General features: G+C 45.2%; 2 protein-coding genes across 4 annotated transcripts; both read left to right on the top strand.

The window, feature by feature from the left end:
- Positions 1–31,626: 31,626 nt before the first annotated feature.
- LOC125540237 (uncharacterized) lies at positions 31,627–47,985 on the top strand. 2 transcript variants are annotated; one of them, XM_087545322.1, is made up of 24 exons: positions 31,627–31,905; positions 36,938–37,164; positions 37,285–37,390; positions 37,921–38,022; positions 38,107–38,166; positions 38,283–38,361; positions 38,470–38,620; positions 38,700–38,823; positions 39,148–39,325; positions 39,476–39,504; positions 39,939–40,087; positions 40,164–40,266; positions 40,433–40,528; positions 40,612–40,664; positions 40,787–40,910; positions 41,340–41,402; positions 41,487–41,546; positions 41,659–41,820; positions 46,178–46,248; positions 46,339–46,432; positions 46,595–46,731; positions 46,836–46,916; positions 47,033–47,138; positions 47,637–47,985. In XM_087545322.1, the coding sequence occupies exons 1-24, from the start codon at positions 31,705–31,707 to the stop codon at positions 47,679–47,681; spliced, it is 2,601 nt and encodes an 866-aa protein (XP_087401448.1). In that variant the 5' UTR covers positions 31,627–31,704; the 3' UTR covers positions 47,682–47,985. The 2 variants fall into 2 exon arrangements, with proteins under 2 accessions (XP_087401448.1, XP_087401447.1); XM_087545321.1 differs by having other exon boundaries at positions 38,467–38,620.
- A 7,520-nt stretch (positions 47,986–55,505) lies between these two features.
- Positions 55,506–65,169, top strand: LOC125540235 (uncharacterized). 2 transcript variants are annotated; one of them, XM_048703813.2, is made up of 24 exons: positions 55,506–55,796; positions 58,154–58,380; positions 58,508–58,613; positions 58,934–59,035; positions 59,135–59,194; positions 59,318–59,396; positions 59,515–59,665; positions 59,743–59,866; positions 60,232–60,409; positions 60,536–60,564; positions 60,760–60,908; positions 60,985–61,087; positions 61,256–61,351; positions 61,432–61,484; positions 61,599–61,722; positions 62,053–62,115; positions 62,199–62,258; positions 62,372–62,533; positions 63,431–63,501; positions 63,592–63,685; positions 63,941–64,077; positions 64,182–64,262; positions 64,452–64,557; positions 64,786–65,169. In XM_048703813.2, exons 1-24 carry the CDS (start codon positions 55,599–55,601, stop codon positions 64,840–64,842), a joined length of 2,610 nt encoding a protein of 869 aa, XP_048559770.2. In that variant the 5' UTR covers positions 55,506–55,598; the 3' UTR covers positions 64,843–65,169. The 2 variants fall into 2 exon arrangements, with proteins under 2 accessions (XP_048559770.2, XP_048559771.2); XM_048703814.2 differs by lacking the exon at positions 55,506–55,796 and adding an exon at positions 57,003–57,297.
- Positions 65,170–71,864: the final 6,695 nt, after the last annotated feature.

Raw genomic sequence — 71,864 nt, 5'->3', positions numbered from 1 at the left:
CCTAGCGGTGCTTCCAGGACGTAATTCTTCTGTGCAGCAATGAGGATAATCCTCAAGTTACGTACCCAGTCCGTGTAATTGCTACCATCATCTTTCAACTTAGCTTTCTCTAGGAACGCATTAAAATTCAACGGAACAACAGCACGGGCCATCTATCTACAACAACTTAGACGTGCAAAATACTGTCAGGTACTAAGTTCATGCTAAATTAAAGTTCAATTAATCATATTACTTAAGAACTCCCACTTAGATAGACATCCCTCTAATCATCTAAGTGATCACGTGATCCATATCAACTAAACCATGTCCGATCATCACGTGAGATAGAGTAGTTTTCAATGGTGAACATCACTATGTTGATCATATCTACTATATGATTCACGCTTGACCTTTCGGTCTCAGTGTTCCGAGGCCATATCTGCATATGATAGGCTCGTCAAGTTTAACCCGAGTATTCTGCGTGTGCAAAACTGGCTTGCACCCGTTGTATGTGAACGTAGAGCTTATCACATCCGATCATCATGTGGTGTCTCGGCACGACGAACTGTAGCAACGGTGCATACTCAGGGAGAACACTTGTTCCTTGAAATTTAGTGAGAGATCATCTTATAATGCTACCGCCGAACTAAGCAAAAATAAGATGCATAAAGGATAAACATCACATACAATCAATATAAGTGATATGATATGGCCATCATCATCTTGTGCCTTTGATCTCCATCTCCAAAGCACCATCATGATCACCATTGTCACCGGCTTGACACCTTGATCTCCATCGAAGCATCATTGTCGTCTCGCCAACTATTACTTCTATGACTATCGCTACCGCTTAGTGATAAAGTAAAGCAATTACATGGCGATTGCATTTCATACAATAAAGCGATAACCATATGGCTCCTGCCAGTTGCCGATAACTCTGTTACAAAACTTGATCATCTCATTCAATAAAATTTAGCATCATGCCTTGACCATATCACATCACAACAGGCCCTGCAAAAACAAGTTAGACGTCCTCTACTTTGTTGTTGCAAATTTTACGTGGATGCTATGGGCTGAGCAAGAACCGTTCTTACCTACGCATAAAAAAACCACAACGCGGTATAGTGATTGCTTTTTGATCTTCAGAAAGAACCATGTTCATTGAATCTGATTCAACTAAAGTTGGATAATCTAACACCCACTAGCCACCTGTGTGCGAAGCACGTAGGTAGAACCAGTCTTGTGTAAGCGTACGCGTAATGTCAATCTGAGCCACTTCATCCAACAATACCGCTGAATCAAGAATCAACTAGTGACGGCAAGCAATATGTATAGACCCATGCCCACAACTCCTTTGTGTTCTACTCGTGCATATAACTTCTACGCATAGACCTGGATCGGATGCCATTGTTGGGGAACACAGTAATTTCAAAAAAATTCCTACGCACACGCAAGATCCATCTAGGTGATGCATAGCAACGAGAGGGGAGAGTGTTGTCCACGTACCCTCGTAGACTGTAAGCGGAAGCGTTATGACAATGCGGTTGATGTACTCGTACATCTTCACGATCCGACCGATCCTAGCACCAAAGGTACGACACCTCCGCGATCTGCACATGTTCAGCTCGGTGACGTCCCACGAACTCTAGATCCAGCTGAGTGTCGAGGGAGAGCTTCGTCAGCATGACGGCGTGATGACGGTGATGATGAAGTTACCGACGCAGGGCTTCGCCTAAGCACTGCAACGATATGATCGAGGTGGAAATCTGTGGAGGGGGGCACCGCACACGGCTAAACAATCAACTTGTGTGTCTTTGGGGTGCCCCCTCCCCCGTACATAAAGGAGGGGAGGAGGAGGCCGGCCGGCCCTAGAGGGCGCGCCAAGGGGGGAGGAATCCTCCTCATAGTAGGAGTAGGATTCCTCCTTTCCTAGTCCTACTAGGAGGGGGAAGGAAGGAGGGGGGAAGGAAGGAGAGGGGGAGGGAGAGGGAAAGAGGGGCCGCACCCCCCTCCCCTAGACCAATTCGGACTCCCTTGGGGGGGGGGGGGGGTTCTGGTAACCCTCCGGCACTTCGGTTTTATCCGGAACCTCCTGGAACACTTCTGATGTCCGAACATAGCCGTTCAATATATCAATCTTTATGTCTCGACCATTTCGAGACTCCTCGTCATGTCCGTGATCACATCCGGTACTCCGAACTATACTTGGTACATCAAAATACATAAACTCATAATACCAATCGTTACTAAACGTTAAGCATGCGGACCCTACGGGTTCGAGAACTATGTAGACATGACCAAGACTCTCTTCCGGTCAATAACCAATAGCGGAACCTGGATGCTCATATTGGTTCCTACATATTCTACGAAGATCTTTATCGGTCAAACCGCATAACAACATACGTTGTTCCCTTTGTCATCGGTATGTTACTTGCCCGAGATTCGATCATCGGTATCTCAATACCTAGTTCAATCTTGTTACCGGCAAGTCTCTTTACTCGTTTCGTAATGCAACATCCCGTAACTAACTCATTAGTCACATTTCTTGCAAGGCTTATAGTGATGTGCATTACCGAGAGGGCCCAGAGATACCTCTCCGATACACGGAGTGACAAATCCTAATATTGATCTATGCCAACTCAACAAACACCATCGGAGACACCTGTAGAGCATCTTTATAGTCACCCAGTTACGTTGTGACGTTTGATAGCACACTAAGTGTTCCTCCGGTATTCGGGAGTTGCATAATCTCATAGTCATATAAACATGTATAAGTTATGAAGAAAGCAATAGCAACAAACTAAACGATCATCGCGCTAAGCTAACGGATGGGTCAAGTCAATCACGTCATTCTCTAATGATGTGATCCCGTTCATCAAATGACAACTTTTGTCCATGGCTAGGAAACTTAACCATCTTTGATTAACGAGCTAGTCAAGTAGAGGCATACTAGTGACACTCATTTTGTCTATGTATTCACACATGTACTAAGTTTCCGGTTAATACAATTCTAGTATGAATAATAAACATTTATCATGATATAAGGAAATATAAATAACAACTTTATTATTGCCTCTAGGGCATATTTCCTTCACGCACACCCTCTTGGTTCCCATGCTTAGCCTGTAAATTATGTTGGCGCAGCTTTACCCCTATTTTGCAAAGCTTTATCATTCAATACCTCACCAAAAGCCTTCTTCCAAACCTCCTCGCTGTCTTCTCTGAAATCTTCATGTTTATCATCAGATTGTTTAGGATAAGAGCCAGCTTATAATTAAGTGCGCATATATCTCGTCCAAAAGTGTCGGCAAGTACTTCACGTACACCGTTCGTGTCAATAAATTTCAGTAATTGACACGTTCAGGTCATCCTTTGGAAAGTGTACTACATTGAAACTACCACTCGCCTGCATCAATGTCTTGTACGTGAAAAGAACGAGTACATGGAATGTCGTGTGCATATGGAGCTAGTTGTGTCGCATGCACAAGATCTCACTTAGTATATACTCCCTCTATTTCTAAATATAAGTCTTTGTAGAGATTTCACTAGATGGACTACATACAGAGCAAAATGAATGAATCTAAACTTAAAATGCATCTATATACATCCGTATGTGGTTCATAGTGGAATCTCTACAAAAACTTACATTTAGAAACGGAGGGAGTACGTCTCACCTATCCTACGTGTGTGTATTGAGCAGTTACATATAGTACCCAACATTTTTTCCAAGCTAGTTGTGTAGCATGCACAAGAGTTTACTTAGTATATATGTCTTACCTACCCTATTTGTGTGCATTGAAGAGTTGTATACACTATCCAACAGTTTTGTCTGCAAAGCATGTGACCGCATTGGCTCATCATGATGCATATACACATACAACATTGTTGTTATGGGTCATAACACTATAGCTCTGTCATGGTAGCCCAGATGTACATACACATTATCCGTAATTAGTGTTCATATCCATGCATGTCTTTCATGAATGCACTACCTTAACCTTGAAGATCATATCTCCACGCGCTTAGATCGTACTGTGGCTACCGGGCTAGCAGCTATCCCGGGTGGCAGCCAACTATTTTCATACCACAATTCATCTTCAATCGCCTTAACAGGGTACACACTCTGGGAGTGAAAGCACGTGTCATCCGAATCAGAAAATAGAGCAAAAATATAGAAACAGAAGAAAATACGGAACATGAAAACGGAGAGTTCCTCGTTTGGCCCAACCCAATCCTACCACCAAAAAACTGAACACCTGTACTCTCGTGGTCCTCTTTCTCATCCCATTCTTGAACAATATACCTTATGCGAATTTATACACTATTGTATATCCATGGCATATCATAATGACGTAGTCATATTAGCATTTGAGTGTTAGTTTTTGTTGTGCTTTTCTTTATGGTTTAGGAGATTATTTAGTATCAATGAACTTCCAGTCCTCGTATGCGACCACACCTTGTTCGCTATGCATTGTTTCTAGTAGCTTCCTTATTTGTTTCCCGGTTTATGTATTCAATTTTCTGCTTCTGCTGAAACAAATGTACTCCGTCCATTTCTAAATAAGATCTTTTAGAGATTTCAATATAGACTACATATAAATATATATAGATGTATTTTAGAGTAAGATTCGCTCATTTTGCTCCATATGTAGTCAATATTGAAATCTCTAAAAGGTCTTATATTTAAACGGAGGTAGTACTTAAGTTTGGGCGTATGTCACAACTTATGTATTCACACTAGTAGAAAACAGGGCTTTGGTCCAGGCCGGGTCAGCCCATTAGTCCCGGTTCAGTCTAAAACCGGGACCAATGTGGGCATTGGTCCCGGTTCGTGAGCCCAGGGGGCCGGCCGGGCCATGTGGGCCATTGGTTCCGGTTCATCTGGACCTTTTGGTCTCGGTTGGTGGGATGAACCGGGACCAATGAGCCTCGCTCCTGGCCCACCACTATTGGTCCCGGTTGGTGGCTTGAACCGGGACCAAAGGCTCCCCTTTAGTCCCAGCTCATGTCACCAACCGGGACCAATGAGGTGCCTATATATACCCCCTCGCGCAAGAGCAGAGCACAGTGCTCTGTTTTTTCTGGCCGAGGGGGAGAGGGCTTTGTGGTGCTCTAGCTCACCTCCTATGCACATGAGGTGTTCGATGGAATGCCCGAGCCACACTACTTAAGCTTTCTCCTCTCGAAGCTCGACCTCCAAGCTCCATTTTCCTCGAGATTTGTCTAGATTTAGCGGTCCGTCATGCCCCGTCCCCGTCTTCACCGCCGTCGATCACCCGCGCCGATCTCATCACCGACACCACCGTGGTGAGCCTCTTGTTCTTATCTTCTTTCTGAAAGGAAAAATATTCTTACTTGTATGTTTAGATAGATACTTGTATCATTTTCTTACATTTATTATTGCATCTTATATAGTGCGATGGTTTTGGTATCCGCCCCCATCGGCCCTCGTCCTGTCTATGATTCGGATGTGGTATGTATATTATCTTTATAACTATTGGTTCATTTATTGTTTATGAAAATTATGCCGACCAACGTGACATAGATTTTATTTATCTAGGATGTATGTGAATCGGAAATGCCAACCGACCCTATTGTCGAGAGGTTAAATTTAGTTGAAGAAGAAAACAATTTGTTAAAGGAAAAAATAAAAAAATTGAGGAGGAGAAGATGATATTGGAGTTGCATGTTGTGGATGTCGTCGATGATCACAAGATCAAGATGGATGCAATGCGCTTGAAGATTAGAAAGATTTGAAAATATGCCATTCATACCGAGGCTTGGTATCATTATGCCGTTGGATCAATTGTTACCTTTGTTGCGATTATGATCGCATTTGTTTTCGCATTGAAATGTTTTACATAGTTTTAATGTATGGTTTAATTAATTAGATGCTCTGGAGAGCTATATGTTGTTAGATGAGAACTATGTATGCACTTTGGTTTTAATGTGATGATGAACTTCTATTAATTTGGACACTTAATTATATATAATGCACGCAGATGAACCGGCAATGGATGTACGGTGACAGACACACCCACGAGTACATTAAGGGCGTGCATGAGTTTCTCGATGCGGCTGAGGCAAACAAGCAGAATGGTTTTATGTGTTGTCCATGCACTGAATGTGGGAATACGAGGTCTTACTCTAACCGGAAAATCCTTCACTCCCACCTGCTTTACAAGGGTTTCATGCCACACTATAATGTTTGGACGAGGCACGGAGAAATAGGGGTTATGATGGAAGACGGCGAAGAAGAAGAGTACGATGACAACTATGTGCCCCCTGAATACGGTGATGCTGCAACGGGGGGAGCTGGTGAAGATCAAGAGGAACCAGACGATGTGCCCAATGATGCTACCACGGGTGAAGCTGCTGAAGATCAAGAGGAACCAGACGATGTGCCCGATGATGATGATCTCCGCCGGGTCATTGTCGATGCAAGGACGCAATGCATTAGTCAAAAGGAGAAGCTGAAGTTCGATCGCATGTTAGAGGATCACAAAAAGGGTTATACCCCAATTGCGAAGATGGCAACACAAAGCTCGGTACCGTACTGGAATTGATGCAGTGGAAGGCAGAGAATGCTGTGGCTGACAAAGGATCTGAGAAGCTACTGAAAATATTGAAGAAGAAGCTTCCAAAGGATAACGAATTGCCCGACAGTACATACGCAGCAAAGAAGGTCATATGCCCTCTAGGATTGGAGGTGGAGAAGATACATGCATGCCCTAATGACTGCATCCTCTACCGCGGTGCATACAAGGATCTGAACGCATGCCCGGTATGCGGTGCATTGCGGTATAAGATCAGACGAGATGACCCTGGTGATGTTGACGGCGAGCCCCCCAGGAAGAGGGTTCCTGCGAAGGTGATGTGGTATGCTCCTATAATACCATGGTTGAAACGTCTGTTCAAAAACGAAGAGCATGCCAAGTTGATGCGATGGCACAGTGAGAACCGAAAGAAAGATGGGAAGTTGAGAGCACCCACTGACGGGTCGCAGTGGAGAAAAATCGAGAGAAAGTACTGGGATGAGTTTGCAAAGGACCGAAGGAATGTATGGTTTGCTTTAAGCGCGGATGGCATTAATCCTTTCGGGGAGCAGAGCAGCAATCACAGCACCTGGCCCGTGACTCTATGTATGTATAACCTTCCTCCTTGGATGTGAATGAAGCGGAAGTTCATTATGATGCCAGTTCTCATCCAAGGCCCTAAGCAACCCAGCAACGACATTGATGTGTACCTAAGGCCATTAGTTGAAGAACTTTTACAGCTGTGGAATGAAAACGGTGTATGTACGTGGGATGAGCACAGACAGGAGGAATTTAACCTTAAGGCGTTGCTGTTCGTGACCATCAACGATTGGCCCGCTCTCAGTAACCTTTCAGGACAGACAAACAAAGGATACCATGCATGCACGCACTGTTTAGATGACACTGAAAGTATATACCTGAACAAATGCAGGAAGAATGTGTACCTGGGCCATCGTCGATTTCTTCCGACCAACCATCAATGTCGAAAGAAAGGCAAGCATTTCAAAGGCGAGGCAGATCACCGGAAGAAGCCCGCCATGCGCACCGGTGATCACGTGCTTGCTATGGTCAATGATTTACACTACGTAATCTTTGGAAAGGGTCCCGGTGGACTAGCTGTTCCGAATGACGCTGAGGGACACGCACCCATGTGGAAGAAGAAATCTATATTTTGGGACCTACCCTACTGGAAAGACCTAGAGGTCCGCTCCTCAATCGACGTGATGCACGTGACGAAGAACCTTTGCGTGAACCTGCTAGGCTTCTTGGGCGTGTATGGGAAGACAAAAGATACACCTGAGGCACGGGAGGACCTGCAACGTTTGCACGAAAAAGACGGCATGCCTCCGAAGCAGTATAAAGGTCCTGCCAGCTACGCTCTTACGAAAGATGAGAAAGAAATCTTCTTTGAATGCCTGCTCAGTATAAAGGTCACGACTGGCTTCTCGTCGAATATAAAGGGAATAATAAATATGCCAGAGAAAAAGTTTCAGAACCTAAAGTCTCATGACTGCCACGTGATTATGACGCAACTGCTTCCGGTTGCATTGAGGGGGCTTCTACCGGAAAACGTCCGATTAGCCATTGTGAAGCTATGTGCATTCCTCAATGCAATCTCCCAGAAGGTAATCGATCCAGAAATCGTACCAAGGCTAAGGAGTGATGTGACACAATGTCTTGTCAGTTTCGAGCTGGTGTTCCCACCATCCTTCTTCAATATCATGACGCACGTCCTAGTTCATCTAGTCGACGAGATTGTCATCATAGGGCCCGTATTTCTACACAATATGTTCCCCTTTGAGAGGTTCATGGGAGTCCTAAAGAAATATGTCTGTAATCGCGCTAGGCCAGAAGGAAGCATCTCCATGGGCCATCAAACAGAGGATGTTATCGGGTTTTGTGTTGACTTCATTCCTGGCCTTAACAAGATAGGTCTCCCTAAATCGCGGTATGAGGGGAGACTGACTGGAAAAGGCACTCTTGGAAGAGACTCAATAATATGCAGGGACGGATATTCTTGGTCTCAAGCACACTACACAGTTCTATAGAACTCTACTTTGGTGACCCCGTATGTCGATGAACACAAGAACAGTCTGCGCTCCAAACACCCGGAGCAGTGCGACGACTGGATTACATGTGAACACATCAGGACTTTCAGCAGTTGGTTGGAAACACGTCTCAGAGGTGACAACACTGTTTGTGATGAGTTGTACTTGTTGTCCAGGGGACCATCTTTGACTGTATTGACTTACAAAGGATACGAGATAAATGGGAATACATTTTACACGATCGCCCAAGATCAAAAGAACACCAACCAAAACAGCGGTGTCCGCTTTGATGCAGCAACCGAGAGCGGAAAGGATACATATTATGGTTACATAGTGGACATATGGGAACTTGACTATGGACCTGATTTTAAGGTCCCTTTGTTTAAGTGCAAATGGGTCAATCTGTTAGGTGAGGGGGTACAGGTAGACCCACAGTACGGAATGACAACAGTGGATCTGAAAAATCTTGGGTACACTGACGAACCGTTCGTCCAAGCCAATGATGTGGCACAGGTTATCTATGTGAAGGACATATCTACCAAACCGAGAAAAAGAAAAGATAAGGAAGCGAATACATCATACGATGAGCCAAAGCGCCACATAGTTCTTTCAGGAAAAAGGGACATCCTGGGAGTGGACGGCAAGACAGATATGTCTGAAGATTATGAAAAGTTTCATGAAATTCCTCCCTTCAATGTCAAGGCTGACCCAAGCATCCCGATAAACAATGAAGATTATCCATGGTTACGGCGCAATAAGCAATTGACACAAGCGAAGAAAAAGTGAAGACTTTCTCCCGCAACTATTATGATGATACCATGCCAAATTTGTAACAGACGAGTACGCTATGCCAACTTTTTCAGAGTTCATTTGAAAACTATGAATTTAGGTCGAATTTTCTCTATAGGTGCATCTATGTTCAAATTTTAACTATTCAAATTTGAAAACTAATGGCACTAACAGAAAGTTTATATTTTTTCTAAAACTAATGGCACTAACAGAAAGTTTATAATTTTGCTGACCTAAAAGCAAAAAGAATTAAAAAATAAAGCAAAAAACAAAAGAAAATAAATAATACAGAAAACAAAACAAAAAATCTGGAAATAAAATAAAATAGCAACAATAAGTATTTTGTTGTAAGTAGAAACAAAATAAAATAAATAAAGCAACAAAGAAAACTAAAAAACTAAAAAAGTGTTTTCAAATTTGAAAACTAATGGCACTAACAGAAAGTTTATAATTTTTCTAAAACTAAAAGCAAAAAGAATTAAAAAATAAAGCAAAAAACAAAAGGAAATAAATAATGCAGAAAACAAAACAAAAAAACTGGAAAAAAATAGGGCTCACCCCTATAATATTTGTTATGACTAACTAAAATTACCAAATTGAGTATAATGATAAAACACAGTAATATTAAATAGCAGGAAAAAGATTGACTCAAAAATCAATTTTTATAGTAAAGTTATTCATAAACTAGTGATTCACACAAATTTTTAAAAAAATCAAATTTAAACTATTCAAATTTTAAAACTAATGGCACTAACAGAAAGTTTACAATTTTTGTGACCTAAAATAAAAAAGAAATTTGTCACGACCGGTTCTCCGGACATAAATTTCCAGAAAAAAGACCGTCGTGCTCATCAGCCCCAGGATTACTGTTAGCTGATGAGGCTCCACTTGATACAGAAATTCCAAGCAAAGTACAACATATGTAGCACAAGACCGTTCTGGCCTGTGAGTACAACAAATGGTTTTCTAGTGGTTGATGGCGGAAGCGGTTTGTGAATCATCAGTGTATGGGACTCCATTTCCCACGGGAACAGCTGACCAGGTTAACTCCTATCTTCGCGAGGCTGCTATCACAGTTGCTTAGTTCTCGAGGCTGTCAATCGCCACGCTCCTCTCCAAGCAAGAAATCTGGCCAAGACAATAGCCAGGGACAAGCCAGTGAGTACTTTGAATGTACTCGCAAACATTAGGAACACAGGTATAATATAATTGATAATCATGCACGGAAAAATTGAATGATCACATCGTCAGTCATAAATAAAATATCTTTTATGCATGCAAGCAGGTTATTTTCATGCAACATGAACAAGCAATAATAGAGAGGGAATAAAATGCCACAGTCGGGCGTCCGAGCGACACCACATAAAGGGCTTTAAAAGAAATGCCACAGTCGGGCGTCTGAGCGACACCACATAAAGGGCTTTAAAAGAAATGCCACAGTCGGGCGTCTGAGCGACACCACATAAAGGGCTTTAAAAGAAATGCCACAGTCGGGCGTCTGAGCGACACCACATAAAGGGCTTTAAAAGAAATGCCACAGTCGGGCGTCTGAGCGACACCACATAAAGGGCTTTAAAAGAAATGATCACAATGAATATCCAGGAGGTAGAACCATCCCAGGGATACTCGATAATACAATTAATGCAACGGGTTAGTCCATCATAAAATAATAATAATCATGGTTCTCACAAGTCACCAGTCGATATCCAAGTTTGGTTTAACAATATCTCCTCCGAAGACCGACACTAAGACCAACACTTGACCATCCCAGACTGTGATCCTTAACCATGGACACGGCTATTCGAATAGGTTTTATTCTCTGCAGAGGGTGTACTCTTTACCCACGAGTAACGGATTCCTCTAGTCCATCGGGACTAATTCCGTCTACGGCCTTTTAGTTGAAAACACGCCTAACTTGCACACACCAGCTTAACTCATCGGTGTCTGGAATCACCCACGACACTTGTTAAGCAAAACTCTAAGTGGGGAGGCTACAACCTCGCGTAGCATGGGATCAAATTTATATCGCGCGCTCTAAGGGGTGGCCTCCCCTCTCGGTCCCAACCGGAAACACCCATGCCCCCGGACCAGGTGGCATGCCTACCGGCTACAACCGATATCTTCCACCATGGCCTCTCTGTACGGTGTGTGCTTGAAAGGGGTTGACGACTTACTGAACCATACCCTACCTGCGGCAGGGACAAGTGGTAGTACATAGCAAGTATGGGGGTTACTGGAACAAGACTCGGTCTACGGTCGACTCAGGAGGTTTATAAGTTCCCTGCATGACATGTACATCAAATATATTTCAACCGAAGAAATCACCACTCAATGTACCTTACCATGCCATACCGGACATAACCGTCCCGACGGGGACCGGCGACAAGCTCACGCCTACCCAAGGCTGAGGCTTTCCCGGATTCCTTTCTGGCATGCATGCAAGGCACATGAGGATGATTACCATCACAATATTATTCATTCCCAACAGCAAGGAAATCACTAACATGCTTCCATGCAAATGATCATGTCACATGAAATAACAAGTCCTTCGAAATAAGGTGGTGTTATAAACGTGTCAAATAACACACCAAAAACATTATGCCAGGGTTCAGAATGCTTGCCTTTAAGTTGTGGAGGGGTGAGGTGCTCTCCAAAACTTTTGAAAGTTTCTTCTCTCTCTCCAAAACCCTATTTTAAAATATATTTGAATTAACACACATTTCAAAAACAGTACAAAAAAGTTGTTTGGAAAATTTTCAAATAAATCTTAAAATAAACTAGACCAAATTTGAGGAAGGTAGGAAAAGGAATCAACTCATTTGGAGTTATATTTAAAAAGTTATAGACAGTCAAAGCTGTGGTCAAAAATCTGTTTTTAATAAAATCAGGAAAAGGAAAACGTTTCAAACGAGATTACGCTTTCGGTGCAGAGAAAACGTATTTGCGCCCTTTACGCCTCCACTTAACCACGTGGACCGGCGCTGGGTCTCTGACGGTGGGCCCGCCTGGCCCACTGGTCAGGTTTGACCAGTCGCCCGCGTCGTCTCCCTCCTCTGCCTGAGTGGAGCGGGGCTCCGGCGATCATCGCAGGCGAACGGTGGCTCCGTTCGGAAAGCTGAGGCCACCAGCGGATTCAGGGGGCCGAGGTGGTCACTCCGGTAGTCGTAGGGTCGTCGGAGGTGGAGGAAATCGCCGGCGGCGAGCTCCGCGGCGGAGGGAAGCTTCGGTGGTAAAGTGGTTTTGAGGCGGCGGTGGTTCCCGATAAAAATCGAGTAGGAGGAAGGGTTCACGGGAGGATGAGGAGGTTTCTGGCGAAGAGAACGGAGAGGGGGAGGCTCTGGAGGCACCGGCAGGGCCTGGGCAGTGGCGGCGGCTGCAGTCGCCGGAGATGAGGAAGGAGGCCTCCCCGGGTCGATTGGCTGCCAAAGGGGGTCCTCGGGAGGTGGCTTGGGACTGCCTGCGTGCGGAGATGAGCTCGGGGCTCCTTATATAGGCGAGTCGAGGCGGTTCAGCGGCGGCCGCGGATGAGCTCGTCGGCGACCGTCTTTCTGTAGCTGCAGGGCATCGTGGCGGAGACGAGCGCTAGTGGACATGGCTGCGGATGAGCTCGCGCTGCTCCAGGGGCCAGGTGGCGAGCGGGAGGGGCTTGGGCGGCGCTGCCCGTGGCTGGAGCCACTGCGGACGCCGGTGTGCCGCCAAGAATGCCCTGGCGGCGGCGCTGTAGCGTGCCAGGGTGGCTTGGCGCGATGCTGCGAGGCGGGGAGTGCATGGCGAGGTGCTGCCGTGTGGGCCAAAGCCAGGGGGCCAGCGTGTCGGCTCGGGCGCGGCATCGTGCAATACGCGCGCTCTGGGCGCGTCCAGTGCACGCACGGAAGATGTTCGACACAATGCCGCGGCATGCTACAGGTCGCAGGTGAGGTTGGGGTTTACCAGAACGAGGTTAGGAGCAACTGGGAGTCTAGTGGACATGCTAGTTTGATCAGAGGTGCAAGCTCACAGTGAAATGCCAAAACTCATGTCAAAACTGGTCATGCCTACAGGGTGCTCGATAGAATGCCACATGCACCTAGGCAACTCTTGGGGTGGCCAAAACTTCCAGATTGGGGTCTCTTCAGATGTACAAGAGGGTGGTGGGGTTAGTTCGTCAAATGCAGCAACTTGTTAGTGCAAGTTTTACAAAACTTCAATTCTGGACAAGAAATAAATAGCATTATTTCATGAACCAAAAATGATCCAAAAGGTGCATGCTCCTGGACTTAAGGGTTTAAAATGGAGGACTACAAGTAGGAGAAATAATCAAGGGTTAAAGAGCAAGCAAAAATATGGTTGCTGTACAAACCATCAAGTTGGTCCAAAATGAAAATGAGGTTGATTCACTCAAATTTTTCAAAGGACAGCACAAGGTTTTTGCATAATGTGGAATCTTAGCCCATTACCATCATCCCATAATTTTGGTGGAGGCTAGAAAGAAATATTTAAATGGGTTGTAGTGCAAATTGCACTATGGACCAGAGAAGGAAAATTGAGTGTAGAGCTCAAAATATTTCATAAAATAAAGATGTTTTTGCACAAAAGTTATTGAATAACATTACATGACATCTCCAAATTTTTGTGAGAATTTTAAGTGAATTTATCAAATGGTTGTAGTTCAAATATGGCCATTTAACCTTGAAAAACCATTTTCAAGAAAGTAAAGATCAAGCAACTTAATTATTTAATTTGTTATATTAAATAAGGGAAAGTTTCTCTTGACAGATTAAATAAGTCCAATGACATATTTTGAAAAGTTTTCTCTTTGGGAAAAACTCATCATAACAGGGAAGGGAAAGATTTAAAAATCAAAATGGAGCTCAGATATTCAAAGTTTTAATACCTGGCAGAATTTTTAATTCATTAAAACAAGGCCAAATTTTTGGGGTGTCACAACACTACCCCCCTTAAGAAAAATCTCATCCTCGAGATTTGTTAAAAGCTGTGTTAAGAAAATATTACGCAATAAAGATGTGGCTATAGTGAGAGGGCAATAAGTGGTGAAAAACCACAGTGTGAATACTGGTGTGGTGTGGAAAAGTCTACGGTTCGGGACAAAAACGTGAGATTCTATGCTGGATATAAATTTAGAATAACTCCTAAATTTAAAAATACGCTGGTCGTACCCGAGAGCGCAGTGCTCTCTCTGGCTGACAGGTGGACCCGGGGTCCATTGTCAGTCTCTTCTTCTCCCTCTGGTTCTCTCTTCTTCCTCTCTCTCGCGCGCTTCCCCGCGCTTTCTCCACCGGCGACGTTTAGCGCGTAGGGTATCTAGGCCGTACCGCGGTAGTGCGCGGCGTGCTAGCTGCCGGTGCAGCGTGCACTCACCTCGCGGGCCAGCGTGCTGTCGACACTGCTTGCGGATTCGTCTCCAAACACCGGCGATCGGCGACGAGCGGCGTTGGTGGACTTCGCCCACCGTACACCGAGCTCGAGCTATAAAACGGCCGGGGTGTTCTCCTCTTCTTCCTCACACCTGGCCTCACTTCTCCTCCTCCTTCTTCCTCCATTACTGCTTACAGAAGCTCGGGTGAGGCTCTAATGGCGGAGGCGATGCCGGACTGGTTTGCGATCCTGATATTTGGAGGGCTGGCGACACTACTGGGGCTCTCTGTGCTCCTGTGCGCGATGATCCTCGACGATCGTCGCGACGCTGCTGCTCGGGTGTTGGCTCTCCGCGGTGGTGGTGATCATGAGGAGTAGATGGGGTGTGCCGGGTGCTAACCGTTGTTAGGGGGTGATTAGTTAGATGTAACACCGTTGCAAAGTTTTGCAAACAGTGTATGCGTTCGAATGATTGTGGTTGTGAGGCTGCTGCCGTGGTGTTGCGAGAAATTAAATAATCCACGTCGTGAGAAAGTGCAGACGTAGCAACTCAGGGAAAAGAAATCTCACTCCGGGATTTTGTGAGAGAAAAACAGTTAATTTTAAAAGGGCATAAACCACAACAAAAACTACACACATAAGTAGAAGCCAAATAATTGACTCGTCGTACAAACTCAGGGTATCACGCATAGGTCACACACATAAATAAATGTTGCAAATAATGAACATCGCAGCAACATCTAAAATGGAAACGGTAATTGGACGGGGTCCCTGGAAAACGTCTCTGGTACTGGGATACACTCCTCTTCTAGCGGGGAAAGTGGATTGACCAGTCGATGCACGTGTCTCTCCTGGTCGGGCCTTAGTGCTCTGCCGATGGCGATCTGAGGATTTAAATCTGCGAGGCTCTGAAGATAACCCATCACACGTTGGGTTAAATGCTCTTGAGAGATGACGTACTGGACAAGGTTGGCCAGGACTGGGTCTCTCTCAATTCGTCCACCAGGAAAAGATGTCACTCCTCCGGGTTCTGCACGGCTCGGGAAGTAATAATACCCTCGTTCGCTGGCATAGGGTACCGCGAATCGAAGGCGAGCAAGCGCTTCGTATGCAACAGCTTCTATGGCCATCTGTGAGGTTGGCATAGATTTCCCCACGAAGGAGACTTCCGTTGGATCTTGGTTTGAGTTTACGGGAGGGATGTGTACTGCTGCCCAATATCTTGAGGTGGAAGGGGTAATCCTCGATTTGAACAGCTCGTACTGGGGTGGCTGGGTAGCGCCCATGGTACTGCAAGTAAAATCCCGCAATATCTTGACAAAACTTCCTGGGGTTGCATCTGGGGTTCTCAGATAAATGCTAGGGCTCGGCATGGCTAGGAAATGGCTGTGAGGGTGGTGCACAAGGTGAGAGGTGCTTGGCAAGGTCACGCGGTGGCCTTTTATAGCACTAGAGCTGGGTCATTTTTACCATGGTGAATGGTAAAGAAAAATTTTCAGCTCTGTTCCAAGGGTCGGGGTCAAGCCACAGATTCACACATTTCGCTATAGTGATGTGTTACTGTGGGGTTGACGGGGTGATCTTTGGTAACTCTGTCCGGGATAGGAATCTTTCACTGCATACTGGCGTATCCGGGCAAGGCTACTATTAAAATAGAGGCACGACAACAGGCGGCATTAAAATTACAAGGCCACACGATTACAAAGCGAGGGTACACTGGAACTCGATACAACTCGGGTGACTTAGTCTACCTCGTTTACATCCAAACGGGCGTGCCTTGAGGCTCCTCCACGGGTCTCGTCATCGGAATTAGCTGGAGTGGGTCAAGGGGCTGCAGGCTCGGGGTAGCGATGATGACCATCTCGGGGATTGTTGGCCACAACCCCGTTGGAGTGTGCTCCCAAAATGCGTCGAAGCACCTCTGGGGTTATCGCAACACCTTGGCCGATGGCTGGGGCAGGCCTCAGGGACTCGATCGGGTGTCCAAATAGCACGACTGGGTTGTCGGCGTTGGGCTCGTTTTCTTCTCTCGCCGGGGCTCGACGAACCAGCTCTCCTCGAGCTGCGATTAGATCAATAGTGATTTGATCGCACAGTTCCTCTAGTGCACTTACATAGCGCACTAGGTGCAACAATGCAGGATCCGTCTCGTGATCTCCGTTGGCAACTTGGGGTGGTCTACCATACCCTTCACGTCTGGGGTAGTAGTGGAACGAGCGACAGTTAACTCTGGGCGACAAGTGCCGGAGATGAACTATAGCCTCTCGAGCAGCTAGTTGGATGGCTTGAAGCTCAAAGGAAGTTGTCCTTCCGGTGAACCTGTAGGGGCGCTCGGGCTCTAGACCCCTACCGTAGATGTGTACAGTGGCCCAGAATTGACGGTTCTCACCGCTCATGGGTCCTTGGTACACAACATATTTTGGGGGCTCTTCTAACGCGTAGGCACGACGGGTGACATTTGCGAGTATGGTCACAAAGCCTCCAAGGTTGGTTGTTGTGGTCTCATTGTGCACGACAGGGCCAGGCATTGTGGCTCGGTTTTGGGGGTAGAGGTTGTGTTGTGCTGTGTTGGGGCTAGCGTGCCCCTTTTTATAGGAAAAGGGGACGGAGTCTTCCTTCGCACGCTTGCGAGAAAGGACTATTTAGGGGCCGGTCACTGGCGCATGAGTGACAGGTTAGGTTGATAGGTTGGGCACCGACTGCCAAAAAGGTGTTGGGTCACTGTGTGGCTATCTTGCACGAGAAGCTTGGCTGGGGTTTGGTTATGGTTTGGTGGGTTGGTTTGCCTAAGTTTATAGGCCCGGCTAAAATAGGATTAGCCAATGGTCAGCCTGGCTCTGCTACCAAGTCTGTCACGACCGGTTCTCCGGACATAAATTTCCAGAAAAAAGACCGTCGTGCTCATCGGCCCCAGGATTACTGTTAGCTGATGAGGCTCCACTTGATACAGAAATTCCAAGCAAAGTACAACATATGTAGCACAAGACCATTCTGGCCTGTGAGTACAACAAATGGTTTTCTAGTGGTCGATGGCGGAAGCGGTTTGTGAATCATCAGTGTATGGGACTCCATTTCCCACGGGAACAGCTGACCAGGTTAACTCCTATCTTCGCGAGGCTGCTATCACAGTTGCTTAGTTCTCGAGGCTGTCAATCGCCACGCTCCTCTCCAAGCAAGAAATCTGGCCAAGACAATAGCCAGGGACAAGCCAGTGAGTACTTTGAATGTACTCGCAAACATTAGGAACACAGGTATAATATAATTGATAATCATGCACGGAAAAATTCAATGATCACATCGTCAGTCATAAATAAAATATCTTTTATGCATGCAAGCAGGTTATTTTCATGCAACATGAACAAGCAATAATAGAGAGGGAATAAAATGCCACAGTCGGGCGTCCGAGCGACACCACATAAAGGGCTTTAAAAGAAATGCCACAGTCGGGCGTCTGAGCGACACCACATAAAGGGCTTTAAAAGAAATGCCACAGTCGGGCGTCTGAGCGACACCACATAAAGGGCTTTAAAAGAAATGCCACAGTCGGGCGTCTGAGCGACACCACATAAAGGGCTTTAAAAGAAATGATCACAATGAATATCCAGGAGGTAGAACCATCCCAGGGATACTCGCTAATACAATTAATGCAACGGGTTAGTCCATCATAAAATAATAATAATCATGGTTCTCACAAGTCACCAGTCGATATCCAAGTTTGGTTTAACAATATCTCCTCCGAAGACCGACACTAAGACCAACACTTGACCATCCCAGACTGTGATCCTTAACCATGGACACGGCTATTCGAATAGGTTTTATTCTCTGCAGAGGGTGTACTCTTTACCCACGAGTAACGGATTCCTCTAGTCCATCGGGACTAATTCCGTCTACGGCCTTTTAGTTGAAAACACGCCTAACTTGCACACACCAGCTTAACTCATCGGTGTCTGGAATCACCCACGACACTTGTTAAGCAAAACTCTAAGTGGGGAGGCTACAACCTCGCGTAGCATGGGATCAAATTTATATCGCGCGCTCTAAGGGGTGGCCTCCCCTCTCGGTCCCAACCGGAAACACCCATGCCCCCGGACCAGGTGGCATGCCTACCGGCTACAACCGATATCTTCCACCATGGCCTCTCTGTACGGTGTGTGCTTGAAAGGGGTTGACGACTTACTGAACCATACCCTACCTGCGGCAGGGACAAGTGGTAGTACATAGCAAGTATGGGGGTTACTGGAACAAGACTCGGTCTACGGTCGACTCAGGAGGTTTATAAGTTCCCTGCATGACATGTACATCAAATATATTTCAACCGAAGAAATCACCACTCAATGTACCTTACCATGCCATACCGGACATAACCGTCCCGACGGGGACCGGCGACAAGCTCACGCCTACCCAAGGCCGAGGCTTTCCCGGATTCCTTTCCGGCATGCATGCAAGGCACATGAGGATGATTACCATCACAATATTATTCATTCCCAACAGCAAGGAAATCACTAACATGCTTCCATGCAAATGATCATGTCACATGAAATAAGAAATCCTTCGAAATAAGGTGGTGTTATAAACGTGTCAAATAACACACCAAAAACATTATGCCAGGGTTCAGAATGCTTGTTTAAGTTGTGGAGGGGTGAGGTGCTCTCCAAAACTTTTGAAAGTTTCTTCTCTCTCTCCAAAACCCTATTTTAAAATATATTTGAATTAACACACATTTCAAAAACAGTACAAAAAAGTTGTTTGGAAAATTTTCAAATAAATCTTAAAATAAACTAGACCAAATTTGAGGAAGGTAGGAAAAGGAATCAACTCATTTGGAGTTATATTTAAAAAGTTATAGGCAGTCAAAGCTGTGGTCAAAAATCTGTTTTTAATAAAATCAGGAAAAGGAAAACGTTTCAAACGAGATTACGCTTTCGGTGCAGAGAAAACGTATTTGCGCCCTTTACGCCTCCACTTAACCACGTGGACCGGCGCTGGGTCTCTGACGGTGGGCCCGCCTGGCCCACTGGTCAGGTTTGACCAGTCGCCCGCGTCGTCTCCCTCCTCTGCCCGAGTGGAGCGGGGCTCCGGCGATCATCGCAGGCGAACGGTGGCTCCGTTCGGAAAGCTGAGGCCACCAGCGGATTCAGGGGGCCGAGGTGGTCACTCCGGTAGTCGTAGGGTCGTCGGAGGTGGAGGAAATTGCCGGCGGCGAGCTCCGCGGCGGAGGGAAGCTTCGGTGGTAAAGTGGTTTTGAGGCGGCGGTGGTTCCCGATCAAAATCGAGTAGGGGGAAGGGCTCACGGGAGGATGAGGAGGTTTCTGGCGAAGAGAACGGAGAGGGGGAGGCTCTGGAGGCACCGGCAGGGCCTGGGCAGTGGCGGCGGCTGCAGTCGCCGGAGATGAGGAAGGAGGCCTCCCCGGGTCGATTGGCTACCAAAGGGGGTCCTCGGGAGGTGGCTTGGGACTGCCTGCGTGCGGAGATGAGCTCGGGGCTCCTTATATAGGCGAGTCGAGGCGGTTCAGCGGCGGCCGCGGATGAGCTCGTCGGCGACCGTCTTTCTGTAGCTGCAGGGCATCGTGGCAGCGACGAGCGCTAGTGGACATGGCTGCGGATGAGCTCGCACTACTCCAGGGGCCAGGTGGCGAGCGGGAGGGGCTTGGGCGGCGCTGCCCGTGGCTGGAGCCACTGCGGACGCCGGTGTGCCGCCAAGAATGCCCTGGCGGCGGCGCTGTAGCGTGCCAGGGTGGCTTGGCGCGATGCTGCGAGGCGGGGAGTGCGTGGCGAGGTGCTGCCGTGTGGGCCAAAGCCAAGGGGGCCAGCGTGTCGGCTCGGGCGCGGCATCCTGCAATACGCGCGCTCTGGGCGCGTCCAGTGCACGCACGGAAGATGTTCGACACAATGCCGCGGCATGCTACAGGTCGCAGGTGAGGTTGGGGTTTACCAGATCGAGGTTAGGAGCAACTAGGAGTCTAGTGGACATGCTAGTTTGATCAGAGGTGCAAGCTCACAGTGAAATGCCAAAACTCATGTCAAAACTGGTCATGCCTACAGGGTGCTCGATAGAATGCCACATGCACCTAGGCAACTCTTGGGGTGGCCAAAACTTCCAGATTGGGGTCTCTTCAGATGTACAAGAGGGTGGTGGGGTTAGTTGGTCAAATGCAGCAACTTGTTAGTGCAAGTTTTACAAAACTTCAATTCTGGACAGGAAATAAATAGCATTATTTCATGAACCAAAAATGATCCAAAAGGTGCATGCTCCTGGACTTAAGGGTTTAACATGGAGGACTACAAGTAGGAGAAATAATCAAGGGTTAAAGAGCAAGCAAAAATATGGTTGTTGTACAAACCATCAAGTTGGTCCAAAATGAAAATGAGGTTGATTCACTCATATTTTTCAAAGGACAGCACAAGGTTTTTGCATAATGTGGAATCTTAGGCCATTACCATCATCCCATAATTTTGGTGGAGGCTAGAAAGAAATATTTAAATGGGTTGTAGTGCAAATTGCACTATGGACCAGAGAAGGAAAATTGAGTGTAGAGCTCAAAATATTTCATAAAATAAAGATGTTTTTGCACAAAAGTTATTGAATAACATTACATGACATCTCCAAATTTTTGTGAGAATTTTAAGTGAATTTATCAAATGGTTGTAGTTCAAAGATGGCCATTTAACCTTGAAAAACCATTTTCAAGAAAGTAAAGATCAAGCAACTTAATTATTTAATTTGTTATATTAAATAAGGGAAAGTTTCTCTTGACAGATTAAATAAGTCCAATGACATATTTTGAAAAGTTTTCTCTTTGGGAAAAACTCATCATAACAGGGAAGGGAAAGATTTAAAAATCAAAATGGAGCTCAGATATTCAAAGTTTTAATACCTGGCAGAATTTTTAATTCATTAAAACAAGGCCAAATATTTGGGGTGTCACAACATCACTACAAAACTATAAGTATTTAGTTCTAAGTAGAAACAAAAAAAACAAAAAAACAAAAAAAGTGCCACCTACTGGGCCCCCACGGCCTGAATACGACTAGAAACCCTACCATGGGCCAGGATTCAGGCCCGCGGGAGGCCCAGTAGGCCCAAAGGCACAGATTGCAGTGTTAGGCCCGAAAGCCTACTTTAGAGAGGAGCTCGAGAGGGAAGGCGCACCGCACCTTATAAACAGGTGCGCCTCCCTCTCAACTAGCGAGGTGGGACTAAATATTTGGGACTAATGGGGGGCATTAGTCCCGGTTGGTGCTACGACCCGGGACTAATGCCACCCTTTAGTCCCAGTTGGTGGCACCAACCGGGACTAAAGGGGGGCATTAGTCCCGGGTCGTAGCACCAACCGGGACCAATGCTGTCGGTATATAAGTTGGACTTGTGAAAATTTCACAACTTCACCGTCAATTCGTGCCCGACGCCCCAGCGCTGCTCCTCGTCGCCGTTGCCATCATCGCCCCTGCCTCCGACGCCGTCGCCGCGCCGCCCCTGCCCCCAACACCGTCGCCGTGCCGCCCCTACCTCCGACGCCGTCGCCGCGCCGCCCCTGCCTTCGGTGCCGTCGTCGCGCCGCCCCTGCCGCCGACCACGTCGTCGCCGCGCCGGCCCCTGCCCCGCGCCCTAGCCCCTTCCCGCGGCCCGCCCCCGCCCGCTGGCACCCTTGCCTCCCCCGCCGTCGCCATCGCCAGATGCCCCCGCTGTGAGCCGCCGCGCCGGTCTGGCTCTGTTTTGATTTTGTATTAGATTAATTTTTTGTTCATATATATATAATGTATATTTGTATGTATGTGGCTATATGTAAGTTCAGAGCATGTTTTTTTATTAGATTAATTTCTTATTAGATTTATTACATTAATGTTTTTGTTCACAACATGTTTTTGTTCATATATGTATTTTTTTGTTCATATGTGTATTAATGTTTTTGTTGCATATATGTAATTTTTTTCAATGTATATATGTATGTGGTAGCTATATATGCATGATGAGGGGGTGGGGGTCGATATACCCCCTCCCCGATAATTTCAACATGAGCGAAGGTCGATATACCCCCTCCCCGACAACATGAGAGAGGGACGAGGGGTCGAGAGAACTAAATAAGAAGAAGAAGAGGAGAGGAAGAAGAGGAGAAATAAATAAGAAGAAGAAAAAAGAAGAAAAAGAAGAGGAGAAGAAGAAAGGAATAGTGGAGAAGAAGAGAAAATAGAATTTTCTCTTCTTCTCCACTATTCCTTTCTTCTTCTCCTCTTTTTTTCTTCTTTTTTTTCTTCGATCTTCTCCTCTAGCTATTCCTTTCTTCTTCTCCTCTTTTTTCTTCTTCTTCTTCTTCTTCTTCTTCTTCTTCTTCTTCTTCTTCTTCTTCTTCTTCTTCTTCTTCTTCTTCTTAATTTTTATCGGGAACGAGGGTGTCGAGGATCGCCGAGGGGTCGAGGGCCGGGAACTAGGGTAGAGGGTCGAGGGTCCTTAAGGGGTCAAGGGTCGAGGGTTTCAGGGCCGAGGGTTCGAGGGTTCTATAGGGTCGAGGGTCGAGGGTTCCAGGGTCGTCTAGGGGTCGAGGGTTCCAGGGTCGTCGAGGGTTCGAGGGGTCGAGGATCGCCGAGGGGTCGAGAGAGATTTCCTAGTGTCAAAGTATTGAAGAAATCCATGCCTTCATCATTAGCCGGAAGTAACCAGGGCATGTTGGTACGAAGTTCTGCAAAGTTGTTCTGGAATGGAGTCCCGGATAGGATAATCCGCCTTTTGGTACGAATTCAGCAAAGGCCTTCCAAATAGTGATATTCGGAAGGCTCTTGCTGAACTTTGTACCAAAAAGCGAATTATCCTATCTGGGACTCCGTTCCAGAACAACTTTGAAGAGCTTCGTACCATCATGCACAAGTTACTTTCGCCTAATGATGAAGACATGGTTTTGTTGAATCCTTTGACACTACGCAACCTCCCGACCCCTCGGCGATCCTCTCGAACATGAGAGGAAGAAGAGGATCGCCGAGGGGTCGAGGGTTCCAGGGTCGTCGAGGGTTCGAGGGGTCGAGAGAGGTTTCCTAGTGTCAAAGTATTGAAGAAATCCATGCCTTCATCATTAGCCGAAAGTAACCAGGGCATGTTGGTACGAAGTTCTGCAAAGTTGTTCTGGAATGGAGTTCCGGATAGGATAATCCGCCTTTTGGTACGAATTCAGCAAAGGCCTTCCAAATAGCGATATTCGGAAGGCTCTTGCTGAACTTTGTACCAAAAAGCAAATTATCCTATCTGGGACTCCGTTCCAGAACAACTTTGAAGAGCTTCGTACCATCATGCACATGTTACTTTCGCCTAATGATGAAGACATGGTTTTGTTGAATCCTTTGACACTAGGCAACCTCTTGACCCCTCGGCGATCCTCTCGAACATGAGAGGAAGAAGAGGATAAAAAAGAAGAGGAAGAAGAAAAAAAAGAGGAGAAGAAAGAATAGAGGAGTTCTTCTCCTCTATTCTTTCTTCTCCTCTTTTTTTTCTTCTTCTTCCTCTTTTTTTTATTGGGAACGAGGGTCGTCGAGGGACATAGATGTAGTGTTGTTGTTGTCGATATATACCCCCTCCCGATAGCTTACTATGATTAGGTAGCTAGTTCTACATTTGGCACTAATATATCCATATGTCATGTTTGAATAATAATTGCCATGTTGTAAATATTTGTAGAAACTATGGACACCGCCCTAGACGAAGCAAAAGAAGCGTTGTTGAGGGACATAATCGCAGAAGGAAGTGATGCCGTCTCGTTGTTTCTCAACGAAACCGATGGTCTGGAAGGAGAGGGTGAACAAGCTGGCTATGGTGACCTAATGCCGGTGCAAGAAGAAGAACATGAGGACGGCTCCGGTGACCCAATGCCAGTGCAAGAAGGAGACCGTGATGACGGCTCCGGTGACCGAACCGAGTCCGGCCAGGTATATATATTAGTTAAGCCTGTGCTGACTAGCTGATTGATGCATTCATTGTTTTGGTATGTACACATATTAATTAAGTCTTTGTTCTTTTTTCTAGCCCTCCGGATCGAGCACAACTTCGGTAAAGAGACGAGGCCCGAAGAAAAAGTTGAGCTCGGATGAAAAGTTTGAGATCATAGCAATCGCGCCCGACGGCCAACCGATTGAACCCCTCCGGACAAAGAGCGCATTTGTTGCTCAGTGCGGGGTTCTGGTTAGGGACAAGATCCCGATAAGCATCCAGCAATGGTTTAAGCCGGCTACAGAAGACCCTGAGGTGTCTTATGTCAATGATATGCAGAAAAATGATCTTTGGACAGAGCTGAAGTCAAATTTCACCCTACCGCCAGAGGATAATCCAGAGAACCCAGTTAAAGAGAAATTAATCAAGTCTTTTGCTCTTAAGAGGATGGCAGAACTATTCAGGAGGTGGAAGAAAGAGCTGAATAAGTTTGTCGAAAATAATGAGACACCAGAATTCAAGGGCAGATATGAGAAGATCAGAGATCACTGGCCCGCATTTGTGGCCCACAAGACATTGGAAAAGAGTAAGAAGATGTCGGCGAAAAACAAGCAAAATGCTGCGAAGAAGAAGCTTCACCATCGCACGGGGTCAGGTGGCTACCTCGTAGCCCTGCCTAAGTGGTCCAAGACTGAGAATGATCTGGTTGATAAAGGGATCGAACCAGAGACAATTAACTGGCCAGACCGTTGCCGGACATGGTTCTTCGGGGCTGGCGGAACCTTGGACCCTGTAACAGGGAAGTGCATTTGGACGAACGATCAAATGGACATACCAGTCAGGAAGCTTAAGCAGTATATCGAAGCAGCGCAGGAAGGACGTTCTTTCCAGACAGAGAGAACGACGAGCTCACAATGGCCCTCGGGAATCTTGAGCACCCTGGACGGACACGAGGCACGCCAGGCTCCATTCCGTGGAAGGTTGGGTTTCCGGACGCAGGCGGTTACAAGTCCCATGAGAGGAGGAAAAAAGTGCAGCAGACCCAAATGCAGGCGCTGCAAGCAAGGGTAGACGCGATAGAGGAACGAGAAGCAAATCGCAGTAAACGTACTGCCGAAGCCTCCCCCGAAGCTACCCCGCCATCTCAGCGTAGAAGCAGCGTGGCTTCCACCGAGCTGTTTCAGCCGGAGCATGCCTTGACGGCTCCTGCCAGCTATCCCGTGGATGCTATCACGGAGTCTCAAAATTGCCACCTTATGACGCAATGGATGAATTTGAAGGTCAAGGCGGCTGTTGGCTCTGTTTATCCTACTGAACCCAGCGCAACTTTTCACTGCCGGCCGATTCCAGAAGGATATGCTAGGGTGATGGTGGATGAAATAACGGAGGGATTTGAGGACCTCCAGCTTGACCACCCTACCGGTGAAGGGGAGACTCGGCTGGGGTCTGCTCTGAAGACTCCATGCCTATGGCAGAAGGAGCTCATCAACCTTCCGAACTGGACGCCTCCGCCTCCTCCTCCTCCTCCAGCGAGTCAGGGCACTCCGCCTCCTTCACCGCCTCCTCCTCCGGCGAGTGACGATCAGGGTGAAGGAAATATGCCCTAGAGGCAATAATAAAGTTATTATTTATTTCCTTATATCATGATAAATGTTTATTATTCATGCTAGAATTGTATTAACCGGAAACATAATACATGTGTGAATACATAGACAAACAGAGTGTCACTAGTATGCCTCTACTTGACTAGCTCGTTAATCAAAGATGGTTATGTTTCCTAACCATAAACAAAGAGTTGTTATTTGATTAACGGGATCACATCATTAGGTGAATGATCTGATTGACATGACCCATTCCATTAGCTTAGCACCCGATCGTTTAGTATGTTGCTATTGCTTTCTTCATGACTTATACATGTTCCTATGACTATGAGATTATGCAACTCCCGTTTGCCGGAGGAACACTTTGTGTGCTACCAAACGTCACAACGTAAATGGGTGATTATAAAGGAGCTCTACAGGTGTCTCCAAAGGTATATGTTGGGTTGGCGTATTTCGAGATTAGGATTTGTCACTCCGATTGTCGGAGAGGTATCTCTGGGCCCTCTCGGTAATGCACATCACATAAGCCTTGCAAGCATTGTAACTAATGAGTTCGTTGCGAGATGATGTATTACAGAATGAGTAAAGAGACTTGCCGGTAACAAGATTGAACTAGGTATTGGATACCGACGATCGAATCTCGGGCAAGTAACATACCGATGATAAAGGGAACAACGTATGTTGTTATGCGGTCTGACCGATAAAGATCTTCGTAGAATATGTAGGAGCCAATATGGGCATCCAGGTCCCGCTATTGGTTATTGACCGGAGACATGTCTCGGTCATGTCTACATCGTTCTCGAACCCGTAGGGTCCGCACGCTTAAGGTTTCGATGACAGTTATATTATGAGTTTATGAGTTTTGATGTACCAAAGGAGTTCGGAGTCCCGGATGAGATCGGGGACATGACGAGGAGTCTCGAAATGGTCGAGACGTAAAGATTGATATATTGGACGACTATATTCGGACATCGGAAAGGTTCCGAGTGATTCGGGTATTTTTCGGAGTACCGGGTAGTTACGGGAGAAGCAATGGGCCTTGATGGGCTTTAGTGGGAAGAGGAGAAAGGGCCTGCTGCGCCCCCCCCCTCCCCTCTAGTCCGAATTGGACTAGGGAAAAGGGGGCCGGCCACCTCTCCTTCTCCTCCACTTCCTTCTCCCTTCCTCTCCTCTTGGTGGACTCCTACTAGGACTTGGAGTCCTAGTAGGACTCCACATCCTGGCCGCACCAAGCCTTGGCCGGCCTCCTCCTCCTCCATCCTTTATATACAGGGGCAGGGGGCACCCCATAGACACACAAGTTGATCTTCGTGATCGTTCCTTAGCCGTGTGCGGTGCCCCCTTCCACCATAGTCCACCTCGATCATAATGTAGCGGTGCTTAGGCGAAGCCCTGCGACGGTAAAACATCAAGATCGTCACCACGCCGTCGTGCTGACGGAACTCCTCCCCGACGCTTTGCTGGATCGGAGCCCGGGGATCGTCATCGAGCTGAACGTGTGCTAGAACTCGGAGGTGCCGTAGTTTCGGTGCTTGATCGGTCGGGCCGTGGAGACGTACGACTACATCAACCAAACGCTTCCGTTGTCGATCTACAAGTGTACGTAGATCACACTCTCCTCCTCTCGTTGCTATGCATCACCATGATCTTGCGTGTGTGTAGGAAATTTTTTGAAATTGCTATGAAACCCAACACAGGGCCCTCGGCCGGCTCCTTCTCCGGCGCGTGGCGGCACTCCGCCTCCTTCTCCGCCTGCGCCGACGCGCCCGAGCAGCCAGCCTCCTCCTTCTCCGCCTCGTCGGCAAGGGCGGAAGAGACCTGCCGCCGCTCCAGCTGCTCCGGCGCGTCATAGTCCTTCTTCTCCGCCTCGTAAGCAAGTAAAGAAGACAACCGCTCCGTCTACTCGGTCGGCGTCTAGCAGTACAACCAGAGGCGAGAGGACATACAGATTCGGTCCTTCTCTGAAGACTCCAGAGAAGTTACCATACGAGAGGACCCCGGAGGAGAACGCGAAGATCGTGCGAACCGAAGTGGATGACTGGTTTCAAGGGTTGAAAGCAAAGAGACATCCACCTCCGGAGGAGAAGGTAGATCCGGTGAAAGTGAAGCGCACTCTGGCTGCCCTGGCAAAACCACCCAAGTCTCCGCCGAAAGGCAACTATGAGCGCATTATTGCAAAGACATGGGCCGAAGCGGAGCGGTCGGGAAGTACAGTCAGTGATCAAAGGTTGAAAGAACGACGAGCAGCTGGGAAACAAATTGCCCAGCTCGGCGAACAAGCGAAGCAATCGTGCCCCCCCCCTCAAGGTGCCTAGCGACATCGTCGATCCGAGGATGGTACCCGGTTATGGCAATGTTGACGATTACCTGCCCGACAATGTACATTATGATCCCATGGAGGTGCAGATACACAGATACGAGTACGGGAAGCCTCTCGTCAAAGATGAAAAATCTTTAACAACGATGATGCGAAGATTACATGATTGGTACTTGAAAATCTGCAGAGAGTCTGGGGGGAGGAGTACTTTGTATGCGAGAGTTAAACCGGAGCATGACCTCGTTGGAATTGAACTGTTGCCTATTCCATTTGAGGAGTTCTATCAGTTTTTCAATCAATTGGCCCTCGATAAAACAACGATCACCTGCTACTGTCTATAAGTACTACTACTTCTGTCATTAAGTCTCTCTATATAGCTCATCTCTTTCATTGCATGTATTTATAATTATCCTCACTATATTATGCAGAATGAAGATCGCCGAATTGAAGAAAAGACAAATCGGTGATATTGGGTTCGTTAACACATATCTCATAGATGCAACTGAGGTTGAACATCGTCCCGGAGATACCGAGGCCAACTTGCTACGATCATTCAAAAAAAATAAAAACAAAGATATAATACTCTTTCCTTACAACTTCAAGTGAGTGTTACTGTCTTGTGCATATTCGGTTTCCCTTATATATTAGTCCAGGTTATAGTAATGTAATTGATGAGTTATGCATGCGTGTGCAGTTTCCACTATATTCTCCTAGAGATTAGGCTTGAGCAGAGTAGTAACCGTCTTGGACTCTAAACGAAAAGATCCCCAGGAGTATGCGGACATGACTGAAATCCTCAAGAAGTAAGTTAAATCGATCATTAGCCACCATATCAGCAACTTTGTTCATTTCCTGATATCAAGTAATTGTTTTGTTTGTCCGGCAGGGTTTGGAGAAAATTCACCAGAAAAGTTCCGGGACTGCCGAAGGAGCTGGAATTTAGACACCCGAAAGTAAGTACTATAGTAGCATGTTCCGCGCATCTCCTAGTGATTCAAGCGCTAGTTTCATCAATACCATTTAGCATTCTTGCTTATCAGTTTGATTGACCTCTATTTCTTGTAAAGTGGTTGTGCAGGAACAAGGGAATAATTTCTGTGGATACTACGTCTGCGAGTTCATCCGCCACACGACCTGTGAGCGGGGCGGGTACTCTGACGAACAATATGAAGTACATAAATAACAACATTCACAATTTTATTTTATTACCATCATTTGTATTGAGTTTCATTCATTCATATATATATGTATTGACCCCCTTCTTCAAATTAGATGTTTCGGAAGCAGGATGAACTCCTAGCACCAGCTCGCATGCAAGCAATTCAAGAGGAATTGGCGGCATTCTTTCTTGACCAAGTGATCGCTGAAGACGGAGAATACTATGTGGACCATGAGTCCGTATGATTATATTTGTAAGAGATAATTATTGTATATATGTAGCCGGTAGTGTCGGATAGATATACGAGAACTTGTTGTTCGACCAATCTCTCGGAGAAGGAGAGGTGGTCGATATCACTTCTCTCTGTATGCATATATGTTCATGACGATCTTCTGTTTCCTTCGTTTGCTTACTAGCTAACTAGCGTGTCTAGTCCTCTCTATACGTATGTATAGTACGTAGCGTCGACCAAGTACGGACGTAAGAGAGGACACTTCTCTCTATTAATTATAGCTAGCTAACACAATATATGAAACACCTAAATTAACCCCCCAAAACCCCCAACCCCCCCCCCCCCCTTTCAAAAAAAACAAAAACCCCAGTCACAGAAATGCTGACGCGTGGATGCCTATTGGTCCCGGTTGGTGCCACCAACCGGGACCAAAGGGTCTCCTGCCTGGGCTCTGCGCACTGCCCACGTGGAGGCCCATCAGTCCCGGTTCTGGATTGAACCGGGACTAAAGGATCGGGGCATTAGTACCGACACTTTAGTCCCGGTTCAGGAACCGGGACTAAAGGCCCTTACGAACCGGGAGTATAGGCCCTTTTTCTACCAGTATCAGTTCCATTAGTTTTCACCCCTACCTCTTGCCCCCCATACCAAAACGTCAACTCCAAGTCAACAACTTGTCATCACAAGAAGGCAATCATTGAAGATGAGTTCAAAGCCTCCTTTGTAAACTGAACACCCAAATCCTCACATGTAGATTTCGCCGGTGGCGACATACCCCACCCGAATTTGAAATACACAGCGAACCACGTCCCCTCGCTCCTGCATCATCTACCATAGAGACGGATACCATGCACGACATTTCAAAGCTTAACAACAACGAGGAGGGGTCGCTCGACTAAGTTAGACCCCACGGCTAGCTGCCTTGGCGGAGCAAATGACGAGACCGTGTTGTGTTTTTTTATGGTAATCACTCGGTGTTGTGTTTGTTTCTCTTTTCAGCACCATTGATACAAGCCAGCCAGAATTCTTAGGAGCAGTAAAGCCAACGGTAACTCCAAGAATATACTTTTCATGTGAGATGAGATGACACTAGCAGTAAAAAAAACTATTCATTTTGTCTACATCCCGCATGCAACAACAAGATCAGTGTGGTCAGGAGACGACTAACAGTAGCCTATGGATAAGGCTCTGCCCTCCTGCCAATGGGGACACCGATCTTGGCGCGCTCTCTTGAACGATTTGCTCAACGATTGGTGCACCACGTGCCAATGGTCCGGCCTCCGGCGTGATTCTAGCTGACACCGACCGACCGATCGATCGAGCCCAAGATTTTGGGCAGGCCTCGTGACCGAAAAGACGAAACTAGCTACAGCGGGAGATGGATGGACCCGGCGCGTGTTGACGAATCAGGATGTCGCGACGACCGTCGACCTGCCATCGTGCATGCGACCCTGTCCGATCCATGTGTCCACTTTCGTCGCCATGCACTGTATCATCTTTCTGCTGCAACGCACTGTGGCCATTTGCAAGTGTCGCGCATGCAGCAGCAGCCTTTCAGGCGCCCCGCAAGGTTGGGTCCATGATGATCGGCGACTACGTGCCGACGTGGACCACAGCTAGCTAGCTACGTGTACCCAAAAAAAAAAGCTAGCTAGCTACGCGGACACCGCGTACGTACTACTATATATAAGCTGTGACGCACGCCCCAACTTAAGTACACAAGGGGGGAAGCCGAGAGAGCACGGAGCAGAGTCTAGCAGTGCAGACTGCAGAGTACAATGAAGGTGGCGGTGGTCGGCGGCGGGGTGAGCGGGCTGGCGGCGGCGCACGAGCTGCTGCTTGCCGCCAGCGGCGGCGGCGACGTGCGCGTGACCCTGTACGAGCAGGAGGAGAGCCTGGGAGGGCGTGCCAGGACGGTGGCCGTCGACGGCGGCGCCGGACGCGTCCACCTCGACCTCGGCTTCATGAGCTTCAACCAGGTCGGTGGTGCATGGGTTTGCATTTGCATCCCATATGATTCCGTTATATGCATGATCCAAAAATGATTCCGTCACTAGCTTGAGAAAAAAAAATGTTTTCTCACTTTTTTTTGAACTTGTGGCACACTTTATTCAACTCAATTAAGGGATACATCAGAAACAAGTTCAGCTAGAATAAACTGTGGAGGATCATTATCCCACGAGATTATAAAATTAGAATCATAACAACATCTAGCTAACTTGTGTGCCACTTGGTTTGCCTCTCTTGGACAATGAGCATAAGATATTGACCCAGTTCTTTGAGATAATACAAAGCAGTCACTTAAAATAGCCGAATAAGGACTCAGAATGTCCACTTCCCCCTTGCATGCTAAGATAATTTTGTAACAACGTCGGAGCCTCATTAGGACTGGGAGGTTAAATATGAACCTTGCTCCATACCCAGTCGGCAGCGTAGGAGGAAAGTTGCCTCAACTTCTATTTGGCGCCGGTTTATGGAACCGGCACACACCCCTTCTGTCCTAGGCTTGGCACATTTTTTTTCTCTTTTAAAGATTAAAAATTGGTGCGCTTGACGTGACATTCAAACTCTAATCCTCATGATTTAGTATCATCCACAGTAAACAACTGGAAAAGTTAACCTGCCGTGCCTTCTTACTTCTTTATTCTTTCTTGTTGTGCGTCCCATGTAAGATAGGTAGCTGCCGGTTTTTTTTCTTTTTGTTTCTGGTTTTCCTGAACAGATTTTTGTTCTGTTTTACTAGGATTTTTATTTTTCTTTTCCTTCAAATGCATCAACTTTTTTTTAAATCATGAACTGTTCTTAAATTTGTGAACCTTTTCATATATCATTTTTTCAAATCTGTGAACATTTTCATTTTTTGCTACACTTTTTAACCTCACAAACTTTGTTTCAGATTTCATTTTTTGTCAAATCTGTGAACCTTTTCAGTTTTTCTGATAACTTTTTTTGTGATTTTTTTCAAAACCGCGAAACTTTTTAGTGGTTTTTTCTTCAAATTTTAAAATTGTAGAAATTAAAAAAAATCCACGTTTGTGAAGTTTTCTCAAATTAGTGAATTATTTTGAACTACCTGATTTGTTAAAATTTCATGAACTTTTTCCTGTTTTCTGCTAACTTTTTTAATGAACCTTTTCAAATTGATGAATTTTTTTTTCGAAATTAAAATTTTAAAAAAATTCAAAAAAATATTCCACATTTGTGAAGTTTTCTCAAATTTGTGAACTTTATTGAACTACCTGATTTGTTTTTCAAAATTTCATGAACTTTTTTCTTGTTTTTTGCTAACTTTTTGAGTGAACTTTTCTAAAATTTCAGTAACTTTTTTCAATCCTCGAATTTGTTTTGCTTTTGCTAATTTTTAGTGAACTTTCCTAAATTTTTTGAAATATTTTGAAATTCATAAACCTTTATAAATATTTTTTTCAAATTTCAAACCTTTTTTCTCAGACTTTTCATCTTTCATAAGTCAATGGTCAGCGGTCAGGGTCAACCGGTTGACCATGTGAGGGGATGATGGGTGACCCTTTGAAGCGATCGATTGTAGCAATCACTAGCCTTAATGGGCAATAGGCCTGCTAGGCATCACACATGACCACCAGGGAGGGAGCTGATTGGGCGCTTAAGGCGCCAAGCAAGAGATCATTTTCTTACTCCTTGGGTCGCCACCGTGTTTTAAAGTTGTGTTTGGCAAGCACATGCACCACCCCGCACAGATAATCACATGTGAGCCATGATCCTATTAATGGCATCCACCGCCCCACTTTATTCCCCAATACAACCATTTGGATGCCCACACGGCTTCATCCCAAGTATGAAAGGCCGATGATGAGGTGTCCCCATCAACAAAGCCCTAGCTACCTCCTTCCTCATCCCCACCGCCTCCTACACCCCCATCTCCTCCACCGTGCGAGATAGATGGCGCTCGCAAATATACATCTTATTGGCTCAACTTGGTGGCCGAGTGAAACCTGCCGTCCAAGATGCCACACAACGGTGCAAACTCTCCCCGTAGTGGCAGTTGATCTGGCGGCCACAGGGGATCCAACCCCCCTTGTCCGGGTGAAGGAGGAGGATGAGGATGTCGCCCCCCACTAGTCCAAGTGAATGACGACATTCCCATCGAGGCCCAGTCGGAGCTGAAGCCCGAGGACTCGATCCATGCCGTGCTCTGTCTCTCTACCCTCGAAGATCGCACCATGGAGTGTATCCTCTGTGAGTCCGACCCCACACTCACTGTTGAGGAGGAGCAACAGTAGCTCAAGGCTATCGCTCGTGCATGAGGCCGACCCCTATGCCTTTTTCGAGGATCTCTTGTTGTCAGTGAAGGAGGAAGAGGACAACGGCAACAAAGTGGAGGACGACGGTGAGGAGGAGGAGGGCGGCGACTAGACGACACCGTCCAACGACTAGTATATGAAGCACTAGGTAGCAATGCCACTCGAATAGCGACATTGCTTACTTTGGAAATGTCGTTAAATGGCATTTGAAGTCACTAATTATATGTAAAGCGACACATGTTAACCTTTACTATAATTTTCATTAAGTTATCATGCTGATACATGTGGAGTGTCTGATCTAAGCTTAAATTGCCCAATTTTTTTAAGGAAAATGATAAAGAAATAAAAAGTGAAATGAAGAATGGAGACCGCATTATGATGATTATGTGTCTGCACATAGTGGCCGCTACCTTTATATCCCCATATGGCTGATGGCGATCGTTGATGTGGCAAATCTGCTTGAGTTACTCTTGCTAAGTATGCTGGAACAAACCTATGTAGTTCCCTAGCGAGTGGGAAGATTCTACATCACTATATAGATTTTCCTAGCATAACAGTTTCATTTCCTTTTAAATGTGTCCATGCCTCATAAAAAATGTTTCCATGGATCATCCATCATGACGAGAATGATCACTACTCACTAGGCTTGTAAAGATTTGCTCCGTTATTCACAGGGAAGAAAACATTAGGCTTTTGGAGGAAAAATGAATACTCCAAAAGTACACGAAAACGTTGAATTGTCACGACGAGAATGTTCACAAGGCCTGTGAAAATTGCTCCGTTGTTCGGAGGAAATACTAAAACACTATGCATTTTGAAGGAATAAAGAAAATGCATTTTGAAGGAAGACTGTCTTTTAGTACTCATATTTTTGTATCATGTGCTGGAGAGTGGAGACGCTCTTACCACTCGCTCGGCCATCCGTTGCGTCCTCTGCCGCGGCGGCAACTTCCTCGTCTCCGCGGAGAACGATTTCGACCATCCCCGACAGGGCGGCCCATGACACCTTCGGCTTCCTCCGACGTAGCCTCGGCGCCGCCGCCAAGGCTTCCTTCTTGTAGCCCCCTGCGTTTGCGTACTGCAGCGCCCTGCCACCGTCGTTTGAAGCTGGCCCTCCGAGACAGCGGGGAGCCTCGGCCGTGAGCTCGTCGCCATTATCGAGTAGCCATGCAAGGTCAGGCAATCCAGGCTTGATCTCCACCCCCCACCCCCACGCTATATTGTAATGGTGCTGTTCGTGCCTACCTGCTCGTCGCACGGAAGGTGCTCGGTGGAATGCCTCTAAGCACAAAACTCATGTTTGCATTATCATCATCATCGTTTGGTGTCTGATTCCACGTGCTCATAGCTCAAATGGAGAATTTCGGGTGTGGATTTGTGTAAGTGCTTTGAGGTGGTGCACTGTTTGTAGTAAAATGTGCAAATTGATGCAATACTAGCTTAGGTATTAGGGTGGCATGAAATTTAGTTCGGAAGACAACTGTGTTCAAACAGTCGCCCGACGAAAGATTACCATTCAGCTTGACTAACTCAATCATTTTCAACGGGTTTATGTCAGTTTGGAGATTAGTTACCACCATCGCACTTGAACATACAATGGCTTCCTAGTTAAAAAATCGAGACTCAGCCGATTCCTGGTTACGCTGACTTCATCGTTCAGAGTCATGCATGATAAAAAATGATTCTGTTACTACTTCAAGAAAACTGTATCGCCAACCGTGATTAGGTTATGAACTTATGTCCATCTATACAAAATCACTTCCCTAGCGAGTGGGAAGATTCTACGACACTAGTTTCTTCTAGCATAACTGTTTCATTATGGTTCACCTGGCTGGATTTTCGAAAAGTACACAGAAACGTTGGGCTGTTTCACTGAGAACAGTCGTGGTGCCAGAAATTCAGTCTTGTGTATTCAATTTGAAGTTTTGTAGTCAAAGAAATGAATTCCTATTATTATTTTGCAAGATTTGTACATGTATATATTGATTTTACCAAATGCTGGGTAGTCAATTGAGTACCCAACATAAATGTAGCTTGGCCACTGAACGAGAATCCTTATAAGGCTTGTGAAGATTGCTCTGTTGTTCAGAGGGAAGAACACATTATGTTCTTTTTTGGAGGAATAAGGAAAATTTCGAAACGTATCGCACTAAAATTTGATAAAAAGTTATTCCTTACTGAATGTTGTCTGAATGTGTGTGGTGGTGTGAGTGTGTGTGTGCATCTAAATGTTTTACTTAGAGTTCAGAGGTAGAAAGTTTTGCCACATAGAGCATTAACCAATGGTGGGAAGTTTTCCTTGCAGTATCTGGCTTGATATCAGCAATCTGAGTTCTTATTTACGTCTGATAATTGAATGCTAATCTCAGAATTATGATTCATGTCCATTTAGTGTGTGCGCTCATGTGTTGTTTATCCTTCGAAAGGAGCCACATTGACTGCCTAAGAGACCTATTGTTATGTTTTTATATAGTACTCCCTCCGTCCCATAATATAAGAACGTTTTTTACACTAGTGTAGTGTTAAAAACGCTCTTATATTAACGTGCATGGTATCTTGATTGATATTTTTCTTTTACTCTGATTCATAGTACAGACCCGCAAAAAAAGATTAATAGTACAGGACTTCCTAACCCCTGGACTGAACTTGGAAAATCTTTGTAAACCTATATTACAAGATACTATATTTTGTTCCTCACTAAGATTTGTATGTGCTATATGCGTCAATGTAGGTAACATATCTCCACATGATGGAACGGTTAGAAGGGCTCGGGGTGGAGATGGAGAGATCAGACATGTCTTTCTCAGTGAGCACACAATTGAAAGGCGGTAGCAGAGGATGTGAGTGGGGCAATGGCAACGGTATCTCGGGCCTCTTGGCACAAAAGACCAACATACTGAAACCCAGTTTTTGGCGCATGGTCCGTGAGATAATCAAGTTCAAGAATGATGCTCTGACGTAAGCAGTCTAGTCCCTCAGTTCTCATGTGCATATGTTATACTTTCGTTTGTAGCTGGATGCCTTGTGTTTATACTATATGATGATAGTTAATTCGCCGATGTGATCTTTGAAATGAAGGTACCTGGAGGACCATGAACACAACCCTGATCTGGACCATAATGAGACATTGGGGCAGTTCATTCAGTCGCACGGATATTCCCCATCGTTTCAAGAGGCTTATCTTGTACTCCCTCCGTTCCGAATTACTTGTCTTGGATTTGTCTAGATACGGATGTATCTAGACTTATTTTAGTGCTAGATACCTCCGTATCTAGATAAATCTAAGACAAGTAATTCGGAACGGAGGGAGTACTTCTATCTAATCTACTTGCTTATGTCATCTTTTAGTTTATCCAGCAACCCTTCGTTTGGCAAAATCTCACATCAGAATTCTGTATTCAATTCTGCTTTTGAATAGTCATGTAAAACTGTGAAGATAAACTACAATCTTCAAATAAGTACAAAAAAATTAGATGAAATTTTCAAGTTATAACTAAAATCTGGGCCTAGTCCTCAATGGCTAGTTTTCACACCAACATGGGTGCAGGGGCGGTAAGGCTGGTTATTAGCTTGTAGAAATTTTCTTGTGAGTATTACCGTGGAAAAAGAACAGAAAATTTGTGAGTATGCACACATTGTGTTGTGATTAGGACTGCGTGTTTAATTATCTATGCAGTTTTGAGTTAGTGACACGAAAATATACATTTGGTGCAGATTCCAGTCTGCACAGGCATGTGGTCATGTTCACCACAAGACGTTTTGAGCCTGTCTGCTTTCTTCGTGCTGTCATTTTGCCGAAACAATGACCTTCTTCAGGTGCCTAGCTACTTCGTATGCATGCTCCTTTCCCATTGCATTTGTCTTTGTGCATTTGAAAGCTGATTAAATCGCTCCACTCAGCTGTTTCGTCACACCCAGTTGCCCACTGTCAAGCCTCGTTCACAGTCCTATGTAAACAAGGTATGCATTGCGATCCATCAGCCTCAAAAGAGGTAGCACATTTGTACTGTAGTTGTTACACTTCTTAGGCTTTAGCTGCAGCCAAATGTAGGGACTGAACAATGCGACTATTGCAGGTAAAAGGAGAATTGGAAAGCATGGGCTGTCTAATCAAAACCAGCTGCCGGGTGAAATCTGTTTCAAGTCTTGATGGAGGTACATATATGCGTTATTGTTTATTGATTGCCTGTACAAACATTTAGTCATCATATACATGATTGATTCACTGGCTGAAACAATCCTCTGTTTTGGCACTGGTAGCAGCTGGCTACAGAGTCTTGGAGAATGATGGTTCAGAGGAAACATTCGACAGTGTCATCCTTGGGGTCCATGCACCTAATGCTCTGAAAGTATTAGGAGCTGAAGCTACACATCAGGAACTGAGAATTCTAGGTGCTTGTCAGTATGTCCAAAGGTGAAGGCTGCCTACTGTTTCTAAATGAACACATAGATAAAGTTTGATCTACTGAATGTCTGACATGTTTATGTTTCAGGGATATATACCTCCACTGCGATCAAAATCTGATGCCCCAAAATCCATCGGCATGGAGTGCCTGGAATTTCCTGGGGACAACTAGCAGGGGCTTTTCTGTAACTTACTGGCTAAACCAAATTCAGGTAAATTCTTTGTTTTTCATATGCATAGTTTGGTACAATGAATTAATTTTATTGATGACACATTTGTTGACAAAATGGCCCTGCCCTGCCTTTTTTACGACACTGAAACCATTTTGTACGTGTTAGAAGTCCTTAGGACTAGGCATGCCTCCCCAGCAAAAAGAAAAGGAACCAAAGGATAAAAAATAAAGATGTTTCATCACGTTAGAACACACTGTAGAGGAGGCTCACAGAATAACAGCAAAATGGAAGCTTCAGCCTAACCTCAGCAGCATGAATGGATTACATAATTATTAACTGTGTTTTTTTTTTTTGCTTTTCTAGAAAATCGGATCTGTCAGGCCTTTCCTGGTGACACTCAATCCCCCTGGTGTTCCGGATCATGTACTGCTTAAATGGAATACAAGCCTCCCTGTTCCATCTGTGGCCGCGGCGAAGGCTTATCTTCAGCTTGATCAGATCCAGGGAAAGAGAGGAATATGGTTCTGTGGGGCATATCAAGGTAACCTGTTTCATGAATTGCAGTTTGTAGATAGCTTGTTCATTACAACCTGCATGTGGATGTACGATAGACTTTCACTACATTAAAGTTAGGTGTGAAATGATGTGAAAAGCATTCGATCTCAAATGTCTGTTCTGCCTTGGATCGCAGGTCATGGATTCCATGAAGACGGATTGATGGTATTTGCATGCACAACCTGTCCATTTCCCCTTAGAGTTAGGCATCGTGCATAGTGAACCGTACTATGATGATAAAAACAAAAGGGATGGGAGGAACTGTGATTAGATTGTCACTAGTTTATTATTCCCATTGCTTAGTGATCAAAAAGTATGATGCTGTCCCTGTTTAGAGACATGATTTTCTAGCCCCTAAGCAACTAAACTCTAACAAAGGTATTAATCCTATCATAACCACAAGTAACCATATCCTTGCTTACCTTTAGTTGGCTTAAGGCCCAAGCTACTAGATTTCCATGCTTCTCCTTTATTCATCTATTGGGACTGTATACACCACCCTGGCATATACGCTTTTAGTTTCAATCACATAATCAGAATGCATTTGACATGAACTAGTTATGTGAGGTCCATTTCTGTTGGTCATATTGAATCAACAGGCTGGGAAAGCAGCAGCTCAAGGTTTGCTTGGAAAGAAATGCGAGCTTCTGTTGTACCCAAAGCAGATCATTCCATCATGGACCGTGGCTGGGGCACGCCTTGCATTTACAAGATTTTTCATGCAATACGTATCTATCGGTAACTTGATGTGAGTCCTTGCATGAGTCGATATGATATGCGACGCCTAATTATGATTATTTTTCACCTTAATAGTTTTTGTACAGATTCGTTGAAGCGGGAGGTAGTGTGTTCAGCTTTGGTAAAGCTTGCAACAAATGCCCTGTAAAATCTGTTGTGCGAGTTCATGACCCCTTGTTCTATTGGAAGGTTATCTTCCCTTCTTTTTTCTGCCTACACATGCATCTTTACTTTTTTTTTCTGATTGGTCATTTATGCATAATTCTTAATTTCTTATAAGCTCCACTGCAATTGCTTTAGCCAACCTTCTCATTTCAAGTGCTTGTGTTTATCCTAGCTCTCTCATGGCTTTCAGGCTACAACAGAAGGAGAGATTGGCTTAGGAGAAGCCTATATTAACGGCTATTTCTCTTGTCTTGACAAGAGAGAAGGCCTTCTGAATCTTATCCTGGTAAAACTATATCATAGCCCATGAGCTTATTGGTAGAGGTATTTCTTCATTCCAGATCAAATCCATGATCCATTTCTTCACAGATTCTCATTGCTAACAGAGACGAGCGTAAGAGCCGCGGCATTGCCAGAAAAAGGTTCTGAAACCTTCAATTGTCCACTATGTTCCCATCCTCTTTTTTTTATATATAAAAACAAATTAAAACCTATGAATCTATGAGTGTGACTGATCAGGTACACACAATTGTTTGGTTTGCAGGCGTTGGGGCTCACCCTTGCATGTAATAGCTCGGTTGTCATATGCTAAATACGTTTTGCGCCACGCCTCAAGGAAGAACACCGCAGCACAAACTCGTCGAAACATCTCTCAGCATTATGATCTTGTCAGTCCTCATGTCTCTTCTTTTGTTATTGAGATAACTAGCTGCTTAGGTCAATTTGTAATACTCCCTCTGATCCATACTAATTGTCGCTGATTTAGTACAACGTATGGATTGGAGGGAGTACCAGAATTATTGCAAATCTTATCGAGTTGAAATTTTTGTGTTCCAAACCTTATCAAAAGGATTTTTATAATTAATTACTTTCCATATATCTATAATAACATACTCCCTCCATCCCATGACATAAGAGCATTTTTGACACTACACTAGTACTAATAGTTCTATCTTAGTACAAAATTGAGTCACTTATTTTGGGACGGAGGTAGTATGTGCACAGAGTAGTAATGTCAAAAAAGCTCTTATATTATGGGACAGAGGGAGTACCAAATAGTACTAATAGTCTATCTTTCTTCTTATATATGTGTACAGAGTAATGATTTCTTCTCGCTTTTTCTGGATAAATCGATGACTTACTCTTGTGCAGTTTTCAAGGTTTGTAAATCTTGTGATTTTTTCCGCAGCTTGTAAATTTTGTAGGGCAATTTTATTAATTCATGGACTGAAATTAATTGATAGATGGAGAACGAAAGCTTAGAAGCAGCCCAGCAACGTAAACTGAGCCTTCTAATCGACAAGGTAATACTTGCATATCTCCAGAGATTGTGTCATTAGATTGATTACTAGTTAAACAATGTTGTGAACATGATCTGATGGTACTTCAATCTTGCAAAATATATATTTGACAAAGGCGAAAGTTGAGAGGGAGCATCATGTTCTTGACATCGGTAGCGGCTGGGGAAGTTTAGCAATACAAATGGTTAAGCAAACTGGTTGCAAATACACTGGAGTTACTTTGTCAGAGGAGCAGCTTAAATACGCCGAGAGTAAAGTAAGAGAAGCTGGCCTAGAGGTTAGTTCTATGTTACTTCCTCCTTTACTCAATACCTGTCTAGTTTACAAGCTTATCAGCAATTACCATTCCACTATATCTGTTCATTGAGAAAGTGTCGTGTGAATATTTTAGCATTTTTATCCTCTATACCTCCACTCTTTCGTGTAACTCATGATATAAAGATGCGAGAGTGAATACGTACTCCCTCCGTCCGGAAATACTTGTCATCAAAATGAATAAAAGGGGATGTATCTAGATGTATATTAGTTCTAGATACATCCTTTTTTATCCATTTTTATGACAAGTATTTTCGGACGGAGGGAGTAATTTGATAGGGGCAAGCATGGTCCCATTTTTCCATTAACTAGATTTAGTCTGTGTTCCCATTGATTTTTTTTTTTGAAACAACGACCTCTCTCGTCGATTTCCATCAGGGAAACCGCCCAGACCACATAGCTACAGCTATATAAGCTAAAACTAAACAAAGCAGCATAAAGCAGTTCGCAAAACCAACTCTTTTTTACAGCTTAATAAACAACTACTTGTTACAGAGCCTGGAACACAGGAACCAACAGCCCAAACCAATTCTCAATCAAGCAATTCCATTAGTTTGTTAACCCGCCAACCATCAGCGCCTACCCATGTATTCTCGCGTAACCTTCTTTGACCCCCAGCTTTACCGTCAATACCCCATCTTCAAGATTTCTTCGATCTTGTTATTTTTACAAAATAGCCCAAGCATCAAGGTTGTTGCTTAGGCTGAAAATCACCGTAGCTAGATCACTAGGTTATTTCTGTTTGAAGAAAGCTGTGTTTCTAGTCTCCAAATTGTCCAACATATTGCTGCTCCCCCACAAAGTACCAGTTTGCGCTGGGACACTGGAAATGTATCAATCCACCCACCAATTAGATCCTCAGTATTGTTAGGGGGTCTAACGAGGTCAAAGGCACAAAGGATCACTTGCTATATCAACTTATCTAAACAGCAAAAAAACATCAGGTGATTAACAGTTTTTGTATCAACAGAAACACAATTGATCATTTGCTCTCCATCCTCCCTTAAGTAGTTTATCCTTGGTTAGAATACTACTCCCTCCGTTCCTAAATATAGGTCTTTATAGAGATTCCACTATGGACTACATACGGAGGAAAATGAGTGAATCTATACTCTAAAATGCATCTATATACATCCGTATGTGGTCCGTAGTGGAATCTCTACAAAGACTTATATTTAGGAACGGAGGGAGTATTTTTTAGCATCAACCATAAGAGATCTTGATGTTAAGAGAAAATTTCAATTTCCAAACGAATCTATAACTCAAAATCTCCACTGATCTAAGCTGCATGTACAAATTCCTAACTGTGAACTTGTTTTGATTGCCACCCCTTAGGTCCATCCCCAATAACCCTCACAGCAGATTTTTCAAAGATATGATTAACCTTCATTAGACTTCGCCATAACTGAGAGCCACCAGAGCCACTCCTCACCCGTGACAACATTTGATTCTCGAGTTATTTCCTGGACAACATTGATTAACCTTCAGTATTGTCCAGTTTCCGCAGCCACTTGCACAAAAGGCTTTGATTCATTGATGTCAAATCCATAATTCCTAGTCCAGCACACCCTTTTGGCATACATATTGTAGGCTAATTCACCAAATATAGTAATTCGTTCTCTTGATAACTCCTGTGGGGGGCTCAAAGAAAGAAAGCATGCATGAAGACACAATGTCCGTACATGTATTTGTAAGCTTAGCTCTACCCCCAATAGATAGTATGCTGCCTTTCTAGCCCACAAGCTTCTTCTCCACTTTTTCCTCTATTGGTTTCCATAAGCTATTGCTTAACTCTTCTCATCAATAGGTATTATCGTAAACCTAGATAACGTAAAGGAAGTTCACCCACATTGCACGTAATTAAAGATTTCACTTCATTTTTTTTCTTTCCACAAGCATCCCCCAGGCAATAAATTTCACTTTATGCAGATTTTAACAACGGAAATGAAAACACGATAATCACTATATCACTAGCACCTGTGACAAATACTCCCTCCATTCCTAAATATAAGTCTTTCTAGAGATTCTACTAAGGACTACATACGGAGCAAAATGAGTGAATCTACACTCTAAAGTACGTCCATATACATCCGTATGTAGTTCGCATTGAAATCTTTAAAAAGACTTATATTTAGGAACGGGTGGTGTATTATTTTAAGCCTTAGCCTATTAATTGGATCTGACAAACATCATTTTAAGTATACAGTGTATTTTTTAGGGCTTCTCTCTTCATGGCCAGCTCAATCCCCTCAGCATCTTCTTGGCCTTTTATCCTATCACATCTCCTAACCTTAGCACTGGAAGACCTAGTCTCTCAGCATTAGTTAGTTTCAGCTCCATGTTTTCATTGTCGTTCTTAATGCTCACATTTTCATCAAAAACATTTTTGTTTTCGTCCAAAAGGATTCTTGGGATTCTTCCAGTTCCTCTTCTTGTGAAAAATGTACTCTGTCTTGACTCCCTTCTCTCGAAACAGGCTTTCGCCCTGCTTCTTGACTCCCTTCAAAAACTGTTCATTGTTCATCATCATCTCGTCATGCTTCCTCTTTATCTCCACCAGTTTCTTCTTCCATATCCTTTTCCTTGTCAGCAAGCCTATCCAACACTGTCAAGTTCTCTGCTTCCTGGATCTTATGCCCCATGACTTTGATCTTTCTCAGCCTGAGTGTTGAAAACATAGCAATTTTCAGAGCAGCACTCTCTAGCTTAGGCATAACCATAGTTTCCATCTCGTTTAAAATAAATGCTAGGAAATCATCAGTGATAGAAGCTTTCCCTTACACGCTCATTGCTTCTCTCTGCCTTGTGCATTTTTTGTACTCTCTGTTTAGTGCTTAGGATTATCAGTGGCCCACATGTATCCAGATTTAGAGTACCATGCTCAACAATTGACTCTATTGAAAGGTTTCACTCTGAACTCCAGCATAGGTGGAATTTTGTTGACATTTTTAACATTCAGTTTGAACCTGACAAAATTGAGGTTCTCCAACGACGGCTATTCACTGTGTACACTGCCCCAATGAAAGATCCAATCTCATGTATCCTCTTGTAGTGTCTCATCTCTTTTGGGACTCTATCTACCAGCGCCCAGATTGTGTGCAGATTCCCCTTAGGTTTCACCATTGTCACAACTCACAAGTCACAACTCTCACCTTTATATACGCATGGCAGCCTTTCAGTTTGAAATTCTCAAAATAAGGCAGCTTCTGATCCACCAAAAGCGGTTGGGATTCATGGCGTCTCCACCCTTTGCTGTCCACTCGGATCACATCCACTACCACCGACACTGTCATTGCGACCTCCATGCTTGTCACAACAACCACGCTCTTCACGACAACATTGTTCCTTTTCCAAACCCCCTCCATATTTTCTTGACCTTTGCCTGCCATTCACTTGCAACGAGTACCATGGTGCCTTCCGATGCGCAGGGACCAACAATGCCTCCTTGTAGGACTGAAATCATGAGTCCTAGCTCTCACTACCTCCCTATCTACTCCGTCGACGACGCTGCCTCGGTCACCATCGACGTGGTTTGGGTTCTCGAGAATGGGATAGGATAGATTGAGTGAGCAGCTAGCGCATATAACCTTGGGCCCAGCCAGCCCACTCGAAACAAAATTGTATTACCCCACACGCCCGGCAGTTTCATAGTTTGGGTTTGACTTATTTGCGCACCACATCTCTAAGTTATGGCTTCGCCACTATGTGCTAGTATTCAATGCGTTTGTGGAATTTGGCGCGAAGAGTTGTTGATTAATTAGGAACCAAATTTTAGTTAATCAAGATTTCTCTAAGTATTTGGATTGAACGGAGTCAAATTTACTCCAAATATTTCCCGTGAAAGAGAAATATAATTCGAGAATGGCACATGGAAATAATGGACGTGCACAATAGACATCATGGAATGGTGCATTATACGGATCCAAACACGTTACCGTTTTGGAATCTTTTTCATCACTACGGAAAACAGTTTTTTCATGGGCTTCCTAGGCGGCGGGTCATGTTGGGCCTTGAAAGCTTACATGGTGATCGATCTAGTAACTTTACGTCTTATTCTAAAAAAGGCAACTTTATATCTCCCCTAAAAACAAACTAATTTAATTTCTAGGCTGTTAAAATTTGCGTAATTATGCTGGTCTACGTCATAAACAGTCAGTTTTTTTAGATTATCTAGCACACCGTTTTTTTTCTGGTTAGCCTGTTGTGTTTTTTTAATATATCGATAGACGTGCACAGAGAATTTGTATTTTTTTGTCCCCAGCTTCGGCAGGGTGAAATCCTAACTAACAATTCTACTATCTATTGCTTTTAATTTTTAGGACCACATAACTTTTCTGTTGTGTGACTATCGCCTAATACCACCTTACAAGTATGATGCGATCATAAGCTGGTAAGTACTACTATATTACGGATGCGTTCTGTGACTTTGATACCACCTGTGTGCGTGGTTATACTTACGTATTCCTCTGGTGTGAATCAGTGGGATGATCGAACATGTTGGCCATGAATACATGGACGAATTTTTTGCCTGCTGCGAGTCTTACTTGGCTGAAGATGGCATATTGGTCCTCCAGGTTAGTGCATCAACAACTAAGCCAAATGAAAGATACTCCTTACTATATATATATATATATATATATATATATATATATATATATATATATATATATATATATATCCAAGCAAGACCTTAGGTCTACACGATCATGAACTAAGCATTATACATGTGTGTTTAGTTCATCTCAATTGCAGAGGAACGATACGAGCAATACAGAAGAAGGCCACACTTCGTCAAAGAATACATATTCCCTGGCGGTTGCATTCCTTCTTTGGCCCGTGTAATGTCTGCCATGACCACGTCATCAAGGTTCAGGTACGTTTTACATCAATTGATCGATGGTTGGTTAGTTACTTCATGGTCATGGATGGATCTCCATCCATTAAACCCTACCTAATCTTGTTGCGCACTGGGTACAGCATAGAGCATGTCGAGAATATTGGGCCCAATTACTACACAACTCTGATGCACTGGAGGGACAACTTCATGGCCAACAAAGAGTAAGTATCACTTGTCATTCACTGTAGAAGAATGCTGCTGTGACGATATATACATATATTGTTACAGTTGGTTGCTCAGTTAGTATTAATTTCTTACTGCTTTCGTTTTCTTGCAGTCAAGTTTTGGAACTGGGCTTTGATGAGAAGTTCATCCTTATATGGGAGTTTTACCTCATATACTCTGCGGCTGGTTTCAAGTCACGAGCAGTTGGAGATTACCAGGTATGTATTAATGTATATGTCCATGCTCTCTCTATATATTTACCTATGTTATTTCCACTGAAAAAAAAATAGCGCACTATAGTGTGGAGAATTGTCTCGCTAAATTGGTCAGTGTACAATGTCTTGCTAATAGCACGCTAATAGCATATTCTCAGAGGCGGCGCTATTTTGTATAGCGTGCTATTTTTTTTCTTTGGTTATTTCCAGACAAAAGGAAGTCATATACTCCCTCGGATCTTAAAAATATGACTGGAAATCAGCAGGGTCTCCAAATACAGCGACCATTTATTTTCAGTGCAATAAATGATGAAATTAATAAAATTTTAAATGGTGACAGTGTTTTCTTGGGAGGACCTAAATATGTGATTTTTCACATATCAAAGTAAAATATTAGTGGTAAAAGTTTCAAGACATTGCCAAAATAATTATGTCCGAGCCTTCACCTTCCAGGCACTGATTGTGATGTCTGACTGGCTGACATATATATACTGCATGCAGGTTGTTTTCTCTCGCCCAGGCAACCGTCGGCTAGGCATGCCTTGATGGCTGGCTAAAGGCAACTTATCCTTCTCCATTAATAAGTCAGCCCTGGAATGGTCGCTCATACGGGCAGCCTAATCAGGTGGTTTGGTGATCTATCTTCTTGTTTTAATCATGGAATGTTTAGTTTTCATGGTAGTGTATTATCTACCAATAAACTTGCATGTGTATGCAAGTGCTACATTAGCCTGGTTACTAGAATTTGAGAATTGTATCAGAAAGAGTTGATGTCCTTGATTGTAGTTTTCGATCTTTTCCGTGTTTGACATTTGTGATGTTGGTTATGGGAGAGAATGGATGTTTCTAATTACCATGTTCTACCACTAGCTCATGAAGATACTTTGTTATGCTTATGGGGTACCACATGCATGTTTTTTTAGACAGAATGCCCCAAAGAGTCACCGACCAAGAGTGCAAAGAATTGCTCACACCATACATAACACTGGGATGACCAGTGGTTACAAGCGCATAAGAAAAGAAACAACAAAAGGACTTAAGATAGATTAGGAGCAATTAAGCAGATTGGCAATCCGCATGCTTTCTTGATCCTCCATCCCAATGGTGATCACTTTGCTCTTTAGGAAATTGATCTTAAGCCCTGACAAGATCTCAAAAGCAAGAAGCAGTAACTTGATGGATGTTTCTAATTACCATGTTCTACCACTAGCTCATGAAGATAGTTTGTTATGCTTATATATGGGGTACCACATGCATGTTTTTTTAGACAGAATGCCCCATACACCATACAAGAAAAAGAAAAGAAACCAGATAGATCAAAAGAAAACATGCATGAATTGCTCACACCATACATAACACTGGAATGACCAGTGGTTACAAGCACATAAGAAAAGAAACAACAAAAGGAGCACATAAGTGGTGGTTCTATCATTCTATGCATTTAACTTGCATCTACCGCAGATAGATCAAATCAGGTGCAGTGACACATTACAACTACCACTGCAACTTAAGGAGTTGGCCTAATCTGACCATCCAAAACATGCAGCCAAGGGCTACGATATGCACGCTTCATTGCCATCCCCAAACGGACGAAATTCGGACAAAACGGATGTCCGTTTGGAGTCGTGCCTTATGGAGTCGGCCTAAAAACTAGAGTAGTCTGGTTCTGATCTATCTACACGCGCTCCCTTCAATGCTCGACGATTGGTGTATCATGTGCCTTGCATGAGCAACCTCGTCGGTTTCCACTCCAGCCACGACTTTCGCGATGCATCGACCGTTATGACTGAGGGGGATGTCCGCCGTTTACCTTCGGATTCTTCTCTATTCTCACCGTTTGCGTCACTACCGTTGTGACTGTGGGGGATGTTGAGTATCGTGATTAGTTAGAAAAGATAGGATACCGTAGGATTTATTCTGCCTTGTCTTGTATTTCAAGTTGATCTCAAGCAATACATCAACAGTGTCACCAATTTCCTCTCTATTCCCCTCTTACAATTACCTTGATTAATAAGGATTGCTCTGAACCAACACATTGTTCCGGCACGCTTGCTTCAGTCGCCATCAACCCCTCGCCACCCGCCATCTTTTCGGTCACACATTTGTTGTATTTCTTTCCAGCGTCATTCATGCAACCCAATGAGAAATTCTTAGGAGCCGCAAATCGACACTATTTACCAGTAAAAACACCATTAATTTCTTTTACATACTGTAGTAAAGTATAAAACGACAAGATCAGCGTCAGGAGAACTAAAAGCCAGAGTGATACTGGAGTCTATGGTTCTGCAGGCCGATGGCATCTACCTATCTATCTATCTATCTACACGCGCTCCGTTCAATGCTGGACGATAGGTGCATCATGTGCGTATGGGCCGGCGTGATTCTAGCTGAGATCGATCGAGCAAACTGTACAAGATATTTTGGCAGGCCTCGTGACTGAAGGGGCGAAGTTTAAAGCAACTGCATACGCGCACAGGGGATGGATCCCGGCACGCGCCCACGATATCGCCACGACCGTCAGACCTGCCGTCGTCCATGCGACCCTGTCCAATCCATGCTCAAGCATGCATGCATGTGCGCGGCGTGGCGACACTGCATTTTCACGTAGAGCTAGCAGGCGATTGCGGCCGCGTACTGAGCACCGACCGTTTTCGTCGGCCCGCACTGTGTCATCATGTTTCTGCGGCAATGCACTGTGGCCATTTGCATTGCGCGGCAGCGTCTCAGGCGACACGGTTGGCCCGGCGTGTGCCGACTTCACGCCCATCTCGTCTCTCTCTCTCTCTTTTTCGGCAATCCAGAGAGCTTTATTAAATCACAGCAGACAGGTCACCCTTGCCTTCTACCTCTCGTAGTGAGCGGCACGTGTCTCTAACTCTGGAGTTCGCATCCGCGGCGTCGATGGAGAAGGCACTAATACCCAGCGCTGCCCGCGCGGAGCAGCGGCTGGAGGTGGAGGAGGCTGTCGGGCAGGCTTCGTAGATCCGCACATAGGGTGGGAAAAGCCGGCGTCGACGGGCGACAGGTGGCGTCGCACCGGACCAGGAGTTGCCGCCCATATCGACCCGCGAGCATTCGAGTGTGATATGGAGCGCCACCTCCTCCTCGTCTCCGGAGCTGTCGTCGGAATGGCTGCCGGTGCTGGACATGCTTGCCGGCGCTAGGGATTTAGCGGATTGGGGAAATGGGAGCGTCGGGTAGGGAAGCGGAGCGGAGCGGAGCGAGCTAGGATTTCTGTCGGAGGGGGATTTTTATGGGGTCGGGGTGGGCCAGCGATAGGCCGGGCTGACATGATGGATGCGTTCGGGCGTGCCCGGGTCGCCTCATATCCGCCTTACATTTTGGACAAATATCAGGGGTGTCGGCCAGCCCGGCATTTGAGGCCCGTTTGAGAGCTTCGGTTGGGTCATTTTGTTATGACTGGTCAGTGACCGGACATCCTACCCAGATGTACGAAACGGATATAGGGCGTCCGACTGTAGATACTTTTAGAACCGCACACAGAAAAACCTCCATAACTTCTCTGCTCTGAACGGGCATGATTCAATAAAGAGGAGATACTCTTCCACAATGCCTGCAAAGACAAGGAATACACCCTTGAGTGTCATCACTGTTGGCGTCGACTCAGATCGTAGAATAAGATCTTCGCTAGAGCCTTGAGCCTCTTCAACTAACGAGCCCTTAGATCAACTCTGATAGAGTCGTTGAGCGCTTCATAATGTTTTGCAGGCTAGCCGAGCGGCGTGTAAACTTAAGTCTCCATATGTGATCCTTCATAACATTTCCCCCCTCCATTCATACACTTGGATTGATTTCAAAATCACATGTAGCCGGCGTGTTCACAATCCCCTAGAAGGGCAGGAATTTCGTTCCCTCATTGCATAAAAGAGAAATCTATTGTCATCCCCTCACAAGAGCAATGGTACTCTCGAGAAATGATTCGTTGTTGACCGTTGATCCCCCGAAACCACATATTCCTCTCTAAAACACAAACATATGTTTCTATGGACATGCCACATTAAGCAGTCGCCGGTCCCGCTTTGGATTGGGAAGGTGCTCGAGTTTCGCACTGTCAAGACGATGGGAGGAGGTGCTCGGGCGCGGCAAAGACGTCTTAGGGCATCTCCAGCCGCGTTCTCAGAAAGGCCTCCTTAAACGTTTCTTTTGCGCCGGCGCCGAAAAATCGGCCCAGTCGTGCTCTCAGGAGCTCGATTTTCGCCGGCTTGGGCCGAAAACAGCCGGCGGACCCAGGCCGAACCCGGCGCGCTGGGGGCGTCCGGGGGCGCCGGGGCGAACTGTTTTGGCGCGAAACAGCCGCTGGCCCGCCGCGTCAGCGACTACCCTCTTCTCGCCCCTTCGTCGTCCTCATCGCCTCGTTCCCCGCGGCGAATCAATGCCGCGCTGCCGCGCCGGTCAGCCTGCGCCATTGATGCCTCACGGGAGGCGCAGTGAAGGCCGGATGACGCGCGTCCCTCGCCCTCCCTCGCCCGCCACACGTGCTCACGGCGGCTCGCACACGGGACGGCGCCTCGGCCTATATAAGACACGCCCCAGCGCACTCGGCGACTCGTACTCTCTCGCCGTCGTCGTTCCTCCCTCTCCTCTCTCGCCGTCGTCGTTCCTCCCTCTCCTCTCTCTCGCCGTCTCCAGCACCCATGGCCGAGCGCTTCCCAGGCGATGGCGCGGCGGCGAACGGCTTCGGCCGCTGCCATCTCCACGAGAACGAGGCTCGCCTCCTTTTCGAGGCCGAGTACCCGGTCCCGCCGGACATGCGGGTGCCCGGGGCTTGGAGGATCAGCGCCGGCGGCGTGCCGGTGCCACCACCACCCACCAGGGCGACGCGGCGTGCGGAGATCGCACGCATCCGGGCGTCCCTGCCGCGGGCGGCGAGGGAGGGGCCACGGTACGTCTCCGACAGCCCGCTCTGGGAGCCCTACTTCCGCCGCCGTCACGCCGAGCAGCTCGAGGCCACCAACGGCGTCGTGCCCTCCGGCAGGCTCAACTCCGATGGCCGGCGCCGGTGGTGGGGCGTGCCCGGGCGCACGTTGGAGGCCGTCCTCGAGTACATCGAGGGCGGCAACACGCCGCGCCTCGAGTACCCCGCTCCCCCGTCTTTCTCACGCCGCCGGGGAAGCTCCTGGACCCCGAGGCACATGGAGACCGGGGGGTCCTCCTCCTCGTCCAGCGGCTCGCCCTGCCTCCGCCCCGTCAAGCCGGAGCCCCAGGGCACGCCGGTCAGCGCGTGCACTCGCAGCTCCGGCGTCCGCATCGGCGCCAACGCCTCCCCACCCATCGGCCGCTTCGTCCTCGTCGAGCCCAAGCCGGAGCCCGGCCTCCCCGCGGAGTACGAGGAGATAGCCCGGCGCGGCTTCTCCGACGAGGACGCCCTGCGGTGGGCGCGGGACGACTACCTCCGCGACGAGATGGTCCGGCAGCGCCGGGCTCTGGAGGAGATCGCCGCCCGCAAGCGTGGGCGCGAGGACGAGCACGGCGTCGTGGTCCTCGACAGCGACGACGACGAGGACGCCCCCGGACCGTCCAACCCGCCGCGCCAACCGGGGGAGGGATGCAGTAGGGACGGCGGAGGCGTAGGCGGGGGCGGCGACGACGACGACGACGACGGCGGCGGTGACTACACACGGTTCTACAGCCTCCTCGGCATGTAGAACCGCGTGGGCGGTCGGCAAGGGAGACGGCGGGGGTAGCCCGCGGTAGTTTTTTCTTTTTTTGTAAAATATCTTTAAGTTTGAACGAACTCGCCGATGTTTGCGTTAAATTTGAGTCATTTTTGCGCCGTATTTGACTTTTTTGACTAACCGTGGGCGCCGTGACTGGGGGACATCACGCCCCCAGTGCGCGGTTTAGCGCCGGTGCACCCCCAGGGGGCGATTTTTTGCCCTTCCCGGGGGGCCAACGGCTGGAGATGCCCTTAGTCTTCGGTCTCTTTGTCGAGGGCCGCCGCAGCACTAGCGGGGAGAGGCCCATGCGTACATGTTGCTTCACGCACAGGGTTTTATCTCCGCGCCCGACTCATCGACCACAGGATGGACAAGGTGTTGGCCTAGACGGTGGTGGGCGGCGGCCAGAGGCACAGGAACCACAAGAACCATTGAAGTCATGAGATCCGACTCCAAACTGACAGACCGGGACGCGGGGTTGAGCGGTGCCCATGGCGTCGTCTGCATGGACTAGGGATGGTCGAAAGCGGTGAAGGGGTGGCTGGACGTGGACGGGAAAAGAAAGAGGAAGAAAAATGTGGCTTGCGTGAACTCATTTTTTTTGTATGGAGTGCGTTTCAAATAGTCTCTTTTCTGTATATAATATTTGTGTGAAGTTAAATTTTACTTTCTCTGTTTCTAAATATAATTTTTTTTAGAGATTTCAACAATAACCACTCATTTTACTACGTATGTAGTCTCTATTAGAATCTCCAAAAGACTTTATATCTAAGAACGAAGAGAGTATAAAATTTAACCAATCTTTTAGAATACTGCACCGCTACTTCAACACGGCAATTGAAACCGCGGGGCAGCCACTAGGCATCCCCCGCCGTCCACCAGCCACCAACCCAACGCCTGGAGCGGCGCCGAACAGGCACAGCCTCCCGACCGCCGCCGCCAGATCTCGTGCCCGCGAGCGGCCACCCACCAAGGTGAAAGCAGGAGCAGGCCCCGCCGCCGGATCACGTCGCGTCATGCATGACGACGTACGGATCGGCAGCCATAAATGGCAAAAACAATGTTAAAATAGATGAAGGAGCTTGAAAGCGGTCGTCAGTACGTACAGTGCACTCACTTGCAAGATCAGTGCAGCAGCCATGCTTGAACGTTCAAGAGGGTCAAACGCGTGGCGACGGATCGGCAGTCGTCGTGGACACCTACGTACCCCGGGCCCACCTGTGCAAGATCGATTCATTTCCTTGTACATATCCGTTTTTGTAATACCAGATCATTTCCTTGTTGAGACGTAATACGAGGATACTGTACGGGGACGACCAAGCATCGACGAGTCACTTTTTCTCATCCCGTTGAATTAGCACCAGCGGTGTTTTCTTTTCCTTTTCGATCTTCATCATCAAAATATACACACAGAAAAAAAGGACCTTGATAAATCCCGAATGTTCGGACTTTAAGCATGATGACCTGAGCATTTTTGGCAACTTTTAACTGACACGGGTCGCAAGTTTAGTTGGTAAACATGGCAATTTTGTCCCAGTTTGTTTTTTGTCAGAAAATTACCATGTTTGTCAACTAAATTTGCCACCTCGTGTGAACTAAATTTGCCATAAAAAAGTTCGGGTTGCCGTGCTTAAAATCCAAACGATCCGGGATTCATCATTTTCGGAAAAGAAAGCGCGATGTTGTGTGCCTCGCGACAGTAGCTTCACCAAGCAACCATTAACCATATGGTAAATGACATGAACAAAAGAAATGTAGACATCTCCAACATGTGAAAAGGATCGTCTCAATAATCAGATTGAAAACTGCGTATATTTTTAGTTTTAGCTCTCATATTATTCATTAAAATACTCATGTTTGAAACAATAAAATCTCGTCAAAATATATCGCGACCAATCTCCACAGCTGCGTGCTAAGCATCTCCTAGTTACCTTCCAAGAAGAAATAAAACAAAAAACTTAAATAAATGATGATGAAAACTTGCGCAGAAATTACGTGTTTTCACAATATTCAAGAACAAACATCACATATTAGGGCGAAAATGCCAATTGGAGACCAAACTCCATGGGAGGCTTAATTTGAAAACTTTTCAGTTTCAAAAAGTTCTGAAAACATACACATATGTCTAGAGGCATAATGTACACGTGTGTACGTTTTCAGGATAAAATACGTTATACTGAGAGCTACACAAAAAAAAACAAATCTGAGGCATTTTAGCTATGTACTGTTGATCATCAAAGTCCGTGATTTTGGTATTTTTGTGCAGCTCGCAATTCATATATAATATATAGAATTTGGTATTTTTGTGCGCGCACATACACATTACTTCCTCCGTTCCTAAATATAAGACCTTCTAGAGACTCACTACAGACTACACACGAAGCAAAATGAAATCTCTACATCTTTGTACACTACTCCCCCGTGCATATTAATCATTTTTGTCTAGTGTTGGTGATACATACGCATGCACGCACACAGAACGTCAAAGAAGAATTTCATCAAGTGCTGGTGTTACGCGGAAGACATGCGCCGCATGCACCCACACACTACATACACTAGGTACGCATACCGTACACGTATGTGTGCAAATACAAGATACGCACCCCGCGCCCACGCACGGCATGCATGCACGCACGCGCGCGCGCATTATGCAAGGCGACTGAACTAAAAGAAAATCCAGCCGCCTGAATAAGAATAGCAGGAGGCGCATTATATAAGTGTGTGACGCACGCTCCAACTTAGACAGTAGCAGTGGGAGGGTGAGGGCAGAGTCTGGCAGAGCAAAATGAGGGTAGCCGTGGTGGGCGGCGGGGTGAGTGGGCTGGCGGCGGCGTACGAGCTGCTTGCCGCCAGCGGCGGCGATGTGCGTGTGACCCTGTACGAGCAGGAGGAGAGCCTTGGGGGGAATGCCAGGACGGTGGCCGTCGACGACGGCGCTGGCGGCTGCGTCAAGCTCGACCTCGGCTTCATGAGCTTCAACCAGGTCGGTGGTACCTCGGTTATGCTTGCCTCACGCATGGTTGCATCTATTCTACTAGCTCGCCGTTCTTATATGCGTGAATGGTCTAAAATGATCCCGTTACTAGCTCGAGAAAATGTGTCGCCGGCCATGATCTAGGTTCAAAATATGAGTGACAGTAGTGTAAGTAAGTGTGTGGATGTGGTTCCACGTGTTTTACTTAAGAGGTTAGTAGATTCTATTCCCTCTGTATTATCGTGTGCCCACACCGTCTTCGTATCCTTGGAACTCGCATGGAGAGCATAGCGTTAACCAATGGCGAGAGACTCTCTTTGCAGACCAGACATGCTCAGTTTTTTTTACCGATTCTTCCATAATCTTGAGAATCGACCCTCCATTTAGTTTCTCTCAAAATCTTTAACCAATATTTTTTAACAATTCTATCTAGTTAAAAAAATACGGGCATAAGATTCTGGGATAAGCTAGGTGGAGGGTCAATTCTCAAGATTCTAGAAGAATAGGCCAAAGAACTGGGCCGTGATTTTCTACCGTGCATGGATTAGACCATTGATTATTTCGGGTGGATACTTGGATGCAACTTTTATAGAGAATCTATTGTATCTTTTGAATCAAAATTTCAATTTATGTTTTGTTTTCATATTTATCTTCCTTGCGGCGGGGGCTTTCAAACAAGACGACTATTGAATACGTTTTGAAAACGTCATCAAGTTTCATTTCTTAAAACTCGATACGACAAAAGATAAAAATCATCAAGTTTTAAATACTGTTAAAACTTAAAACTGTAAACCTCAAAACCCTAAACCCTAAACAGAGACTTAATAATATTATAAATTAAGTTGATTTATATGAACCTGATAAAAGTTGGCAAAAACTTAATATTATGATTATCAAGTTTTAACATGTGAAACTTAGACAAAAGCTAAAACTTGTCAAAACACATTCAAGAATGGTCTTGTTTCAAGACACTTGTCGCAAAGAACAGGAACGTACAAATGAAATATAAATTTAGTTTTTGGTTCAAAAGATTTAAATTTGTAAGTGAAATGAAAAAAAAAAGCAACAGGAGGTGGAAACAGTGGGCATGCAATCTCTGCCAGTGCCAGTAGCATGCATGTGTGTGGACCCTTCAAAATTAATCAATGGCTAAGCCATGTATACAAAGTTGGCAAAATTAAGCACGATTATCAACTTCATCTCCTAAAACTTGATACTACCGCGAAAGAATTGCTTTTCCCCCATTCAGACAGAGCACTCCGCTTTCCTCCGCCGGGGCGGCCCACTTCCCCGTCGTCGCCGCCGGCGCCTCCCTCCCGACGAGCCGCCCCATGCCACCTTCGGCTTCCGCCGACGCAGCTTCGGCGCCGCCGCCGAGGCTCCCCCCTTGTAGCCCTCTGCCTTCGCCCACTGCGGCGCGCGCCCTGCCGCCGTCGTTTCGAGCAGGCCCTCCGAGACAGCAGGGGACCTCGGCCGTGAGCTCGCCGTCATTACCGACTAGGCGCGCAAGGTCAGTCAATCCAGGCTGCATCCATAGCCCCCTCTGAGCCCTCTCCCCCGCTGTTCGTGCCCACCTGCTCTGCTCATCGCACGGAAGGTGCTCGGTGGAGTGCTTCTAAGCACAAAACTCATCCAGCGTTTCTACTTTCTACTACAAACACCATCACATTTTCACGGCCAACCTGGAAACTCTGCATTCATATATACTGGCTGTGTCTGATTCCATGTGCTCATTGATTTTGCACCATGAAGCTCTGTATTCCCCCAAAAAACACGCCCTGTGCCGGATCTAGATATGGAAGTAACTAGAAAAGAGTAGAGTTATTAGGTTGTTTATATGTGTTTTTGTTTTCAGGTGGTTGATTGCTTGTGCAGGGTCTGGCAAAAATGTGTAAATTGATAGTACAACCCTAGTTTAGGTATTAGGGTGCCATGAAATAAAGTCTGGGAAGACAAATTGTGTTCAAACAATTACCTAACCATAGATTACCATTCAATTTGAACTTGTCGATCATTTCTAACGGGTTTATGTCAGTTTCGAGATTGCTATATCCTTTGAAAGGTGACTCACTGACTGCCCAAGTCATGTATTGTGTTTTGACGGAACACGTCATGTACTGTTATGTTTCTGAAACTGTACTGTGATGCTTATGGTTGGAAATGCAGTTGTAGCTTTACATGTTGGTTTATATCTGATTGGTGTGCATGGTTGTAATCTATTTTGGTATTTTTCTCTACTCTGATTAAATTGATATAGTACTTCGTAACCCCCGGGCTGAACAGGGAAGATCTTTGTAAGCCTATATTATAAGTTTTTTTTTTGTTTCCCACTAACATTTTTGTTGTGCCATATGCATCAAATGTAGGTAACGTATTCCCACATGATGGAATGGTTAGTAGGGCTCGGGGTGGAGATGGAGAGATCAGACATGTCTTTATCAGTGAGCACACAATCAGACGGTGGTGGAGGAGGGTGTGAGTGGGGCAATGGCAATGGTATCTCGAGCCTCTTGGCACAAAAAGGCAACATACTGAAAATCAGTTTTTGGCGCATGGTCCGTGACATATTCAAGTTCAAGAACGATGCTTTGACGTAAGCAGTCCAGTCCCTCAGTTCTTGTGTGCATTTTTACTACTTCCATTCGTAGCTGGACATATACATATTCCTTGTGTTTATACATGATAACAATGAACTCGTTGTTATGATCTTTGGAATGAAGGTACCTGGAGTACCAAGAACATAACCCTGATCTGGATCATACTCAGACATTGGGGCAATTCATTCAGTCGCAAGGATATTCCCTACTATTCCAAAAGGCTTATCTTGTACTGCTTCTAATCTACTTGCTTACACCCTTTTTAGTGTATCGATCAACCCTTCATTTTGGGAAAATATCAGATTAGGATTTCTGTGTTCAACTTTTCATTTTCATGTTCTTTGAACAGTCTAAAACTATCAAAGAGAAACTACAAATTTCAATTAATTATTGAAATTTCAGATGAAATATTCAAATTCTAACTAAAATCTGGGTTGACTACTTAATGGCTAGTACGTTCTTACCAACATTGGTGCAGTGCAGGGGGCGGTAATTAAGGCTGGTTATTTGCAGTTTGAGTTGGTGACACAAAAAATATATTTGGTGCAGATTCCAGTCTGTGCAGGCCTGTGGTCGTCTTCATCAGAAGGTGTTTTGAGCTTGTCTGCTTTCTTCGTGCTATCATTTTTCCGCAACCATGACCTTCTTCAGGTGCCCAACTACTTTGTATACATGTTCCATTCCCATTGCATTTGCATGCTTAATTCGTCTTTGTGCATTTGAAATCTGATCAAGTCGCTGCACTCTCAGCTGTTTCGTTACCCCCAGTTGCCCACTGTCAAGGCTCGTTCGCAGTCCTTTGTAGGCAAGGTACTTATTGGAACCCATACAGGCGACAACAGGGTCACACATGATCTCTGTTTATTACACTCTCTAGGCTTTGGCTGCAGCCAAATTCAGGGAATTAACAGTGCAACTATTGCGCACACACAGGTAAAAGGAGCTTTGGAAAGCATGGGATGTCGAATTAAAACCAGCTGTCGGGTCAAATCAGTTTCAAGTTTTGGTGGAGGTACATACATGTGTTATTGCTAATGCCGAACTCTTTTTTGATTGCCTGTGAGTACAAACAATGTGTCTGTCATCCTATTATCTTGGCACTAACTGAAATAATATCTTGGCACTGGCAGCTGGCTACAGAGTCTTGGACAATGATGGTTCAGAGGAAACATACGACAGTGTCATCCTTGGCATTCATGCACCTAATGCTCTCAAAGTACTAGAAGCTGAAGCTACACATGACGAATTGAAAGTTCTAGGTGCTTGTCAGTATGTCCAAAGGTAAAGCCTACTTACAATTGCTCAATGAACGCATAATTGAGCTGATATACTAATTGTCTGACACATTTATGCTGCAGGGATACATACCTCCACCGCGATCAAAATTTGATGCCCCGAAATTCGTCGGCATGGAGCGCCTGGAATTTCCTGGGGACAACTAGCAGGGGATTTTCTGTTACTTACTGGCTAAACCATATTCAGGTAAATTCTTTGGTTTCATATACAGGGTTTGGTATAATGAATTAACTGTATTGATGATATAATTCTTGACGAAAGAACCAAAGAATTGTGGTATATGCCCTGGCTTTATTATGATGCTGAAACCATTTTGTACATCAGCCTTACATGTCCTCAGGACTAGGCATCCCCAGCAAAAAGAAAGAACCAAAGGATAAAGCCATTTCTGCGTAGCAATACAGCCACATCTTAATCACGTTAGAACACACTGTAGAGCAGGCTAAAATAATAAAAGAAAAATGGAAGCTTCAGCCTAACCCCTCCAGCAGAATGAATGGACTACTTAATTATTAATCGTGGTATATTTTTCTTTTTTATTGTACTTGTAGAAAATTGAATCTGTCAGGCCTTTCCTGGTGACACTCAACCCCCCTTGTGTTCCGGATCATGTACTGCTTAAATGGTCTACAAGCCTTCCTGTTCTGTCTGTGGCTGCGGCGAAGGCTTATCTTCAGCTTGATCAGATCCAGGGAAAGAGAGGAATATGGTTCTGCGGGGCATATCAAAGTAACCTGTTTCATGAATTTCAGTTTGTAGATAATTTTTTCGATAGACACTTACTACATTAAAGTTAGGTGTGAAATGATCTAAAGAACACTAGGTCTCAAATGTCTCTTCTGCCTTGGATAACAGGTCACGGCTTCCATGAAGACGGATTGAAGGTATTTGCATTCACAACCTCTCCATTCTCTCTTTTGGACCTGTCTAGCATAGTGAACCATACTGTTATGTGCTAAAATTAGCAACGGTCTGACAAAGCTAAACACAAATAAGTTTCAATCACATAATTCAAAATGACTATTTCATGAAATAGACATGTGAGGTCTATTTGTATTGGACATATTGAATCGATGCAGGCTGGGAAAGCAGCAGCTCAAGGTTTGCTTGGAAAGAAGTGTGAGCTTGTGCTAAACCCAAAGCCAATGATTCCATCATGGACCGAGGCTGGGGCACGCCTTCTTGTTGCAAGATTTTTCAACCAATACGTATCCATCGGTAACTTGACGTGAGTCCTTGTATGAGTTGATATACTACGCAATGTCTAATTAGGATTGTTCTTCACCTTGCTAGTTTTCGTGCAGATTTGTCGAAGAGGGAGGAAGTGTGTTCAGCTTTGGTAAAGCTTGTGACAAATGCCGTATAAAATCTGTCATGCGAGTTCATGACCCCTTGTTCTATTGGAAGGTTATTTTCTATTCTCCTTTTCTGCCTACACATGCATTTTTTAATTTTTCTGATTGGTGGTGTGTCCATGCATGATTCTTAATTTCTGATATACTCCACTGCAATTGCTTTATCTAACTATCTCATCTGAATTACATGTGTTTATCCTGGCCCTCTCATGGCTTTCAGGTTGCAACAGAAGGAAACCTTGGCTTGGCAGAAGCCTATATTAATGGTTGTTTCTCCTTTCTTGACAAGAGAGAAGGCCTTCTGAATTTTCTCTTGGTAAAATTATATCATAGTGATTTTATTGGTAGAGTTATTTCTTCATTTCAGATCAAATCCATGATCCATTTCTTTTGCAGATTCTCATTGCTAACAGAGATGCGCGTAGGAGCTCCAGGATTGCCGGAAATAGGTTCTGAAACCTTCAATTGACCACTAAATAACTATGTATTGTTTGAGAAAAATGAAGTAGTATATATGAATCTATGTGTTTGTGACTAATCATATGAGATAATTTGGTTTGCAGGGGTCGGTGGACACCCTTGCATGTAATAGCTCGGTTTGCACATGCTAAATACTTTCTGGGACAAGCCTCAAGGAAGAACACTATGACACAAAGTCGTCGAAATATCTCTCAGCACTATGATCTTGTCAGTACTCATATCTCCTTTTGTTATCACCTTCCATCAGGGTTAATATAACTACTCCCTCCGTTCCAAATTACTCGTCGCAGAAATGAATGTATCTAGAACTAAAATACATCTAGATACATCCATATCTGCGACAAGTAATTCGGAACGGAGGGAGTAGCTTCTTAGGTCAATTTGTAATACTAGATTTTATTGCAGATCTTATTGAGATTGAGATTTTTGTGTTCCAAACCTTATAAAGAATGTTTTTCTTCATTCATTACTTGCCATACGTCTATGCATACCAAATAATACTAATAACTCTGTCTTTCTTCTCATGTATGTGTGCAGAGTAACGAATTTTTCTCGCTTTTTATGGACAAATCGATGACTTACTCTTGTGCAATCTTCAAGGTTTGTATATCTTGTGTTTTTGTTCTACAGCTTGTAAATGGTGGAGTAGTTTTATTAATTCATGGACTAAAACTAATTGGTAGACGGAGAATGAAAGCTTAGAAGCAGCTCAGGAACGTAAACTTAGCCTCCTAATCGAGAAGGTAATACTACCATGTCTCCAGAGATTGTATCATTTGATTGATTACTAGTTAGACAACCTTGTGAACATGATCTGATGGTACTTCAACTTTGCAAAATTCACATTTAATCAAAGGCTAGAGTCAAGAGGGGGCATCATGTTCTTGATATCGGTTTCGGCTGGGGAAGTTTAGCAATACAAGTTGTTAAGCAAACTGGCTGCAAATACACCGGAGTCACTTTGTCGGAGGAGCAGCTTAAATACGCCGAGGGAAAAGCTAGAGAAGCTGGCTTAGAGGTTATTTCTATGTTACTTCCTCCTTTACGCAATACCTCGAGTTTAATAGTTTATCAATAACTACCATTCCCCGATATGTAGTCATTGAGAAAGTGTGCTGCGAGTATTTTAGCTTTTTTATCCTCTAGACCTCCAACCTTTCTTGTAATTGATGATATGAAAATGTGAGAATGAACATGTCATTTGATAGCATGGCCTGATTTTGCCAATAACTAGATTTAGTTTTTGTTGTTGCCTGTTTTTTTTTTTGAAACAACAAGCCCCCTCATCAATTTCCATTAGAGAAACCACCCAAACCACATGTTGAAGTGTATATGTGGATTGCCTAGCACTTTCCATCAGTTCAGACGTTTGGTTGCGTTGGCTAGTGCATGAAGCTTAACACCACATAGTACAGTGATAAAAGCAAAAACTAAACAAAGCAGTTTGCAAAACTACCTACTTATTAGAGAGCCAGGAACATAGGAGGCAACAGCCCAAAACAATTCTCAGGATCAAAAGGCATGCCGTAGTAAGGATCCAAACACTTTACCATTTTGGAAGTTTTTTCATCACTACAGTAAACACACTTTATCATGGGCTTCCTAGGCGGCGCATCATGTTGGGCCTTAAACAGCTTTGACTGGAGGCGATAGATCTAGTAACTTTACTTCTAAGCCGTTAAAACTTGCGTAATTATGCTGGTCTACGTAATCAATGGTCATATGTTTTGATTTTTGTGATATTTTCTAGCACACCTAATATGCTTTTTCTGCCCAGCCCGTTATGTATTTTAAATATATATAGCACATATAATATAGACATGCACAGAGAATTAGTATTGCTTTGTCCCCAGATTACTTCGTCAGCGTGAAATCCTAGCTAACAATTCTACTGTCTGTCATTATTAATTCTTAGGACCACATAACTTTTCTGCTGTGCGACTACCGTAAAATACCACCGTGCAAGTATGACGCAATCATAAGCATGTAAGTGTTGCTATATTATGGCTGGGCGTTGCGACTTCGACAGTACCCGTGTGCATTGTTATACTTACGTATTCCTCTTCTGTGAATCAGCTGTATGATTGAACATGTTGGCCATGAATACTTGGGCGAATTTTTTGCCTGCTGCGAGTCTTACTTGGCTGAAGATGGCATAATGGCCCTGCAGGTTAGTGCATGACAAATATCACTGTTAACAACTAAGTGTATTTCCAAACAACCTTACGGCCAGATTCAACTATCATTACGAACAACAACCAAGTAGTATATGCCTTATTTTGGTGCACAAGAATGAGGATTAAGCCTTATTCTTTTGGATTGGTAGAAAAACCCAATGTAACATACTCCTTCCTATCCAAGCAAGACATTAGGCTTACATGATCATGAACTAACCATTATCTGCAATATATACATGTGTGTTTAGTTCATCTCAGTTCCGGACGAACGGTATGAGCAATATAGAAGAAAGCCAGACTTCATAAAAGAGTACATATTCCCTGGTGGTTGCCTTCCTTCTTTGTCCCGTGTAATGTCTGCCATGACCACATCTTCAAGGTTCAGGTACGTTTTACATCAATTGTTCGATGCTTGATTGGTTACTTCATGGTCATGGATGGATCTCCATCGATTAAATCCTCCCTGATCTTGTTGCGCACTGGGTGTAGCATAGAGCATGCCGAGAATATTGGGCCTCATTACTACACAACTCTGATGTGCTGGATGGACAACTACATTGCCAACAGAGAGTAAGTACCACTTGTCATTCACTATAGAAGAATGGTGTTGTCCAGTTAATTTTGAAAAACTTGACGACAACAAGACTAGCGCATACATCATAGGTTCAGTGAGCAACTAAATTTGCTGTGATGATTATACACACACATAAATATGTTGTTACAGTTGGTTAATTCCTTACTGCTTTCTTTATCTTGCAGTAAAATTTTGGCCCTGGGCTTTGATGAGAAGTTCATCTGTATATGGGAGTATTACCTCATATTTTCTGCAGCTTGTATGAAGGCACGAGCACTTGGAGATTACCAGGTACGTATGTATGTATGTATGCTCTAATGTATATAGTATTAGTATGTACGTGTTTTTCTTGAGAAAGACATTCACATGTGATTTTCACACTTCAAAATGTAGCGACCATTAGTTTGAAAGTTTGACCAAAATTATATCTGAACCTGCACCTTTTTGTGGAATGGAGCTACTACATGTACTGATTGTGATGATGCCTGATTGGCTGACATATGTATATGCTATATGCAGGTTGTTTTCTCTCGCCCAGGCAACCGTCGGCTAGACCAGCCTTTGGCTAAAGCCTAAAGGCAACTTATCCTTCTCGGTTCAGCTGTCGAACTGTTACTTTTCGATAGCCCACGACCTTTTAATAAGTCAGCCCTGGATTGATTCGTTCATACAGGCGGCCTAGCTAATAAACCAGGTGGTGTGGTGATCTACCTCCTTGTTTTAATCATCCAATCTTTAGTTTTTCATCGAAGTGTATTGTTATCGCTATCAATAAAAACTTGTATGTGCGTATGTGCTCTGCAAGTGGTACCTTAGTATTGTTCCTAGATTTTGAGAATTGTGTGAAATACCAAGTGGTTTGTTGCTTTAATATCTACCAGAAAGAGTTGATTTCCTTGTCTTTTCGATCTGTTCCTGTTTGATATTAAGGAAAACATGGATGAGGTTACTCTCTTACCCCTTACGAGTTGAAGAAGTGAAGCCTAAGTGTATCTCTAGTCAGAACCCTTAAATCTAAAAAGACTGGATATTGGGTGGCTGGTTTCTAATCGATCAGTAAGAACTGAACCCCCAAAAACACAATATGAACTGCAATTCTGCAGTGTTGTGCATCCATATGAACATTCCACTTGATCATTACATAAACTTAATAATTAACTTCACTGTTGCATTAACAAAAGCTCCCAGCCTAGTTCGAACCAATCGATGAAAACTGTAGCTCAAAAACAGATCAACAATCGGAATCTTCTTGCAAGTCCCGTTTTATTGGAGTCTCTCGCCAAAATTCATTTCACGCCTAACTCAAATGATAGCTGGACCTGGCTATGGGAATCAAATGGGTTTTATCAGGCCAAATATGTTTACAAAGCTCATTTTTTTGCATGGCAATCAATTGCAACAGTGCTAATGCTATTTGACAGGTTTGGGCACTCAAGTGTAAAACTTTTGGCATTGTTGGCCGTAAGAGGGAGAATTCAGACTTGCCAAGCGAAGCCTACCACCCCCACCCTCACAAAAAAAACCCACTCACACACTTAGGGATTGGCGACAGGATGCTAGAAAACAGAGTTCAGGGCATCAGGAAAAAGACATTGATCACCTTGGTCATGCTGATTACCTGCAAGGATGCTAGAAACAGAGTTCAGGGTATCTAGACGTATTTTTAGTTCTAGATACATCTAGTTCTATTTATTTCTGTGACAAGTAATTAGGGACAGAGATAGTACTTCATGGGAGATGACATTACCAGTAAAAACTGCTGAAATTTGAGATGGGCTCTAGGCTCATATAGCAATTTCTGAAAAATCTCTAAAGGCTCATGTGGGTTATATGGCACTAGGTGTAGTGGGAAGTTTAGTCCCACCCCGCTAGTGGAAGAAGAGTTGGAGTGTTTATAAGGGTTTCTCTTCTACATGCTATTGGAGCTTGAGAAGAGAAGAGGCCCTCGCGCACTCCTCCTCCGCCGCCCACCTCGCCTCGCCTCGTCGTGACGCGGGTTGCGGGATTGAGCCAAGCCGAGCCGAGCTCACACCTACGCGTTTATTTTTGCCAGTCACTAACGGAGAGTTCTCTGACAGCTGGGCCACGATCTGAGACGTCAGATCGTGGGCTGTACATGGGTCGAACAGATCACATCTGCTCCACGCGCACGCCCACCGTCGTTCCCTTCCTCCTGCTGCCGCCGGTGACTCCATCCCGTCCGCCGCGTACACGGTCGACAGGAGAGCAGGTCTCCGAAACCACGCCCTTCTGGTTCCTGTACGGGGTGAGGGGTGCTAGTAATTTACTCGTGGATTAATTTAATCGAGAAATTGCCTATTTACTCAACAATCCAAAAACCTATTATGTGTAGGAATTTTTCGGCAAGTGGCTTTGCCGCTGTACTGAAACCGGATAAGTTTACCGGCACATACTTTAAGCGTTGACAGACTAAGACCACTTTATGGCTCACAGCTATGAACGTGTTTTGGGTCACCGGTGTCTCCACGGGAACGATTGCTCCTGAACAGGACAAGGCGTTCAAGGAGGCCACCGTTGTGTTCCTCGGAGCAGTTCTTAGCGTGATCGGAGATAAACTGGTCGACGCATACTTACATGTGCATGTCGCCAAGGACTTGTGGGAGGCGCTCGAATCTAAGTTCGGGGCAGCTGATGCCGGGAGCGAGACGTATATTATAGAGCAGTTCCACGATTACAAGATGGTTGAAAACCGTCCTGTATTGGAGCAGGCTCATGAAATAATATGCATTGTTAAGGAGCTCGAACTTCTTAAGTGCGAGTTACCGGGCAAGTTTGTCGCGGGCTGCATAATCGCTAAGCTCCCTAATTCCCGGAGGAACTTTGCCACCACTCTGAAACATCAGAGGCGTCAATTCTCTGTGGAGGATGTCATTGGCCATCTGAGTGTTGAGCGGAATTCGAGGGCAAAAGATTCGCATGGAAAAGGGACCGAAGGGATTTCTGTCGCCAACATGGTGAACCAGAGGAACCATAACTCCCACACGCCCAAGGGAAAGAACGGTGTCCAACGGAATACCGACTTTAAGAAGAAGGGTAAGAAGACCTTCAAGAAGAACAAGAAGGATGAGGGTTGCTTTACTTGTGGTTCGGTTGAACATTGGGCCAACAAGTGCCCAAACAAGTACAAGAAGCCAGGACAGGACTCCAAGTCTGTCAACATGATTATGGGCAACAATGAGAATGGTCTACCTGGGTATGGTAATTTATTTACTGTTTTTTCAGTGTTTCAGCCCACCGATTGGTGGGTGGACACAGGTGCAGGTGTACATGTGTGTGCTGACATTTCATTGTTCACATCTTACCAGGTCAGAGGCCACGGGTCTGTATTGATGGGGAATGGCGCGAGTGCTTCTATTCATGGTGTTGGCACGGTCGATCTGAAGTTTACTTCGGGAAGGATCGTGCAGCTGAAGAACGTGCAACATGTCCCCGCCATCAAGAAGAACCTCGTTAGTGGCTCCCTTCTATGTAGAGAAGGGTTTAAGTTGGTTTTCGAGTCTAATAAATTAGTTGTTACAAAATATGGACTCTTTGTTGGAAAAGGTTATGAAAGCGGAGGGATGTTCCGCCTTTCCATCGCAGAGTTTTGTAATAAAGTCGTGAACCATATTCATTCGAATGTTAATGAATCTGAAGTTTGGCATTCACGTCTTTGTCACATTAGTTTCGGTGTTATGACACGGCTAGCCAAGTTGGATTTAATCCCGAGTTTCACCTTAGCCAAAGGTTCTAAGTGCCTTTCATGTGTGCAAGCTAAGCAACCTCGCAAGCCTGACAAGGCCGTGGAGGAGAGACACTTGGCACCATTAGAACTCATACATTCTGATCTTTGTGAGATGAATGGTGTGTTGAATAAAGGTGGAAAGAAATACTTCATGACATTGATAGATGACTCCACTAGATATTGCTATGTGTATCTGTTAAACACTAAAGATGAGGCTCTACACTACTTTAAAATCTATAAGGCAGAAGTTGAGAAACAACTTGAAAAGAAAATTAAACGAGTCCCGTCAGATCATGGTGGAGATTACTTCTCGAGTGAGTTTGATTCTTTCTGTGCGGAGCATGGCATTATTCATGAGAGGACGCCTCCCTATTCACCCCAGTCAAACGGGGTTACCGAGCGGAAAAACCGTACTCTAACTGATTTGGTTAACGCCATGTTAGATACATCGGGTTTATCCAAGGCATGGTGGGGGGAGCCTATATTGACGACATGTGATGTCCTGAATAAAGTTCCGACAAAGGATAATGAGATCATTCCCTATAAGAAATGGTCAAAGAGAAGGACAACACTCTCGTACTTGCGTACTTGGGGCTGTTTGGCGAAAGTCAATGTGCCGATTCCCAAAAAGCATAAGCTTGGACCAAAGACTGTGGACTGCGTTAATTTGGGTTACGCTAAGAAAAGTGTTGGCTATTGATTTATAGTAGTGAAATCTGAGGTACCTGACCAGAAGGTCGGTACAATTATGGAGTCTAAGGATGCTACATTCTTCGAGGATATTTTCCCTATGAGAGATATGCAAAGCACTTCTAGACAGGAATCTGAGGAGACTCCTGAACCTGCCATTCCTATGGAATATTATGAACAAACACATGATGAAAATCCTGAGGAGGATGACGAGGAAACCCTTGGTAGGGGCAAGAGACAAAGGACTGCAAAGACCTTTGGTGATGATTTCTTCATGTACCTCGTGGATGATACTCCCACTTCTATTTCAGAAGCGTATGCCTCTCCAGAAGCTGACTACTGCAAGGATGCAGTCCGTAGCGAGATGGGTTCCATCATGGATAACGGGACATGGGAGATCACTGATCGTCCCTATGGTTGCAAACCACTAGGATGTAAGTGGGTGTTCAAAAATAAGCTTAGGACCGATGGTACGATTGAAAAGTACAAGGCTAGGCTTGTGGCCAAGGGCTATGACCAGCAAGAAGAGGAAGATTTCTTCGATACTTATTCACCTGTGGCTAGACTAACCACCATTCGAGTATTACTCTCGTTGGAGGCCTCGCACGGTCTTCTTGTCCATCAGATGGATGTTAAGACGACTTTTCTAAATGAAGAGCTAAAGGAGGAAATCTACATGCAACAGCCTGATGGCTTTGTGATAGATGGTCAAGACAGAAAGGTGTGTAGGTTGATAAAATCTTTATATAGCCTGAAACAAGCACCTAAGCAATGGCATGATAAGTTTAATACAACTTCTACATCTGTTGGTTTCGTTGTTAATGAGGCTGACAAATGTGTATACTATCGCCATGGTGGGGGCGAAGGAGTTATACTGTGCTTGTATGTTGATGACATACTGATATTCGGAACAAACCTCAAAGTCATTGAGGAGGTCAAATCGTTTCTATCTCAGAACTTTGAGATGAAAGACCTTGGTGTGGCTGATGTTATCTTGAACATCAAGCTACTGAGAGATAATGAGGGTGGGATTACACTTCTGCAATCCCACTATGTTGAGAAGGTGTTGAGTCGTTTTGGATATTCAGAATGCATGCCATCTCGAACACCATATGAACCTAGTGTGTTGATTCGAAAGTCCAAAGGCATGGCTAAAGATCAATCGAGATACTCTCAAATCATTGGTTCACTGATGTACCTAGCAAGCGCAACGAGGCCTGACATCGCGTTTGCTGTGAGCAAACTGAGCTGGTTTGTCTCCAAACCGGGTGATGTACATTGGCATGCTATTGAGACAGTTATGCGCTATCTGAAAGGTACTATGAACTATGGACTTCACTATACCGGATACCCGTCAGTACTTGAAGGGTATAGTGATGTGAATTGGATCTCTGATGCTGATGAGATGAAGGCCACAACTGGGTTTATGTTTACTCTTGGAGGTGACGCCGTTTCCTGGAAGTCTTGCAAGAAAACGATCTTAACGAGATCGACAATGGAAGCAGAATTAACGGCATTAGACACATCTGGTGTTGAAGCGAGATGGCTTCAAGATCTTTTGATGGACTTGCCATTGGTTGATAAACTGGTTCCGGCTATCCTTATGAACTGTGACAATCAGACTGTCATCACTAAGGTGAAGAGTTTAAAGGACAACATGAAGTCCACCAAACACATAAGAATGAGATTAAAAGCTATCAGAAAATTAAGAAACTCCGGAGTGATAGCGTTGGACTATGTCCATACGGCTAAGAATCTGACAGATCCCTTTACGAAAGGGCTATCACGTGTTGTGATAGGTAATGCTTCGAGGGAGATGGGTATGAGACCCACATGAGTTGCCATGGTAGTAACCCAACCTATGTGATCGGAGATCCCGTGAATTAGGACCTGGGAAAACAAGCAAGTGGTGAACTGAGGAGAGTAACTATATTAACCCACTCCGTTGGAGATGCAATACTCTCGATACTGTATGGTAGGATGACTATTGTCTTAATGTGTTCCAAAGCTTATGTAAGCAAGATGCTATCCTACAGAGCGATCTTTGGAGGAACACACCTATGTGAGCCCGACTGCTGGTCACAGTCTATGAGATTGGAGTGATCTCTAGTAAGCTCATGAATAGGCCAGGAGTGTGACTTATATACTCCACCCGAGGGGTCAGCCTTCGGCAGCCTAGTACTAGTAAGACATGTAGTGAAACTTCTTTACGCCAAACTGACAATTCAAGGCATAGTTCATTGTTCAGTTGTGAAGGAGTGTAGCTACTTTCTCTAGGTGAAGTTCAACCTTAACAGGTCTTCACTGACACAGTGGTATATCGAAACAACAATTGGAACAGAGGACACAATGGGCCCTCGAGATCTGGTGGGGGATTGCTGAAATTTGAGATGGGCTCTAGGCCCATATAGCAATTTCTGAAAAATCTCTAAGGGCCCATGTGGGTTATATGGCACTAGGTGTAGCGAGAAGTTTAGTCCCACCCCGCTAGTGGAAGGAGAGTTGGAGTGGTTTATAAGGGTTTCTCTTCTACATGCTATTGGAGCTTCAGAAGAGAAGAGGCCCGGCCCTCGCGCACTCCTCCTCCGCCGCCCGCCTCGCCACGCCACGCCTCACCTCACCTCACCTCGCCACGACGCGACGCGGGATGCGGGATTGAGCCGAGCCGAGCTCACACCTACGCGCTTATTTTTGCCAGTCACTAACGGAGAGTTCTCTGACAGCTGGGCCACGATCTGAGATGTCAGATCGTGGGCTGTCACGGACTCGGACGTGGGTCGAGCCCACGTCTCTCCATGCAGCTGCGTCTATATAAGCGTGCGGTGTCTCCTAACCCTAGCCGCTACGAACAGATCACATCTGCTCCAGGCGCACGCCCACCGTCGTTCCCTTGCTGCTGCTGCCGCCGGTGACTCCATCCCGTCCGCCGCATACACGGTCGACGGGAGAGCAGGTCTCCGAAACCACGCCCTTCTGGTTCCTGTACGGGGAGAGGGGCGAATAGGTTTTTGGGCAGCGATTACGCGACTGCTCGCTTCCGATCGTCTACTTCCTCTACGTCCGCGTCGCCTTCATCATCACCATGTCCACCGCCGCCGACCGTGCCGCCGCCGAGAAAGCTGAAGCCGACAAGAAGGCCGCCGAGGACGCCGCTGCTGCAACC

Source organism: Triticum urartu, chromosome 2A (genome assembly GCF_056163025.1).
Source record: "Triticum urartu cultivar PI428250 chromosome 2A, HENAU_Tu73, whole genome shotgun sequence".
Lineage (NCBI taxonomy): Eukaryota > Viridiplantae > Streptophyta > Magnoliopsida > Poales > Poaceae > Triticum > Triticum urartu.
The sequence above is the reverse complement of the archived record's forward strand: the minus strand, read 5'-3'. Positions and strand labels throughout refer to the sequence as shown.

What these genes read in the sequence shown, in the direction of transcription:
- LOC125540235 (XM_048703813.2), top strand. Translation starts at nt 55,599, where the DNA reads ATGAGGGTAGCCGTGGTGGGCGGCGGGGTGAGTGGGCTGGCGGCGGCG. An exon ending in AGTTTCAAGTTTTGGTGGAG is followed by an intron (nt 59,397 to 59,514) that starts GTACATACATGT and finishes TGGCACTGGCAG; the next exon opens with CTGGCTACAGAGTCTTGGAC. An exon ending in GCCTTCTGAATTTTCTCTTG is followed by an intron (nt 61,352 to 61,431) that starts GTAAAATTATAT and finishes TTTCTTTTGCAG; the next exon opens with ATTCTCATTGCTAACAGAGA.
- LOC125540237 (XM_087545321.1), top strand. Translation starts at nt 31,705, where the DNA reads ATGAAGGTGGCGGTGGTCGGCGGCGGGGTGAGCGGGCTGGCGGCGGCG. An exon ending in TTCAAGAATGATGCTCTGAC is followed by an intron (nt 37,165 to 37,284) that starts GTAAGCAGTCTA and finishes TTTGAAATGAAG; the next exon opens with GTACCTGGAGGACCATGAAC. An exon ending in CGCGGCATTGCCAGAAAAAG is followed by an intron (nt 40,665 to 40,786) that starts GTTCTGAAACCT and finishes TTTGGTTTGCAG; the next exon opens with GCGTTGGGGCTCACCCTTGC.